This window comes from Castanea sativa, chromosome 3 (genome assembly GCF_040712315.1).
Source record: "Castanea sativa cultivar Marrone di Chiusa Pesio chromosome 3, ASM4071231v1".
Lineage (NCBI taxonomy): Eukaryota > Viridiplantae > Streptophyta > Magnoliopsida > Fagales > Fagaceae > Castanea > Castanea sativa.
The window spans coordinates 6,372,206-6,444,294 of NC_134015.1; the positions used below are offsets into that span (position 1 = coordinate 6,372,206).

At 34.8% G+C, this 72,089-nt stretch overlaps 4 protein-coding genes across 5 annotated transcripts in view; 2 read left to right on the plus strand and 2 right to left on the minus strand.

Annotated features, from left to right (window-relative positions):
• The window catches only part of LOC142628086 (topless-related protein 3-like), a 10,904-nt gene extending 10,246 nt beyond the window's left edge, over nt 1-658 (minus strand). For both annotated transcript variants that reach the window (XM_075802055.1, XM_075802054.1), the window contains exon 1: nt 338-658. In XM_075802055.1, the coding sequence (XP_075658170.1) occupies nt 338-417 (80 nt within the window). In that variant the 5' untranslated portion in view covers nt 418-658. The remainder of the gene's footprint in view (nt 1-337) is intronic.
• A 15,555-nt stretch (nt 659-16,213) lies between these two features.
• Nucleotides 16,214-25,515, minus strand: LOC142628397 (uncharacterized). Its single transcript, XM_075802507.1, has 9 exons — nt 25,370-25,515; nt 23,539-23,723; nt 21,048-21,278; nt 20,490-20,773; nt 19,275-20,267; nt 19,090-19,203; nt 17,207-18,300; nt 16,521-17,107; nt 16,214-16,425 (listed from the first exon to the last, which is right to left on the minus strand). The coding sequence occupies exons 1-9, from the start codon at nt 25,513-25,515 to the stop codon at nt 16,214-16,216; spliced, it is 3,846 nt and encodes a 1,281-aa protein (XP_075658622.1).
• A 2,906-nt stretch (nt 25,516-28,421) lies between these two features.
• On the plus strand, nt 28,422-50,696 carry LOC142628398 (intracellular ribonuclease LX-like). The gene is made up of 4 exons (XM_075802508.1): nt 28,422-28,679; nt 28,782-28,980; nt 29,125-29,206; nt 50,615-50,696. The coding sequence occupies exons 1-4, from the start codon at nt 28,422-28,424 to the stop codon at nt 50,694-50,696; spliced, it is 621 nt and encodes a 206-aa protein (XP_075658623.1).
• A 10,013-nt stretch (nt 50,697-60,709) lies between these two features.
• LOC142628399 (uncharacterized) lies at nt 60,710-61,435 on the plus strand. Its single transcript, XM_075802509.1, has 2 exons — nt 60,710-60,958; nt 61,094-61,435. The coding sequence occupies exons 1-2, from the start codon at nt 60,710-60,712 to the stop codon at nt 61,433-61,435; spliced, it is 591 nt and encodes a 196-aa protein (XP_075658624.1).
• The last annotated feature ends 10,654 nt before the right edge of the window (nt 61,436-72,089 follow it).

Genomic DNA, 72,089 nt, shown 5'->3' on the forward strand with positions numbered 1-72,089 from the left:
AAAATCTATAAAAAAATTCCACTCAACTGGAATCAATACAACAATTCAGCCCTATCAAGTTCACCAAGTTGAGTACACGACACCCAAAAGTCTCACACACACACATACATGCATACAAACTTTCCCTTTTCAGTTTTCACTACACAAAAACAAAATAAAGCTGAAATCACCTACATACATATAAAGCTGAAATCACAAACATTTCCTCTTATTTCACCCACTTCTCTCCACGACCAATCACATAAACACATCTTAAACACAAATTCAGCATGTAAAAATATATACATATCAACACAAAGAGATAAAGTAACAGAGAGAGAGAGTAACAGAGACTCACTTGTGCACAGACTCCTTGAACTTCTCCTCCTCAAGGAATTGAAGTATGAGAAACACCAATTCTCTGCTCAAAGATGACATCTTTCCCAACCAAAAAAAAACCCAACAAACAAAACCCAAATTCCCAAATCCCCCAAAACCCGCCAACAACCAAAACAAAAACAGTTCAAACAAAGAGAGACAGAGGAAAAAAGCTTCAAAACCCACCAAGGAAACAACCCATTTAAGCCCAAATCACACACTCCAAGCTCAGAAATGCTCAAAACAACCTTATATCCCTCGAAATTCCAGCTCTTTCCGGCGATTTCTCAGCTCTGATTCCGAAGTTTCTAGGGTTTCAAAGGCTGCGGATAAGAGAGAGAGAGAGAGAGAGAGAGAGAGAGACTTGGTCTCGCTATCTTCGATGCGTTTGTGCAGAGAAGAAGCTTGGGTCCTTTCTCTTTCTACTGACCTATCAGTGATAAGCCAATGTACTTATCTGATCTGCATCTACTTATTGTATCTGCGGTTGTCCTTATCATTGCTTGAGTGATAAGCAGAATGAAAGATAGAGAAAGAGTGTGTTCCGGAATCGAAACCACACATTCAAATCTAGTGAATATTCGCTACACACGTCCAGTCGTATCGTACCCAAATATTTATTTTATTTTTAATTTCCTTTCGCACTGTCGCTTTCGCTTTTTTCTCTTTCTCGTTCTATTGGGTGAATGGTCTTTTCAATCTTAAAATTATCACTTTGTTTTTAATCCCATTTTCTCGCGATTTTTTGGTTTCATTCATAATCCACTAAAGTCCAGCAATAAAAAAATAAAATAAAATAAAAAGTTGACCCAACAAAATTTTACAATATTTTTATCAATAAGTTGGGTTATTAGCTCACTATATGTTAAAATAAAATGAAATGAAAAAAAAAAAACTGAGATTCATCTGAGCTCAAAATAAAAATGTTATGAAAATATTGTGGAATTTTATTGTACTCTTTTTTTTCTTTTAAAAGATAAGTGACAAAGTTGTTGTACATATTAAGGTTCCATTTGGTAATGTTATTCTAATAACGTAGTTTGTATTTTTTGAAAATACGTATGAGTAAAAAAGTGTGTAAAAATATATGTAATATTATTTAAAAATTAAAAATTATTGCTCAAAATCTCATACCAAACGCTCTAAATGTTTATTGCGTTTGTCTCTTTCCTTTTATTCCATAAGTTCTTTTGTTTACACTCACAATAAATTATTGAGCTGCTTTGCCAATAATCTTCCTGCTTTGGTGGTTTTTAACTCAATTCAAAGTTTGTCCTCATCTTAGCTATTCCAAATTGGATTTTTGCATAGTAAGATGCTAAAAGCACTGGCATTAATGTGGTTGTTATATTAGTTGTGTAAGTTTAAATTGATACTATTTATTTTGTATTTAGGTTTTTATTCTCTCTTTGCGTAACTTGAGTATGAATGAAGAGTGTTATAGGTGGTTATTATGTGTGCAGAAAGAGATTTTTTTTTTAAACAAATCAAAAAAATTTAATATTCTAATGAAATATAGTATAAAATAGATAATCTAATATGATGTGAATTGAAAAGTAGGTATGTAAATTTTTAAAAAAATGTATGTTATTATATTAAAATAGACATAAATTTTTATACGACTGAGTTGATGCAAATGCTCTAAGTTTGAGATTGTTTGGTCTCTTAGTCCTATTTGGCTCTTTACTTTTTGGTGTACTTTTTTGTGGGTAGCCTTTTATAATATTTCCTTTATTCAGCCAAAAAAAAATTCCATTTATTATATTTTATTTTTATATTAAAAATACATTGTTTTTAAATAAGAAGTAAAACAAAAAATTCTCAAACGACTCCTACTCCTAGTGTGTGTGTATATATATATATATTGGATATTTTATTTTCATTAATTTATTTTTATTATAAAAAATTGACTAAAAATACAATTATACATTGGAAACTAAAAAAAAATCAGAAACCAAAATTTTATTTTGGAAATAAATTAAGTCTTAAAAAGACAAAAGCTAACCTTATATTAAAGAAATTGGACGAAAGCTAACCTAAAATGTAAACCAAACTTATAAGTTATACCAAAAAAAGGCTTATAGTATAATGAACAATCTAAATTAAGTTTCACATATTATAGAAAATAAAAATATTAAATGGTATTCTAACAATACGGTATTCTGTCTATATTCAAACCCTATCTCTGTTCTTCTATTATTTATCGATAAAAATATATATAGTATCAAAAGCTCTATATAGCTCAACTGGTTATCCTCCCAACCATTGTAAGCATTGAATAATAAAAACTATATTATTAATAATAATAAATAGGATAAAAAGGGAGACAATACAACATGTATGCAATGTTTTATGTTCCTACGCAACCTACCCCTCACTAGTTTTTTATGTTGTCGGTTTACTCGCGCTATTTCGTTTCGTGGTTTTCATTCTTAAAGACTATTCAAAATTAATTTTCTCGCGGAATTTTCTTTTGTGGTTGTATCTTTTTTGAGGGATTGGGATTGGCTGGTTGGGTTCAAAAGTCCGTACTCACGCGCCTGGTGGGACCTTCTTTTTATCTTTTGGTTTTTGTCAGTTTCTAATTTGAGATTTATTGGACAATTAGTGTGGAACTATGTGAGTGGGTCCCATAATGCGTAGGATTAGAGATTCAGATCTGATTGATTTTAGGAAAGTGCGACAAAGATTGAAGTGGAGGATATGATCCCCTCGTATATTTCTCTTTTATTTTATTTTTTCGGCGCAATGGAGGATATGAATATGATACTCTTAGTTGCTTTCATAAAAAGAAAATGATACTCTCAGTTGCTTTCATTATAAAAAAAAAAAAAAAAAAAATGATAATCTTAGTCGCTTGAATTTGAAAATTAACGATGAATAATTATAACAAAATTTTATCTTCACAATATGTTCATAACATTTTTACATAAAATCTTAAATGATAAATTATTATCAGTTGTTATTAGTTTATATATATATAAAAAGTGAATTTAGAGGTGGTTCAAATTAAAACTAATAATAACTTATAAGGTCCTTATAGTGGACCACATAACTTTTGCTTAATAATCTACCATTCCTTTAAAAGACTCTAGCCTATTAATTGCTAACTCTCCTATCAAAAAAAAAAAAAAATGCTGACTCAATTATGATAAAAGTAAGATTAACAGATAACAAAATTTAAATGTTATCTGTTTAAAAATAATAATAAAAGAGATTCATGTAGATGGTAAAAAATTAAGTGGGAAAACTTCCTTGTTTAAGCACTCATGAAAAAAAAAAAAAAATCTTTTAACAGCAGATGTTAAGGTGAAAAAGTTGTTTGTGTTTCATTCTATCCTAATAGAACGTAGTTTTTTTATTATTGGTTCTTACTGCACTCCATTGATAGACACTCAAATGACTGATGGAGATATTCTTTTGTCAATGGCTTCTATCATAACAAAACACTGTTTTTAATTTACATCCTTAATCATACACTGTGACTTATTTAACAACCTCATAGCTAGTCAAACGCTAGAAATCAAAATGATGTTATCTTTGTGGATGGCGCTGAAGCTAGATATCAAATCTAATATTTTTTAGGAGATGTTGATAAGATCTAGTAGTTATTTCAAGGCTATACGATTTTATTATAATAATATCTTGATGTGAAGAATGTAATTTTTTTTAAACAGGTAGCATTTAAATGTTTTTATTTTTTACTTTTATTTTTATCATAAACTGAGTTAACAAATTTTTAAACAGGTGGAAGCCTTTTAATAGAATGATAGACCATTAGGCAAAAGTGACGTTGTCCACCATGAGAATCTTATAATTTATCCTAAGATAAAGTCTCAACAGTTTTTATAATTTATTTTAGAAGTGTTAAATTGGTGTGTTGAAATTGATATTAATAAAAGTTATATCTATAATAGATTTATGTAAAAATAATGTTATTCAAATAACAAATTGTCACATCAATAAATTAGCATTTTTTTTCTTATCTAAATTCTTTATTTGACGACAAAAAATTATATTTTTTATTTGACGACAAAAAACTATACTCATTAAAATAACAAGAAACCTATACTTTTATAGATTATTGGTCTATATACTAAATTACTATAGGTTACAAATGGTCTATACCATTTTCTCTAACTTATTTTTCGTGTATGTGTTCTATAATGACATCATTACTTGACGAAGAAGGGATTGGTTATCACTTATCAAAGTACTTTAAAAAGATATTAATAATGAATATTTTGGTTAGATTTTTTGAGTAAGCAGGAATGGTATAAGGAATGAATTAATCTTTTTAAAGCTTATTTTGATACGTCCCAAAAACAAATGCAAGACACTCAACATAGAATTGATCAAGAGAGCAAACATTTCAGTTTGTAAGTTTCATTTTCATGTAAACACGTTTTATCTTATTAGTAAGTTATAGAACAAGAATCATGGATTCAAAATCTAACTATCCTAAAGTTGGAATATATATATATATATATATATATATATATATATATATATATATGTATGTGTGAGAGAGAGAGAGAGAGAGAGAGAGAGAGAGAGAGAGAGAGAGAGAGAGGTATTTTTTATAGAAGAGCTTGTTGTACTAAGTCCTTACTTAAGTTTGAAAGGATAATTTCAACATGACTTATTACCCCCCCTTCCAAAAACATTAAAATATATATATATATATATATATATGTTATCACATTTAGTCATTCATTATATTTATGATCATACAACAAAATGTATTTTCAATGATGAAAAAACATTTTGTGACTTGTGTTCATGGTTTTAAAAACTAAACCGAGAGTCGAAACTGTCTATTTCAAAATCCCAATTCAACCTGATTTTTTACTGGTTTTCACCAATTTTAGGGGTTTTTACCGAATTGAACTAGCTCTCACTTCCTAGTTGAACCGGTCAGTCCGGTCCGAACTTTTAAAACAATGCTTGTGTTGTGTGCTTTATATGTTAAATCTAACTATAAGTCTACCAACTCAATTTTATATTATTTTATATATATATATACACACACACACAAAATGTCTAAGATATTGTTTTGTGATTGGTGCGTGATAAAAGTTGTGTTAATAATAAGTGTGAGTTCATGAAAAATGTGGTATTGCATCAATCATGACATTACACTAAATAATAAAGTTGCGATAAAAATTGTGTACTAGCTAGCCTAGCTTTTTTCTCTTTAACTCTTGTACCGGCACATTTATACTTGACCACTGTGTGATTTGATATGTTAAAATAGATGGAATGTGGTAGCTAGGAAGGAAGTATGATGCAACATGTTTAAGCAGAGAGCAATGATCCACATGCTTTGTTATTGTGGAAACAAATATATATATGATTGCATGTTTGAAAATTTTGTAGGAAGAAGCGTGTAGGCTTCATCATTTCAAACTAGTTTTTTGTGAGTGCATTTCATGGTTGTAAATGCAATAAAGTGGCATGGGAACAAAACCTTTTGCGCTGTATTGGCAAGAGCTTTTCGGCTGGTGTCAGAAGTTTTAGTCGATCATTCAAATACCGTCACCCACGTATCAATTTTATAGCTGTGTAGGACTCATATACTATAAGTTGTAGGATGCATGTACCTAATAAATAAGATACCTAGCTTATCTGCAACAACATCGATAACAAAATCATCCACCATTTTTTTTTTTTTTGAGTTATACAAAAACTCCCACTTAACTAAAAATGCCTCAAAAAAACAAAAAAAAAACTATTTTTCATCTTTATGTATATCCAAAACCAAATGATTTTAATGCATGACAAATTGACAATATATTTTTCAAGATATTATTGAATATGTTAAAGGCTAAAGAAATCTGGAATTTAATTTCCGTCTACATCAAAAAAATGAAAACTCATTAATATTTTAGTTTGATGAAAATAAGCACAATTATCGAAAACGAACTTTATAGATTGACTCTATATATATAAGATGCTATGTTCACAACATTTTTACAACAAATCATAAGTGGTTAGTTGTTATTGGTTCAAATTTGAACCTTGCATTAAGATTACTTTTTTGCCCTAACAATAACAACCAGTAACAAATTGCCACTTATGAATTGTTGTGAAAATGTTGTGGACACATCATTTCTTTAAAAAAAATCATTTTATTATTTTAATAGCTAGTATATACTTATCTTACATGCACATAAAACCAATATTTTGTAATCATATATGCACGTGAGAAATGCACAACATGCCAAAAAAAAGAAAAAGAAAAGAAAAGGAGATTCTCGAGTACCATGTCCATGGGAGATTAATTATACAAGTGATTCCCCCCCTAAGAATAAGAGTGGTCTTTAGAGGTTGGTTCTATATCCCTTCCTAGAAATTTCTACGAAGTGCCTTTGAAATGACCTTTTCCATTAAAATAAATAAATAAAAAAGGAACTTGTCCATTACGGACCCAGTTGTTTACGTGGTCTCAGGAGCACCTGATTTTTTCTTTCAATGTGATCGGTTTATAACTTTATAACAGATCAGATCTATCACATTTCTTCTTTTTTTTTTCTTTTTTTTCTTTTTTGTTTTCCCTTTCTTTTTTTCCTTATGAAAGGGGGTTGAATTCCTCAAAAACGAAGGGCCCTTTATTGATTTTTTTTTTTCAAAAAAAAAAAATTATACACATTTTTATCATATTATTCAAAAATTATAATACTTTAATATGTCCAATAGGTTTTCTTTACGTGGTTATCTAATAGAGGTACCAGTGATCACTGCTTTTAGAACCGGACCGGACCGGGAGGTTGGACCGTGAAAACCGAGAACCGGTATGAAAACCTGTTTTTTAAGCATAAATAACCGTATTTTTAGTTAATTTCGTGAACCCTAAAACCAGGGTTGGACTGCATGGTGTCAAGAATCGTGCGGTCCAACACCTTAGCAATTTTTTTTTTTTATAAAAACAACTTAACACAATTTTATTCTACTTAATTAAATTATCCATCTCTTACAAGGAATAAAAAAAATTATAATTAAAATCCTCTAAAGATATTCAACTTTACTTCAAAAATTAATCATAAATTTTAATGTTTTCATGATTATTATTTTATTTTATTAACTTTCTTATTTAATTATTAAATATATGCTTGAAAATTATTAAATTTGCCTCACATATATAGATATATTAGTCAATTTTGCTAGTTTTATAAACTTAATATCTATATTTAGGCTTTAATTAATTATTAAATTAATTATGACATCATCATGGTTTGACCTCGGTTCAACCTCAGTTTGACCTCAAAAACTTTGAACCTCTCTCTTTTACGGTTCAATGAACGGTTCGGGTTTCAAAACCTTGCCAGTGATTACAAAATCTTTAAAATTGCGTTGAGCAATTCAATTATGATTTTCTCTTTCAATCTCGATTCTTAAGTTTCTTTTGCTAATAATTCTCATCAAAGCCATCTCTACGCAAAATCATGAAAAGATAATTTGACTCTTCCTTTTTATCCAATCTTTAATTCTAAAAGTGGTTGGAAAAGTTTCTCGTTAATTTTATTGTGTGCACAAGTCTAGTCTATTAATTCAATGCCTATTGGCAAGTAAAGAATTTCATCCCTTCAATGCTTATTGACAAATCCATTTTCTTTTCAAAGTGTGCTGATGCTGAGTTTATTCCAAGTCATGTAATGTCTATTGCCCAATGATTATGTATGCTCACTTGATTAAAGAGATCTTCTTGCTTCTGACTATTGTCATTTCTTGAGAGTTTACTTTTGTTGTTTTGTTGCGTTTTATTTTGTTTGTTTTTTATTTTTTTGGTTTAACAAAATATGAAGAATTATAGTTTTTCCATTTAGCACCACACTTTCTTTCTTTGCAACTTATTTACTGTTTTAAAAACTACTAATAAATTGCATCAGATATTAATATTTTTTGTATATGGACTATTAAATTATTATTTCATAAATTATATATGGCATTTCCAATTTAGTCACTTAAACTTTGGTGCTATATAAGGCTATTAGAATCATATGATTTTATGATCTTATTTTGTTCAAATGATTCAAATCACATAAAGATCAATAAAGAAGTAAGATTGGAGTATGTTAGCAAAAAAAAAAAACGTAAGATTGGAGTAAAATCGACAATTTTACTAAGATTAGCAGAATAAGTAATGCTACAGACAAATTATTTTACAACATTTTTACAAACTGTTGATGTAGTTTTATCATTTTTCAAATAGTTATTTGTAAGTTAAAATATGATATTAGTGATGGGTTGATATTAGAACTAGTAAAAATTTACCGTATCAACAGTTTGTAAAAATGTAAAATAGTTTAGTGGAATTAGTTGGATTGCACCATCCAAGCATTTGTAGGCCTTTTCCCCTTCATTTGAAATAAATAATTTTTAACGATTCTTATTGGATTTAAATTATTTAAGTGATTAATCAATCTATTAAACATTTATGATCAAAGTACCTCACTTCACTCTTTAAGAACAAGCTCTAGTCTTTGGGCAACTCATCGAACATTAGTCGATACATGCATCTACTCTTTTAGAATGAGGAATACTTTATAAGTGTGGAGTGTTTATAAGGTCTTTTATCATGTGAGAGGGTGAATACTGAATACATATATCAAATATATATATATATATATTTATTATGTAATATATACCAATACCACCTCATATATATATATATATATATATATATATATATATATATATATCTTAAAATGATTTGTCACCAATTACCTTAAGGTAATGGTTAAAAATTTTCTAAATTAAAATCTTTCATATATATATATACTAGCCTCATCACACGCGTGAATAAATTTGAAAAAAAAAATCTATTTTTTATTTTTATTTTGAGAATCTAATTTATAAGTGGATAAATAAATTTGAAAATTAACAAAAGAGTGGCTTTATTTTTTAGGCAATATTTTAGTAGAAGTTATGATTGTATTTTTATTGAATTGTCCTTTAGTTTTGTCTTTACTTAAACGTAAGGATGCAGGGGTATTTTTAAACAAAAAAAATCTGGTCCAAACAGAAGAAGTCCTTTAAATAGTAGTAAAAAAAATATATATATATATATATATATAATATAATATAATATAATATAAATGAGATCTATAATTCATCACGAGCATTTATAATAGTTCTTGAACTTTTAAAAGTTAAAACAGGCAGATTGGACCACTGCACACTCTTGGTGCGATGATCACTCCACAAGTATAAATGCTTGTAGAGTGTGGGGGGCAAGGGCCGGGGTTCAAGTCTCCAGAAGAGAGTTTCAAATACATATACACTTAGATTAACTTAGAGTAGAATTCTATCTTATATAAAAAAAAAATCAAGCAGATTGGAGAATTATGTTGGGCATAATTTTTGGCACAATTTTATGTCACAATTCGCTGCATGTTTTGTTGTTATTGGTAATAATAAGTTAGTGGATCATGTGGAAACATACCCTTACCAATCACAATATATTATATGGTGAGTTATAGTATAAAATTGTGCAAAAAATTGTGTTCCTATCATAATTACACATTGGGGGGCCTCACAAACATCGTTGCCAGTTTTTTTTTTGGTGCTGAATCGTTGCCTGTTACACATGCCATCTGGCCAGTTTGGCTTTATAGAAACTACGCGCACTTGACGCGCTTTAGATGGCAGGTGAGATTAGTTGGTGAGTATCAGAAAAGTAACGTCTGGTACGCACGTTGTGCGTCATTATGACATGGAAGGAAAGTTTTGATTTTGTCGCAATAATATCATTTTATCGTACCAAGAGAAGTCTCATTTTATCGCGTGTTTGGCTACTTTCCAGTTTCCACCGAATTCTCCAATCTCTAATCTATGGTGCCCTTTTCACGCTCAATGATGTGTTGTTGCCTTGTTGGCCATCTTCAACTCAAGTTTTGATTTGGACCATTAGGTCATAAAAATATAAAATCATTATTTTTTATTATTATTTTTTGGTTATGTGTTTTAATGATTGTTGTATCATGCGAAGAGCCTTGAACCTCCTAACATTTGAAAACGATGATTAAATATAAAATTATTAAAAAAAATATTAATATGTATGAATAAAAATTGACTTCAAATGTATTTGGAGTTATATTTTTTAACGATAATTTATAAGAATATTAATGTGTATTATAAAATAGATCACACAGTTCATTAAAAAAAGTTATATAACTAGAATTGTATTTAAAATAATCTATTTAATAACTGAGAAAAATAAATATTTGTAAACATATTTAGGGTTAAACCTTTTCTTTGTCTGTATTAATGAAATGATTCTGTATATATTTCAAACACTTTTGCGATTATTTATTTATTTATTTTGGGTACAGGTGCAACAAAATTACAAAGACAGTAATGGTGTGAGAGAAGTGGCAATTCAGAGAATCAGAAAGATAGTTGATCCTGTGTCTCTGGACTCTGGTTGTTCCCCACATAATGCGCAAGAGTTGTTCCTATTTAGATGACTTCTACTCCTCTTGTGAGCTCATACTTTGAAGAACATCATGAAACAGCTTCCATATATAAATAGAGTAGTGACTAGACATGCATGGGATTGAGATGTTTAGAGTTCCACTATATATGTTTTCCATTTTGTGGGCCTCTTTATTGAGTTGGGCGTGTAGATGTGTAAAACATGCATTTGTTGTTCCTTGAGCAACAATCTTTAGTATCGACTATAGTCTATATATATGCTTGGATCCATTGAAAGAAGGAGCCCAAATGATTGTAACTAGGAGCATAACTTCAAAAATGTTAGGATCATGTGCTTGCAAAATATATTTTAACTTTAGGTCGGTCTACGGTTAGCCTAAAGTTAGAGAATATTTAAAATATTTTCTAATATATAATCTGTACATTAGATTCATTGTAATATAAGTTTTTAATATAATATGTAGTCGTCAAGGGTTTTCTCAATGTGGATATAGGCTATGAAGCCAAATCACATAAACTAATTTTATGTGTGTTCTCTCTTTTATACTTCTACTCATCATTCTATCATCACACGAGAAATGTTAATGAATGTCTTAAGGGTATTAGTTTAGAAAATATTTTTAGAAATTTTTTATTTGGAAAAAAATAATTAATTTTTTTACAATTTTTTAATTTTTTTATGAAAGTAGTATCAAAACGTAATAAATGCACTAAGCGCGGCACCGTACTATTTATAAATTCTTTTGCTGCATATTCAATTGGTAGTGTATATGAGATCGAATAAATCACTGGCCACTATAGTGGCCAAAGCTTGCTCCTGTTTGGCCCTTTGTTCTCCTTGCTGGATCCATAATCTATAATACGCTTCTATAGATGTACCAGAGCCTACTTTGCACTGAGTCTGGGCAAGGAAGTGTTTTTGCATGAGAGGTTTCACATCCACATGGCTCTTCCATTCTATATATATCGAAAAATACTTGCTTTTCAAAGTGGTGGCCAAAATAGAGTTCGTGTGTTATATGACACAATCTTACAGAAGCTCAATTCTTCGAGTGCCGTAGGCTTGCAAAGAGTTAATGCTGCGGTAATCCAGTTCACTAGAAGCTCAATCCTAAGGGCACACATTAAGCAATCTATTTTTGAAAATATTTTTTCAAAAATTGAAAAAATTGTTAATACTTTTTCAATTCTCGATAAATTTTTTTCTAAAAGCAAAATCCATATTCTATATTATATGTTTATTTTGATTGTCTCCCACCAAAGGCACTATCACGCTAGCTAGCTAGCTGAGGCTGCTTTTTAAATGTTTCTCTGTCTGTTGGGATGGGAATCTCAGTACGTCAAAATAGTAGTTGTAGATTCAATTATGTTAAGCAAGGCAACTTGAATAGCTCACCTAATTAAGTTGTATGCATGGGGCCATTTTCCTACATAAGGGATACTACTAACATTTTAAGAAAAATTGTGTGTTTTATGTGCCGTCAACGTCATCTGGGTTCCATAATTTTCAAAATAATTACAATAATGCTACTCGAAATTGTTACACAAAAACTAAAAGCTATTTTGGATAAGTTCATAAAATATAGTGTTTAAACACTTTAAATTGAGAATTGTGATTCAAAAACACTCTTAATCAAACACATTTTTTTTGGGCCGACAATTTTAAATTCATTATTTAAATACTGAAAACTGTTATTTGAATTCACATATCAAACCGGCACTAATGATTTATACACTTTAAAACTCAAAAAAAAAAAAAAAAAATCATCACCACATCTAATTAAAAGATTTTTCTTTTTCCAGTTTTCCTTTGATAAAAAAATTATTTTTTATTTATTGGTGAATATTTGAGAGGATCCATGGAGAATTGCAATTTTGATTGTTGATACGATTAGGATGGAAAATCTCTCTTAGAATGTACAGTCAGGGCCAAGCAATAGATGTAATTGCCTAAGGCCCCAAGTAAAAAAAAGGCCTTCAAACTTCAATCAATAGTGTTATTTATAATCAATAAATAAAATAATATTTTTTATTAAATGAAAAACAAACAAAAAAGAGAGAAAAATGCTATGTCCACAATATTTTTCACAATGTTTTTACAACAAATGCTAAATAATAGGTTGTTACAGACTATTATTGATGACAAAAAAATAAGTATAGTTGTGTTTTCAAATAGAAAACAAGAGTTGAGTTAGCAAACTTTTACTAGTTTTCATCTAGGTCTACTATTAACCCTAATCTTTTACTTACCACTGTCAATCTGCCACATCAAAAAATTTGTCAAATTTTTTGTGTCTATAAAATTTCTAAAAAATAGAAAAAATTATATGTTGTTCATGTTAATTAGTAGTAATTTTGCATCTAAAACAATATAATTAACTTTCGTCTTAGGCCCCCAAATGCATCAAGCCGCCCCTGTATACAGTTTAACTAGGTTCTAAGAGAAGCAAATGGTGCAGCTCATTGCTTAGCAAGGTGGTCTTTATTGAACAAGCTGGCTGGTTTGTTTATTCAGGCTCTGCCCCTCAAGTTTTCTTTGATGTAGTTATAGCTAAGCAAGTATTAGTTGGAAATTCAGTATAGTTTGTTTAAAATCTGCAATTTTAATAAAAAAATTTTAATTTTCATTAAAAAAAAAACCTTAAAATTCAACTTATCAGTATCTCCTAGTATTTTTTAATAAAAATATTTAAAGTTTAAATCCTCACCTAACTTAAAACTTACGTATTATATATATACCAAAAAAAAAAAAAAAATGGTATGAAAAGACAGCGCATGATATTTTGTAAGACCAACCCTTGCATTTTTTGTCCGTAGAAACACCTGTTTGGCTGTTTGAGAATCTTGTAAGTGATTATCATCATTCATGTTCCCTACACAGATTCGCGTGTAGAATGATGTACATGTGATTATTATTATATAAAAAAATATATATATTACTTGGATTTTTTTTCCCCAGAAGGGTACTTGGAAGTTGGAACTAGTTTATTGCGTTTAATATGTTGATTAAAAAGAAAAGAAAAATCGCACTAGTTTATATCAAGTTGACCCAAATGCGAGAATGCCACAAAAACACAAGAAGAGGCATTAATAATGCACACAAAACGACCTGAATGGCTGGATTGTTGTCCGCAAGATGTGCAGTTGGATCAAGTTCTCATTGAAATAAGAAAGGATTCGGACAAAAACAATTAAGTGAAACATAAATGTCAAAAATCTTGTGACTCAATTCACATTTTTATCGAAAACATCCAGGGTTCAACTGGTACCTCTTATTGCTCAACTGCCAACTTTTTCTAACAATAGAGCAGTTTTACATAAAGTCTTAACGCTATCAGCGATCAAGAACTCTCTTTGTACTTAGATTCAATCTACAGTGGACAAACTACCTTGACAATTGTCAGATAGGAGAAACATACTCTTAACTTTAATTAATTATATATATAGACTCAATGCGGTAGTTTTGGTTGTAAAAATGCAAAATAGGTCGTTTTCCTTAGTTTATGTATTCTTACCTACTTTCAACAAACAGAATGATTAAGATTTAAATGAGATACCAAAATTTTGAGGGAGGAACACACAAAGTTTCCATGGGTGTGAGAATTTGAAGTTCAGCAAAGCCCCACTTACATGAATGTCAAGATGAAATGTTTATCGAAAAGAGTGACTTCTTGTATGAACAAAAAATGCTGCCCAAAAATTACTATGTTCCTTTACAGGGATATATGCTAGGTCATCTTTGTGTCCTCCCAAAAGCTGTTTGAAAAGGGACCTCACAGTTAGCTTGCTAGAGGTGAGGTTTCCATAGAAAGCATGAGCAAGTTCCATGATATTTTATAAATTAGGGCAAATTACACATTTCTACCCAAAACTATTTTCTTGATCACACTTATCTTAACAATACGTTACACTTAACCATGGTTTTAAAAACCGGACCAAAGGCAAAACTGGATTTGCCTCCGGTTCCCGGTTTTTATGAGTTTTACTTCGGTTTTGGGCCTTTTTTTTAGACCGAACTGGCCTTCGGTTTCTGGTTTAACCGGTCGGAACGGCCAGTCCAGTTCAGTTTTTAAAACATAGCACTTAACCCCTTGACATTTGTTTTGTAGTTAATTCTAATATAATTTTGCATTGAAAGACTACTTTACCCTTTAGTCATCTATTTTGGAGAGAGGAGTAAATTGGTCTTTCAATGCTAATTTCCATCAAATTTAATACTAAAACAAATGGCAGAGAGCATTGAAACAAAGTTATAACTTTGGAGGATTAATTGTGCATTTCAATAGCTCATGAGGTTAAGTATAATTTGGGTGATAATTTATGATTAAAAATTGTGATTTATCCTATAATTAAACTTATTGGCCTACCAAAGTAAATAGGATAGGAAAATTGTAATTTACCCTATAATTAAACCTATTGGCCAGCAACGTAGAGAAGATAATAGGCTATTTTTACATGATTAATTGTACATTTGCTTCTCTAGATAGTCTTCTTATTTTGAAGCATTTCATATTATTTGGCTTCATGTACAGGTGATGATTAATCTGGACTACTGCTTAGCATTTATCTGACTGAACTCCTCCTCTAATACTCATTCACTTATAAAGCCCGAAACCACTCAACATTACCTATCCTATCACAAGACGATTTAATTTGTTTTTCATTTTGTCAATGTCAGACTAGCTATCAGCTTAGTGTCTTGTGCCGGTTTTTTAGAGCTTTGATGCTCTAATGCAAAATCACTCACCCCAAGAGATCAATCCCCAACATTAGATCGCTTTGCTCAGTTTTAGTATGCCCCACTACAAAATAGTTACTGCCCTCAAACATCAAATGTTTAAGCATCATATGTCATATTTTAATTTTTATGCGATTGGCTAAATTTAATTGAGCTTTAATTGAAATCTAACCATGATTAAATTAATTTTGGTGCTATTTTTTTTTTGGAGAGAGTTTCAACTTATGGCATCCGTTCCTGATAATAGCTCTTTATCATCAGACCAAGACACCAATCAGTTTTTGGTGTAGACGGAGATATTAAAAAAACTAAATTTGTGATTGAATGAAAAATTTGTTATTGATTGAATTGATCTGTACACATATATAGAGTCTGTAACTAACTTACTTTGCACATGTGAGCACAACTAACCAGCCTAACTGACAAACACACATGAGCCACTAACCTATTTACTAATTATATACAAAAACTACAAGTAGTTTACAGACCATTACAAACCATTGCTAACTATACTACAAGGGTACTTTGTCGTTTAGATGTATCTGTACATTTCTTGGTTTTCTTCAACTGTGAACTATTTGATTCAATTACCAAACAATCATCCAACTCTTCAACCTTCATATCTGATGCTTTGACACTTGCTGTGATATCACCAGAATGTCTTGCTTGGTCTGATGCACACTAGTGCTGGCCTGATGCACTACCTATTGCATTGTGTTGCAGCTTGAGCTGCACTAGTGCAACAGCTGATTTACCTACAGCAGAGCTAGTTTCCACATTATGCCTTTGATACTCCCCCTCAAGATGGATTGAGGGAGAGTAAATATTAAGCAGTCCCATCTTGGAAACCAACTCAGAAAATTGCTTAAAACCCAAAGCCTTGGTCAATAGGTCTGCTAGTTGATAATGTGTTCATACATGATTCAATTTTATTACTTTGGCTAGCACCTTATCTCGCACAATGTGACAAGAAAAATAGGATTAGAACCTATATGCAAAGTAGATTGACTGTCACAAAATAAAAGAGCTTCTCTATCATGCTTAACTTGTAAATCCTTTAGCAAATAGAGAATCCATACAATCTCACAAGTGGACATAGCCATTGCCCTGTACTCTGCCTCAGCTGAAGACCGTGATATAGTTACTTGCTTCTTTGATTTCCAAGAAATTAATGAATCTCCAAGAAAGATGCAGTAGCTTGTTATAGATCTTCTTGTGTCTGGACATGAAGCCCAATTTGCATCATTGAACCCTTTCACATGAAGTTCTGAGCTAGCAAAAAAGAATACACCTCTTCTTGGTTCATTCTTGAGATAGTGTAAGACTTTAAGGGCAGTTGCATAATGAGGTTTTCGTGGCCTTGCCATGAACTGACTGAGTTTATGGATTGCAAAGGTAACATTAGGCATGGTAATGGTTAAATACAAAATTCTTCCTACTAGCCTCCTGTACCGACTTGAATCATTGAGCAACTCACCATCAAATTTACTAAGCTTCAAAGTCTGATCCATAGGAACCCTAGAAGGCTTACATCCTAGCAAACTAGCATCCTCTAATATCTCTAAAGCATATTTCCTTTGACACAAGGAAATGCCCTTATCTATTCTAGCAACTTCCAAACCAAGAAAGTACCTTAACTCTCCTAAATCCTTCAATTTGAACTTCTAATCTAACAAAGCTTTAAAATCCTCAACACCTTTAGGATCATTACTTGCAATTAATACATCATCAACATACACTAACAACACAATGAATGATTCACCTTGTTGTCTAGTGAATAAGGAGTAGTCTGCCTTGGATTGAACAAAGCCAAACTCAATCAAAGCAGTAGAAAACTTGGAGAACCACATTCTAGATGCTTGTTTAAGACCATATAGAGATTTGTTAAGCTTACATACTAGCTGTGACTGCTCCCCCTTACTACATGGCTCCCCCTTGCTGTGAAATCCTTGTGGAAGGGACATGTATACTTCCTCATGCAATTCTCCATGAAAGAATGCATTATTCACATCAAGTTGATTGAGAAGCCAACCTTTCACAGCAGCAATAGCAAGCACACACTTCACAGAGACCATTTTAGCAACAGGGGAGGAATTATCTATATAATCAAGTCCTTCCTTTTGGGTAAAATCCTTGGCAATAAGTCTAGCTTTATACCTCTCCACAGAACCATCTGACTTGTATTTAACCCTATACACCCACTTACATCCAATAGGTTTCTTACTTGGTGGCAATGAAGTAATGGTCCATGTATTGTTAGCTTCCAATGCATTAATTTCAGCATCCATAGCATCCTGCCACTTGGGATTACTTGCTGCTTTGTGGTAAAAAATGGGTTCTAGAATGGAAGAAATAGCACAACAAAAGGACTTATAAGAAGGGGAAAGATTAACATAAGAGATATAAGTAGGAAGAGGGTGTGAGGTACCTTTACCTGAAATGGAGGGAACTGGAATGAGAGCAGATGAGATCTGATTACAATGATAGGAGGCAAGATAAAAGGGAGGTTTGGTAGGTCTAGTAGACCTCCTAAGAACAACAGATGACTGATCAGATACAACAGTAATAGTTGGCTGACCAGACTGGACATATGCATCTGTTGCATTAGGAAACTCTTGAATGTCCTCATCAAAGTCATGATGAATTTGGACAATTGTGTCAGCTGAGATAGGTAAAGAAGAATGGGAAAGAGGGGAAGAAGCAAAATCAGAAAAGATAGAAGCTGGAGTAATGGAGGAGAAAACAGACAAAGGAATGAGGTCAAGAGACTGAGAAAGAGTAGAAGAAAAAGGAAAAGTAGATTCATGAAAAACAACATCCCTAGATATGAAAATAGTATGAGAAACAAGATTTAGAAGCTTATAACCTTTGACATTAAAAGGATAGCCTAGGAAAACACATTTTCTAGCTCTAGGGGAAAACTTATGCTTATGTGGAGTAAGATTGGTAGCAAAACATAAGCAACCAAAAGTCCTAAGATGATTATAGGAAGGTGGCTTTTTGAACAAAACCTCAAAAGGGGTTTTATGACCAAGAAGTGGAGAAGGAAGCCTATTAATTAAGTAGGCTGCAGTGAGAACACAATCACCCCAAAATGATAAAGGAACATTAGATTGAAGTTGCAATGCCCTAGCAGTAGCAAGAATATATTGGTGTTTCCTCTCCACAACTGAATTTTGTTATGGAGTATAAACACAACTTAATTGATGAATAGTTCCATTGGAATTATAAAAATATGGAATGCTAAATTCTAAGGCATTGTCAGATCTAATAGCTTTAATTTTGGTGCCAAATTGGGTGAGGATCATGTTATAAAAAGAAACAATCAGTGGCCTAACATTAGATTTAGCTTTCAATAAGAAAATCCAAATGGCTCTAGAAGCATCATCAACAATGGTAAGGAAGTATTTATAGCCATCAGAAGTTAAACAGAAAAGGATCCCCAAACATCCATATGAACAAGATCAAAATGATTAGAACATTGGAATCCTTTTTTGTTTTGCCAAAGGACATACAATACAAGTTTTATTACAACAATTCCTAAGAAAAGGAAATACATGGCTTAAGGACTGAACCTTCACATCAGAGGGATGTCCAAGCCTTGAATGCCAAAGGAAAAACAGATTGGTAGAAAGAGTAGATGAACAAGCAGCAGAAAAGGACTTGAAAGACTGCTTGGAAAGAAAATTAGCAAGGGAATTAGTAGATTGATCCAAGCTGGAATCTTATAACAGATACAAACCATCATGCATTTGGCCCATTCCAATCGTGCTCCAACATGTAAGGTCCTGTATAAAACGAGACACATGGGTTGAGATTTGGTCAAGGCATTGACAGATAGAAGGTTAAAGGTGAAAGAAGGCACACAACGCACATTGGTAAGGGTAATGTGAGAGGAAAGGCATATGGTTCCAATGTGTGTGACAATAGCAACCTCCCCATTAGGCAATTCAACCATGGTATGTGAAATTTCAGTATAGGAAGTCATCAATTTCATAGAGCACACTATATGATCACTAGCACTAGTATCAATAACCCATGTATTGGAATTATAAGCTCTTCTATTGATGATCTTAGCTGAGAAGACTGAGTGCTTGAGATTAGTAAAATTACCTGCAACAATATTGGATGTGCAAGTCATTGCATTGGCTACATGAGATGCTTGACCTGATGTGGGCTGTGAAGTGGAACAAGAACCTATCAAAGTCAGGAGCTGCTGGTACTGATCATGTGTGAAAACAGAGGCTTGAGAAGTAGGCAAATTTGAGGCAAAGTCAAGAACTCCATTGGACTGATTTCCTTGAACCAACTCAAAATTAGAGGAAACCTGATGAGTAGAGGCATTTTTGTTGTTCTTGAACTTGAATCTTGGTAGAAAACCATGTAGCTTGTAGCATTTGTCTATAGTATGACCCAATTTGCCACAGTGAGTGCACATGGGTCCCTCTTTGCCTTTGAAATTATTGCTTGAACTCTTGGTAGCCAAAACAGTGGATTCAACTCTCATAGGGTTGGTTACAGACCTCTGCATTTCTTCTTGAATGAATAAGGAGTGAGCTTTATTGACAGAAGGCAAGGGATCCATCAACAAGATCTGAGTTCTCACTTGAGAAAATGCATCATTCACTCCCATGAGAAACTTCATAATGGACTCCTTGGCTTGAAGATTCTTCAATCTTTGATTAATTCCACATACACACTGACCACAATTACACTGAGGAAATGGACTCAAATTCTGCAATTGATCCCATAAAACTTTGAGTTGAGTGAAGTAATTAGTGTGTGATTGTTCTCCCTGATGAATCTCAACAATTTGTTTTTGGATATTGAAAACCTTGGTTCCATTTCCTTGACTGAAAGTGTCTCAAAGACCAGTCCAAATTTCTAAAGCAGTATCTCTGTAAATAATGCTAGCTTGGAGCTTTGGTGATACTGAGTTGATGATCCATGTGCCTACCATATTGTCAGCACGAATCCATGATTGAGCAACTGCTAGGGAATTCACCAATGGTGAAGAGATGGTTAAAGATCCATCAATAAACCCTAGCTTGTTCTTGGCAATCAGAGATTTTCTCACTGATCTTGCCCAAGCAGGATAGTTTTCTCCCCCAATTAGAGGTTGAGAAGTGAGAATTGCTCCTGGATTTTCTCCAAGGTGCAAGAATAGAGGATCACCAAGATTATATGAATCTTGTGAAGAAGATGAAGCCTCTGTGGTGGAAGCATTTGCTACTACTGTTTCTGCCATAGAAAAATGGGTCTAGAGAAAATTTTAGCTCTGATACCATATTAAAAAAAACTAAATTTGTGATTGAATGAAAAATCTGTTATTGATTGAACTGATCTGTACACATATATAGAGTTTGTAACTAACTTACTTTGCACGTGTGAACACAACTAACAAGCTTAACTGACAAACACACGTGAGCCACTAACCTATTTACTAATTATATACAAAAACTACAAGTAGTTTACAGACCATTACAAACCATTGCTAACTATACTACAAGGGTACTTTGTTGTTTAGATGTATCTGTACATTTCTTGGTTTTCTTCAACTGTGAACTATTTGATTTAATTATCAAATAATCATCCAACTCTTCAACCTTCATATCTGATGCTTTGACACTTGCTGTGATATCATCAGAATGTCTTGCTTGGTCTGATGCACATTGGTGTTGGCTTGATGCACTACCTGTTGCATTGTGTTGCAGCTTGAGCTGCACTAGTGCAGCAGCTGATGCACCTACAACAGAGTTAGTTTCCACATTATGCCTTTAATAAGGAGATTGAACCTCAGATCTCTTATACAACCATCATAGATTTTACCAGTTGAGCTAATTGGAACCCACTTTTGGTGCTATATTTAAGACCATGAAATTTCCTTTAATTTGACTGCTCATGGTCTAAAATTGAGTGGTGTCACCAGTCTTATCCTTGAGTAGTTTCCCATTTTCATCCACATTCTTAAAATCCAAGAACCCTATATAAATACCTATTTTTCTACTGATCATTATTCATTATGAACAAGAAAAACAATCACCAACCCATTTCAAGAGGTCTCCAAGATCCCAGGAAAACCACATTCCCATGGCCTAACCTTGGTATTTCCTCTTTCCTTTTGGTTCTCATCCTCCAACAATCAACATTGATCATCCTCAACCCTCTCCATACCACAAACAACGACAGCAACCCAAAAAAAAAAAAAAACCCTCTAATAGGCCATAGCCCTTAAAACAGAACCTTGGGCCCAAATCAAATTAAAAGCACCAACCTAACCCATCTAGAATCCTAAGCCCAACCCGTGGGTCCACAAGCCACAAACTCAACTTCCCAAACTTACATTTTAATCCCAAAACTTTTCTAAAATACATTTCTACCCTAAAATTTCCCAAATTAATGGCATTTTGATTTTTGAGCCCATAATTTCCTAGGTGAAAAAAAAAACCCTCAAAAGATATCATTATAAATGATATACAAATTGAAAGATGCTATGTGGACTGTGGAGCATAGGTACCGGAGAAAAGATAATTATTAATCTTGTGACATCACCATTAATATTAAAAATTAAAAATTGCTACTTCTTTTTCCTAGCTAAATAGATTGGTTGAATGCTTGTGCATTTTAAATATACAGGGGTTCAAAGAAAAAGGTTTTGGTTTTTTTTTTAATGCACACCGTATTAAAAATTGTGTTCTCAATTATTATGGTTGACCGACTTTTATAGTTATCCAAATGGCAAGATGTTTTACTGCTTGGTTTTTTATATTAGGCTTAGCTTAAGTAGGGTTGTCAGTTGTATATCAACAATTGGGGTTGTGGGTTTTAGTTAATTTGTTATTTAATTAGAAATTTGGATTTCGAATCAATCTACACAAAAAATTAATTAGTGTCTCCTAATAATAAAGAAAAAATATTATATGGAAGATGCCATAGGTTGAAATAATATCTCATATATATAAATTTAAATTTTGCACACACTAAAAAAAAGGGGGTTTAGCTGAGTAAAAACTTATTTATAATTTTTATTTAGCTGAAACAATAAACGTTTTCACGATTTCAATTTCATAGCAATGTGAAAGAAATCATCCTGATTGGCAATGACTAGGGCCTTGTGGAGTAGACATTATGATTCCAATAGGCTTAGGCTTTATGCAATCACTAATAAATATTGAAGTATCCCGAACGTTTTGAAAAAACAAAAAGAGTGGCTTTAGAGTTATCATCCTCACTTTGGTAATGGCTCTTTGTTCTCGTTCATCTACTAGATCAATATAACGGAGCCATACTATCGTCCACATCAAGATATAATGGCTGAATAGGTGAGATTACTGCTATATATAAAAGAGTTCTTGATTCCATAAACCCGATCTGTATATGACAGAATTTCTGCCCAGTACCAATTGAGGTATGCTAAAGGTTAGGCTTAGCCTGTCTTCAAGGACGGAGTCACACTAGCTCCCGAGTTGCCCAAAAAAAAAAAAAATTTTGTAGGTATATTACGGCCTAATTTGAATTGGGTCCAAGGAAAAAAAAATTTGGTCATCTTCCACAATCAGCTCAAACAACCACATTTTACAAATTATTGGCACCACCAATTTGGAATCCTGGTTCTGTCTTGCTTGTTTTCATGGAAAGTGGTGGTATGAGTTAGATTGGTGCCTGAGACTTTGAAGTTCATTATATAACATATGCCATGGTTGTTGGGTAAAGACTGTTTACTACTTAATAAATGCAATAGATTTGACATATCACTGTTAATTAAATATGTTAAGTGGGATGTTACAATTCATAGAGCATCCACAGCAGTATAGTTAAAAATTTAGCTTTTTAGCTCAAAAAAAAATTATTTTATCTATTTTACCTACTCACTTTACAAAACATACTGCAGCAGTGGATCTATTTTAACTTTCAACATAATAAAATAATATAAACATCACAATAAAATAATATATCTACTACAATGAAATGATATATCCACTATAATAAACAACAATCACAACTACCGCAACCGCAACCGCTACCGCCGCCACTACCGTTGCCGCCATCGGCTCTTCCACCGCTACCGTTGCCACTACTGTTGCCATCGCCGTTGCCGCCACTGACTCTTCCACTGCCAACACCACCGCCACGGTTACCGACTCTTCCACCGCCAATGCCACCGCCACCATCACTGACTCTTCTGCTGCCGCTGCCACATGATAGTAAATAATCATCTAGTGTTGACAAGTGATTTTTTTAACTCCAAATTATACTTATAATTTTTTTTTACTAAAACAATTTTTCAATCATCATGATAACAAATAAGAAACTAGAGTAACAATAATATTTGTTTTAACCCCAAATTATATACATACAAATTTATCTTTGGACTAAAAAAAAATTTCTCAATTGGCCTATTATAGTCTAATATTTTATTCTATCTCTCCCTTTCTTCTCTAACTCTCCCTCTTCTTTGACTATCTTTCTATTTCTTTGTCTCTCATTTTCTCTCTATTTTTTTTTTCTCTTCACTCGGTTTTTTTTGGTTGGGTTGAATCGGTGGCTTGAATCGGCGTGGGTTGCAAAGGTTGTTTGAATCAGAGGTGTGTTGGCTGAGTTTCAATTCCAGTGAAGTTGAATCGGTGGTTGGGTTTCAAAGGTGGGCTGAATTGGCGTTGTGGGTTGAATCAGTGTGGGTTGCTGAATCAGTGGTGGGTTTTTCAATCAGTTTTGGTGGCCGGAGCTTGTTTGAATCGGTGAGAGTGGTGGAGCCATGGAGATCAAATTGGTGGTTGCGTTTTGCTTGAGTTTCAGTTGTTGAGTTTTGCATTTTGAATCGGTGTGGACTTTGTTGTTGCAATTTGAATTGGTGGCTGGAGCTTGTTTGAATCGATGTGGAGAGCGGTGGAGTCATGGAAATCAAATTGAGTGGTTGTGCTTTGCGTGAAGGGTGGGTTGGAGCTGGGCAGACGAGCTGGGTTTCTGGCGGCGTGGGTCGGGGGGCAGCGGCGTGAGATGTCTGAAAGTTGAGAGTGAGAGAGTTGAGAGTTTTGAGAAGAAAATAAAGAAAAAAATATTTTAATAAAAGGAAGAATAAAAAATTATTTTTTTCTTTTAGCTTTGAGCTACAATGCACATGTATAGATACATGTGCACTGTAGCAATTAAGTTAAAAATTTTAGCTTAACCTCCACTGTTGCAAGGAGATTTTTGGTGTTTTGGTGTAGCTAAAATAGCTATATAGCCACACTGCTGCAAATACTCTTACTATTTCAAAACTCAAACACTTAAAATGTTTCATAGTTTTAACTTTTAAATGTGTTTGCAAAATCCGAAGATGGGTTAGTATTTCTTTTTCTTTGCAACACTCTTCATGACCATCATATTGTTTGTGGATCCTAAGCAAAAGCATGATCTATATGAAATCTAATATTGTTTGGATACTACTGATGATTTAAGAGTTCAAGTTTATTTGCATACGATGATGATAAGGAGGTTGCTACTAGAGCTTATGATCTTGCTGCCTTAAAATATAGGCTGCTAGCACTCACATTAATATCTCTGTGAGTTTTAATTGCTTTGCAACACAAATAACTATATCCTATTCAAATATATGTGTTTTGTACATCCTCAAACAATATCTCATTTTAATTTGTAATATAGTACTAGTATTTGTTGTTAATTCAGTAAGATGAATATTACTATTGCAAGACCACAATCAATTCAGTCAAAGAATTAATATTGGCCTCCAGTCAGTGGCGAAGCCAGGAATTTAGGTCAGGGGGGGCAAGATTAAAAGACAAGATTGAAAAATCATGATCAACTGGTTGACAAGGTTTATTTTGTAGATAATGCCTTCTAATTTGATCTCTTTCATTAGGATGATAGTTACAAATTTTTATTCTTAAACCAGGATCCGTGGGAAGATTTGCAACATCCACTTCGATACGAGTTCGTTTAGGATTTGATCCGGACTCATTGTTATGATCAAGATTCTCCATAATCTCAATTAACTACAAATATATATATGTCATATCATTAAAATAAAGAAAAAAAATTACAATCTATGATTAAGAATAATCAAATGAGGAGATCATTATAAATACAAATAGTTTAAACATATAATTTGAATTATAAATTTATGGTTAAGAATAGTCAAATTAAGAGATCCATCTAAATATAAACAGTTTAAACATATAATTTGATTCTTTAAAAAAAAAAAAAAAATCAAAGCAAAAGTATTAAGAGTATGCATACCTATAAATATTTGAATGTAACTTAAAAACCCAACTTGAATGCTTTTAAAAACTGCACAGCAATTCTGAGATCCAAACAAAGAAACTGGATTGAAAAGAAAATTTTTCGTTGTGATGGGAGGCGTGCCTTGTTTGCATTATATATACTTTTTTTTTTTTTCAGAGTTCTACTGACTTCTAATCCGGGTAGGTGTAGCAAAGTTGTTATAGAAATCATTAAAATTGTACTACTTCTAGGGGTAGAAGTCTACTACTACTAGGAAAGCAGGAAATGTTTTATCACTTCTGTCAAAAAAAAAAAAAAAAAAGGAACTCAATTAAGTCACGTTACTTTTCCTTTCTAGCTTTTTTTTTTTTTTTTTTTTTTTTTTTTGTAGGGGGGGGGGGGCAAATATGGTATTTCCTAGTAAAAAAAAATTGAAATTTCAGGGGCACCTGCCCCCCCTCCTCCCTCCGCCCCTGCCTCCAGTCTAACCCAATTATTTATTATTAAGTTGTAACCCATGTTTACATACGGAAAAATTGAACAATGAAAAAAAGAATGTTTATTTTTTAATATTAAATGTGACTACATCGCTTGTGAACAATGATATGTACAACCAGTGATGCAATCTTACATTTGTTGTATTATATTCTACAACAATCTTTGGCCATTCTAAAAGCATAAACCAAAACATTGTTTTTTTTTTTAAACATTTGTATTAAAGGGCTAACAGCTTTGATGAAATCACTGCCACCATTTTCTTAATCACATGAAACATAATTTATCATGTTCTTCGCCTCGTTCTTTGTATCAAATATATAAAGTGGGGTGAATTTTGTCCCTGACGGATTTTTATCTCAATTTTTTTGGGGTCCAGTTTGGTCTCTTTCGGTAAAATTCGGTCCTTTTGGTCCTTTTCAGTCCCTTTAGATTCACTTCGGTCCATTTTAGTCTCATTCGTTCCACTTCCATCCCCCTGGATCCACTTCGGACAATTTCAGTCTATTTAGGTCCATTTAGTCTACATCGATCCGTTTTGGTCCACTTCGGTCCAAAAGAAAAGTGGTTTATAAGTGAATAGATAAAGACTTGATCTAAGCCCAAAAAAAAAAAATGTGAAAGTGAGAAATAGATAGAGACAAACACACATAAAAATGAAATTTGTAAAATTAAGTTAAAAAAAAATCAATAAGGAAATGATGAAAAATAATAAAAAGATGGAACATAAATATTATTTGTATTGCAAAGTAATCAAAACTCACAAAGATATTAATGTGAGCGCTAGCAGGCTATATTTTAAGCCAGCAAGATCATGAGCTCTAGTAGCAACCTCCTCATCATCTTATGCACCTGCATGACATTGTGGTACATGACCACGAACAAGAGACAATTATGTGCATTTATGAATGGACTCAAAATCAACTACATCTTTGCTTTAAAGTCAAAATATTTTTTATAATTCACAAAGATAGGATTAGTGGGGAGGGATCCGATGGTTGCATTTTTTTCAATCAACTATCAATTTGTCAACCTAGTTAAGCATGATTTAAAAAAAGAAAGGAAAAACATAACCCAAACTAAATTGCTACATATATATTCGACTGTGTAATAGACTTGTGATATTAAATTGAGTGTCTTCTTGGTAATATATATATATATATATATATATATATATATATATCCTTATCAAGAAGTCTTATCAAATTATATGCATCAAAACAAGCTTAATTATTTAGTTAAAAAAAAGCTTAATTAAACTCACTTAGCAACACCCACTATATAAATTACAAGAAGCCATGATTTTAAGCAGTATATTCATGCTTTTTAACACTCTTTTTAACATTTAAAAAAAAAAAAATTCATATTCAGCTAATACAATTCTTGTAAATGTTAAAATACCATATTGTAATTCTCACTAAATTAGCAGTCAAATGTTTTTTTTTTTATAAAAAATTTTAAAATAATCATATGTATGGCTACTGCCTAGCGTAGGATGTGTGTCCAGGTGCTTTACTTCGTATACGGATAACATAATTTTTCGGAATAAAATTATTCTAACTGTTATTTAAAAAAAAAAAAAAAATCCAATATGGAAAATTGGTTATTAGATTAATTTTTGTGTGGTTATCTTTTGTTTTCATTACTTTCCCATCTTTCACTACGAGAAAATGTTTAATTAACACTAAAAACATGATCACTTCTCAATGACTTAAACACCTTGATTTTATGATTTTGGAAGTCAAAAGTCTACATCTATATATATTTGGTTTCACACGTTGTGTACACTTTTAAATAAATTTCAAATATCATGCATGCTATTGGATAACTTAGTGATATTATTGCTTCTACGGTATAAAAAGGTAAGTTGTCTTCGTTTTAATAAAAGTTACAAATTTCTTATTAAAAAAAAATGGTAAGTTATCTCCTCCTTACTTTAAATAAAAAATCAATGAGAAAGTCATTAACACATGTTAGAGATGGACAAAGTGTGAAATAGACATTCTATTAATAATTGGATAAAATTTGGTCACCTTTTTTTTTTGGTAACGTCATTAAACATTCACCAATTTCAAACAAATGGGCTGGTTGGGGCTCTATATAAACCCTATTCTTCATGAATTATTTTATTATCATAACTTGTGACATTGTGTAGTGTAAGGGAGGAAAAATGAAACTTATTTTGTTTGTCTGGTTGGTTTTAGTATTTGTATTGGGGGTTGGTTATGGCAACAATGAGGAGGTAGACTATGATTACTTTCACCTTGTGTTGCAATGGCCAGAATCCTATTGCAACACAGGTAAAGTAACATGTTATGATTGGCGACCAGATTGGTTCATCATTCATGGAATGTGGCCACAAAAAAATGGGTATACGGTCTCATGCCCTAAAATTTCTAATAAAGCTCGTTACTTCAATTCAGAAAAGGTAAAATACATTTTTTTCTTCTACTAATACTAATTTTAGTACTTCCACTATTATTGTTATGTTGTGGTCTTGGATTTTATTTATCTTCACATTTTTTTGCAGCTGCACGATGACCTCATAGCTAGTATGGAGTACTACTGGCCAAGCTTAATTAAAGTAGAGAATCCAAATAACAAACCTTTTTGGAGTCACGAATGGAGTGCTCATGGCTCCTGCACATCCTTCACTCAAGCCGAGTACTTCGGAAAAGTTGTTTCTATAGCAGCAGAACTTCCCCTAGCCTCAAAACTGTATTCGGCAGGTTTGCATTTTTATTATTACTGTCAGGTTTTATTGGTGCTTAAAAATAATGGTTTACATTTTTATTATGATGTTGAATTGTGTTGAAAAAATAAAACATTGTTATATATATAATTTTTTGTTTTTTGTGTTTTTTCTAAAACAGGAATTCGGCCTGAGATGCCAACCTATAGCATGGACATCAAGGATGAAATTGAAAAGGCTTTCAAATTGACGCCACAGATACGGTGCAATACGGACCAATTTAACAAATTACAACTGTACGAAATAATATTTTGCGTGGACAAAACTGGAACACAACTTCAAAATTGCAATTACAAGGCTACATGTGTCCGAGAACCATTCCAGTTTCCCAAAAACCAGAAGTAATTAAATTGTCAGCATATTAAGCAAAATAATGTTACTAAGTTTATATTTATATTTTAGTCAATCATATTTCAATGTGTCACCTAAAAGGAATGTTATTTAGTTCATATTTATATTTTAGTCAATCATATTTCAACGTGTCATCACCTAAAAGGTTAAGTTCATATTTGATAAAATGCTTCAATTTGCTTGTGTTGATTATTCCTTTTATTTATTTATTTTGGAAGAATTGATAGTTGTTTCTTATTTTCCACACATAACAGTATAATTTGTAAAGTTAACATTGTCTTTATTATGTATTATACCATTGCTTATTCTTATTCAGCCAAAAAAAAAAAAGCGATGATCAAATGATTCATATTATTAAAAAAAAAAAAATCAGCAAAACCAAGTAATATACCATTGCTTCTTTGTCACGTTGACCATTTAAGACCACATTACCGAAAATAGGTTGAAATCATGGTGGACATTTCTTGTACCTGATTCTCCTAAGAATACGAGATGAAAGAAACCTGTTTATATACAAAACTCTAATTGGAAGGACTTTTCAACTCAAAAAATATAAAAAAGTATATTCGGGTATTTTTTTTTAAGCCAGTGTAAGAGGAGTAATTAATAAGTACAAAAGAAAAATAAGTACAAAAGAATAGATTCCAGTCATGCATTCCAAATGTGACTTGTAATGTTAATGCAATGAGATGTCAAAACCCTGAATAATCAATCGTTTCAGAAGGCTATCACGAACGTGGAACAGGCAAACCTCATAAGCAATAATTTTGCAGCAGGAGAGCTTTAAAATGGAACTCATCCCTCTACCTATTATCAAGGATTTATAGAAACAATTTGGGTAGGTAAATAGCAAAATTGTCATAGCGACCACCTATGTCTATGTGAGTCCTAATTCTGAACAAGATGAGCCACATAATTGACCCCATTATACTCCTTTGCTTCTCTTATTGCAAAACCAAAGATAATGCTTTATTTAAATTAGGCAATGGCTCAATCAACAAAATTTGGTCTCTAAACTGAGCATAGGATTAGTTTAATCCTATCAAGAATCACATTACATGATCTCACACGTGCTCATGAATCTCAGTAGAATTGTTTTGAGCTCCACAAGTGCAAGAAAACACCAAGAATTACGTGAAAAACCCTCTAGAGTAGAGGGAAAAACGATATGGCAAATTCAATTGATCCATTATAATAAAATAGAAATTATAACGCTCAAGTTACACCTAAAACCCGAGTTCAAAATAAATTGATAAAATACAATAATATAACAAATACAATTTCACCACAAACCCTGTAGAACCGGAAAAATTCTCCTAGAGAAAACCTCAATGTTGCACAAAGCACTATTCTTTTTCTTTTGATTGACTTCAAATTGTGTTTTCCTCTTTAGTCTCTCTCTCTCTCTCTCTCTCTCATGCACACATCCTTTTTACATATGGAACACTAGACTTTTATATGGAACACTAGCCACCTGACACTTCTAACATAATTAGGAGTTAGAGTTCTAGTCCAAGTCCAATTCAACTTGCACAAGAAGCTCATTAATTAAGAACTTAGAATCCCATGTGGGCTGGACTACTAGGTGTCGTGCACCTCAACAATCACCCCCTTCAGCCCATCAAGGAAGGAGATTTTCAATCCCAACTTTTTAGTTAGAATTCATGCTGGCCATTTTGGCAAAAAGCTTAAGCAAAGCTTAAGCTTCTCTTTGGTCACATCCTTGGTCAACATGTCAGTTATGTTCTTCTTAGTATGAATCTTTATCAATTGAATAAATCGTTTTTCAATAGCTAGTCTTATCCAATGGTATCTTACTTCAATGTGCTTTGAGTGAGAATGGAAGGTAGCATTCTTGCTCAAGTCTAATGTACTTTGACTATCATAATGAACTACAAACTCAGCTTGCTTCAAACCCACTTCTTGAAGAAATCATTTTATGATTGTTGATGAAGGCCGGGTTCAAATCCCAAATTTCTTAGTCGATGACAAATTACCTTATCAGTTAAGTTTATTGGAACCCACAATCAATAAGTTGAATTTTGAAAATAAACTCTACCTAATGAAATACCACAACCACAAGAAAAAAATTATATACTAGGAGAGAGAACCTCAAATTCACAAACAATCTCTACGGTCTAGACTAATAATAACATAATAACTATGTGAGAAATAAATCAATATAGAAAAGGATTATTGTTAAAAGAAATAAGATAATGGTGGTTTGGACATGATATCTTATAGGCAATCAATTGGAGTGGTAAACATATGATGCAGTATTAATGGGAATAGTATATTAGATAAGATTCTGTCTAGAACGCCCTTCTTCTTCATGCTTCCTTAATCATAAAATTCCCTACACTCTCAGTCTTACTCACGATTGCTTCAGTAAACATAAGGATATAAAATATATAACATCGTCTTAATCTCATCAGCTTGTTGAACAATGTAATATTATATTCTTATATTAAGATTACATTAGTGTTATATTGCGGTGTATTCTAACATTACGATGAACCAAATGCCCCTTGACGGTAGATATGAATGGACAAGTCTCGAACCATTTTTACGAACTGTACTGCTCCTTGAGCTCATTTCCATCTCTTAACAAAAACTAGGCTCTCCATATAAGTAGTAATCATGCTTGTCGATTTTGGTTCTAAATCAATTTGAAGATTAGTCATTTCTTGCGTAAGGGGATCATACAAGATCAACTGTTTATTACCATTTTCCAAGAAAATCTTGTCATTCTTCCAAAATCCTATTGGATGGTAAATTCCCATAAGTAGTCCAATAGCAAATAACTTAGTCCAAGATTCCTTAACACCAAATTCAAGTAACGACCATACATAAAAACAACTGTCCAACCGTTCTCTATCTACGATAACAACAAACAGAGCAACTGATTCGTTCAACATAAAAAAGGGTCTCATTAGTAGTCAGCATTGTGTTTCTTCCATCTCTTAACAAAAAATGAATGATTAGCAAACATAGAGATGAGAAACTCAGTGGTCTTGGGATATTGAGTTCTTTTTTGTTTAAATTTTAGACAAATAAGGGAAGAAAACTAAAGCATATCATAGTGATATGGTATAATCAATTGTTAAAATTCAAATTTTTATAGTTTAAAAAAATGCATAAAAGATGAGTTTATGGATCAAATGGTAAATAGCATCCGATTGATATAAAAATTGGCAAACATGTTAAGAACATATAAAACAAGTAATTCAACGGTTGGATTTTCAAAATATTAATTCAATAACAAGTTATTGGGTGGTATAACATTGCTTAAAGTTAACTTGAACCCAACTCAAGTCTCCAAGAGGGAGCTTCACACACATATACACTCAGATTACGCTAGAGTAGAATTCTATCTTATATATAAAAAAAAAACTACACAACCCACGTGGTAGCGTAATAAAACTGAAATTGCGATCTATACGTTTTATCTTGTTGTATTTACTTGTATAACAACAAGTATTATTAATTGTTAAATCAAAGTATTATTAATTTTTTTGAAGTGATGCGTACAAATCCAAAAATAAATCTTTCAAAGTCTGTTAAATCAACATCTATGATTATGTCATGTCTCAAAGCCTTGATTGTTTATGATGTAGGAACATCCCATCTTGGTGATATGCTCTGCTGTAACAGTCCTCATAGCTTGGATTTAGGGATCAAGGAGTCTTTGCAATTAACGGCCAAAATCATATGGAAAATTAAGGAAGTTAATGTAAAAAAAAAGAAAAGAAAAAAAAATTCCATAGTTACAATAATGAAGTGGGGGAATTTGTACTCAATTGAAACACCGAATCTTCTCTCAAAACAAAAAAAAAGAAAAAAAAAAAAGAAAAGAAAAGAAAGAAATACCTAGTCCAATTTTTCATATATAGTTGAGTACTTATGAATAAAAGAAAAATGAAAAAACTCACTTTCAAATAAGTAATGGCTAATGCCTACCTGGATGTAAAAATACCCAGATTTTTGGGGGTTGGCAAGGCTGAAGAAGACAATCCAAGATAAGACTGTTTTTTTTTTTTTTTTTTGGTTATTAAATGTTTTTCAAAAAATATTTTCAGCATTTTTTTAGTGTTTGCTTCATTTCTAAATTTTGGTCAAAACTGAAAACATTTTCTATTGTTTGGATAATTTATGTAAAAGTCGAGAAGTAAAAATGTGAATACTGTAGTCTATTTATTGATGAAAGTAAGGGATTTAAGTAATTTTAGTTGATAAGGGGCCATGCACATAGGCAACTGCTTGGGCTTATTCACGTCTCCCTACCCCCTAGTGGTCCAGATATCCTTACCCAGTGTACGATTAAACTTGGTATTGACTCAAAATATTGCCTGCATGGGAAAATGTGACACGTACTTACCAGTTGAATTAAAACATGTAATTTAAGTAACGAATTTAAAAAGTTTGATGAAGCTAGCCTCGACTGAGATTCCAAAGTGGAATTGTTGGTGATTCATTTGCAAGTCAAAGCAGATTATTTCTTGACAAGTCACAAAGAAATCCATAAAAAAAAAAAAAAAAAAACACGTGCACACTGACACACAAAGAAAGATGAGTTTTATCAAAGCATTTATTTAACACATTCATAGCGTAATGGACAAATAGCAGTGAGTTTTATTTAAGTAGGTAAGTTTGGGTAGACAAATAAATTTAGATTGATTTTGCCACCTCTACATGAGCCCTATGGACATAGGCAATGGGTTAATAAGATAAACCCAATAGAAGCGATATCCCTATCAACGGATACATATGTAATATGACATAGCGTGTACACAAACATATTATCAAAAGAAAACATTTTCATTGACAAAAATATTAGCGTATATGGGCAGACACACACTTGTTTTAACAAAGTTAACATCATGGAAACATAAATACATATGTAAGCAATATTATATATATATATATATATATGTTATACTACTTAATTTTTTTAAAAAAAAGGTTTTAAATAATTCACTGTTGAATTAGAATTTTTTAGAGAAGGAAGTTGAATTAGAATTCCTTTGTTTTGATAGAAATATAAACATATGGGAATACATATATTGATGGAAATTTAAACATATAAAAATTAACATTTCTAATCATGAAACACATAAATCTAAAAATATCTATATTGTTGGAATCTTAACCATACAACAACATATATATGGACAGAATCATAAACAATCAACATATTGTCCCACACACCCTTTGGTGGCCGGATTCTCGGGTTCGTGTAAAAAACAGGTCTAAATCCGCATATATAGACCCTTACCATGGGTTGAAGAGAGGATATCAATTTCGGAGGTTGAAAATAGGCTCAAAACTTCAAATATTAGTCTCATGTGAACCCTAACCCAAGCAACAAGAATCACAAAAGAAAATCAACCACAAGAATAATAAAATTAAAAAAAAAAAAAAAAAACGCGTACACATACTCCACTTAACAAAAAATTTAGGAAAATGGTAAAACAAAGTTTTACCTAAGCCAAAATGATGAAAACTGTAGGTATTGGACGAGTGATTATGGAACTTAGGAGATCATTAGGGGCTGGTTGGATGAAGTTTTACCAAATTAAGCCGCAAATGCTCCTCTACCCATTCTTGAAGTGAAAGCTGAAAAATGGATGATAGAATATTTTGAAAGTGTGGTGGAATGAAGCAGAGATGAAAAATGTCGAGTAAAGAAGAAAAGAGGGGCTGGTTCTGCCAAAGAAGGCCGCTGGGGAGATATAAATAGTCTTTGTTTAGGTTAAATCTTCCTTTTAGCTTTTCACTTCAAACTCTTGCACGCACCTAATTGTATCTGTAAACTTCTGCCCATGCACGAAGAAAAGAGCATGCCACGACATTAATAAGAAAATAAGCAGTGACCACTTGCAAAGGGTATTGATTGCACCAAAGGGTATCCAAAGGGACTGAAACGAATTGAAGGGGATTCAAATTGACCGAAATAAATTGGAATGGACCAAAGTGAGTCCAAAGAGACTGAAATGGAACGAATGGATAGAATTGGACCGAAACAGATTGAAAAGAACAAAAGTGGGTCGTAAGGGACTAATGAGGACGAAAATGGACCAAATATGTCACAGACAAGATTCGCTCCACTTTATATATTTGATACAAAGAATGAAATAATGAAAATAGTAAATTATATCCATGTGATTAAGAAATTGGTGGCAATGATTCCGAAATTGTTAACTCTCTAATACAAATAGTTAAAAAGAACAGTGTTTTGGTTTACATTTTTAAAATAGCTAGGGATCATTTTGTATAATATAATACAACAATGAGAAATTGAGTCACATCGATGGTTGTATATGTCATTCTTCTTAAACAATGTAGTCACATTTAATATAAAAATATTAACATTCTTTTTTTTTTTCTTCGGAGGGAAAGTTAATTATTAACACATGTTAGAGATCGACAAAGCGTGAAATAGACATTCCATTGATATTTGGACAAAGTTTGGCTAGAAATCTCACTAAAAAAATAAATTAAAATAACTATATATTTAAAAAATTTAACTATTGTATCACATGTTCTTTACTTTTTTATGTTCTACAACACATATGTCAAATTTCGTGTCGATCATACGCTATTTATTATTTGATTCATAAACTTATTTTTATACATAATTTTAGATTACAAATACTTGAAATTTTAGCATTTAATTAATGATATAATTATTGATTTTTGTTCTTTTGGAAATTTTGCAAGCAAAAATAATATAAAGACAAAATATAATCCAATGAAAGATTTTCAAAAATCACATTCAATAAAAAGATATTGAGCAATTTAGCATTAGGCTACAACTAAGTTTGTTGCGAAATTGTTTCCTTAATAATTAGTCCAAAGGTAGGTTATTATTTCATGATCTCCTTATTATTATTTTTTGGTAACGTCATTATTTTATTTACAAACTATATCAGCATGCATATGATACGTATGATCATTTGCTATATTTAGTAACCATTAATTTTACAAATTTTTAAAGAAATCGAGTGGTTCATACCTATATATAATCCCCATACTTTACGCATATATTATTTTATATAACTCAAAAATGAAATATACTTTGTCTCTCTTATTGTTTTTCATTTTCGTATTGGGTGTTGGTTACGGCAACCATAACATTGTAGGCTATGTTTACTTTCACCTTGTGTTGCAATGGCCAAGATCCTATTGCAACACCGGTGATGTAAAATGTTATGATAAATTGCCAAAAAAGTTCACCATTCATGGGATGTGGCTAAAACAGAATGAGCATAATGTTCCATGCCCTGAAAGTTCTAATGAAGCTTGTGGGAGTCGAAAATCAGGACTAAAATCACAATTTGTTTTTATGTTTGAGAACGGAGGAACAGCTCACAGTAGGACGAACTCATATCTCCAACTTCCAGAGATGGATTTCTCCTTTTACATCCACATGCAACAATGGAGGATTCAGTTTTCTTCTTCAATGAACTCCCTCTCTTTCTCTCTTTCACTCTCTGTATTTTCTCCCTCCAATTTTTTTGACCTCGCCCTCCGTTGGGTTTTTTCCTTTTAATACTGATATGGGTAGTGGCTTATATATGGTGATGCATTGCACTACTAGGTTTATTGATACTTTAAAAAAATGGTTTACGTTTTTATGATTACGTTGAATTATGTTTAGAAAATAAAACATTAATTGTTTTGTATGTATAAAAGTTGAATTCCTGTGCGTGGCACAGTTTTGATCATAAACTTACGGTAGATATTATTTTATTAAAAAATATCAACTAATGTATGACATAAATACATTTGTAAATTCATTCTAAAAAAAATAAATACATTTGTAACTAGTTGCATCTTTTTTTATGATAAGCAGAACTAATTGCATCTAAATAGTATAGCTAATGAATTTGTAATACAATAAGCTTTTGTTGGCAATAATAATAATAATGAAAAGAAGCATCTAAATAGTGTATATAATAATTTTGAATTTCTGATTAAAAAAAAAAATCATCTAAATAGCAAAACATGATTGACGTCTTGGCCAAATGATAATGAACAATAATCATGGAGCGAATACCATTAGTTGAAATTCTATCATAAATATAAAAGAAATTATTAAATACCTCTTTATGCATCATGTTTTACGTAGATTGTTGAATACCTCTTTAGTGTATCCTTATTCTTCTTAAGGACTGTTCTTTATCAGAACTTAATTTATACTTTCAAAACATTTTTTTTTTTTTTGTTTTGAAAAGAATACTTTCAAAACTTGGCAAAGCCCTAAATTGATATCAATATTTAATATCGTAAAGTAATATCAATGTATCAAACAAGTATCAACATTTAACACCCTAAATTATTTATACATAAACTTATCAGTCAAAAACTTTATGCTTATGTGATACATGGCTTAATTAAAATTATCTAGTACATAAATTGAAATTAGATAAGATTAGTATAAATATTTTTGGATAGTTTGTGGTTGCTGATCTCGATTTCTGCCATTGGGTTTCTATGCCGTTCTAGGTTCTGCAATTGGGTTTTTGTTGTTGAAAACATTGAAAAACCACCGAGGTTTTTGCTGCTGGGTTTGTTGTTGAGTTTCTACCCCTATCGAATGGTGTAGAGAGTATATATGATAGGTGTTAAAGGTTAGGATTCACTTTGATCTTGTGACATAATTGATATGGGTTAAATTTTAGTTTATCCTTGATCACCTTCAAAGTGTTTGAGAAAAGGTCTAAACCAAATTGAAAAGTGGCTAGGACTAAATTTTATTTTCCAATCTGCTTCTTTGACTATAGAATTAAATCAGAACTAGGCATTATCTATGACATATGCATATACTCTAGTTTAAGCTGTTAAAGAAAATTACAATATGTGAGATTAACCGTAGAATTTATGATATGATTCTCCAAGATAGATTTTATTATTATTATTATTATTGGTAGATAGTCTTTGATCTTTGGACTATGTGAATATAAGTTTGATTTGTATTAAAACTAGTAGAATTTTTGTGTTGTGTTTGGTAGAATTTTAATGTTGGAATTTGTAGAATTATTGATTTTTTTTCTTTGGCTACTCATAATTTGTGTCATGCTTACAGTGATAAAATTAATATGATCTTCATTCACGCAGCTTGAACTTTTTTAGAAATAACATTAGTTAAGTAAGAATTGAAGGAAAAGGAATGCCAGAGTTGGAGGCTATTAATTACATTTTTTTTTTGGCCTTAGCTTTTAGAATTACAAGAGCTTCATTTTCAACATGATCGGTGTGAATGCTTTCTGTCAGAGTGGTTCAGGAAACTCTCTATTTACATATTCAATGCATGTTCTTGAAAAGAGTTTGTAAGTTTTTCACTCAATGAGTCTTGTAGATGTCTTAAATGTACTAGTATTGTACATAGATAGGCCATGTCATTAGTTATAGGCTTTGAAGTTTGAGAAGTCAAATACAAATTGTAACTTATCCTCTTAATCAAATTTGAAAAACCTAAAAACCTACTGATACCATAATAGAAATAAGGACAAAGTTTAATTATAAAACTGGTTGTAAACATTAATACATATTCTGAAAATCTAACTATTGAATTGCATGTTCTTTATATTCTTAATCCGCATGTCAAATTTTGTGTCAAAAAAATATTATTTACTATATAACCTATAAGTTTATATTTTGTACATAATTTTAAATTAAAAAACTTGCAATTTAAACGAATTATTGATAATATAGCTATTGATCTTTAATTTTCTAGAAATTTCGCGAGCATGAAGTATGCAAGAAAAAGATGTAATCTAATGGTAGAATTGTCAAAATTCACATCTAATAAAAAGACATTGAATAAGGTTGTAGTATTAGACTATAACCAATTTTATAGCTAAACTTTGTCCAAAACTATTTGCTCCAAGCATTTTGGATTACTTTCAAGCTCAGATACAAGTTCTAGCTTATCTTTTTAATCAAATCTTAAAAACCTAATACTTCTAAGATACAAACTTTATTGGCTCCAAGTGGAGATTGGATTTTTTATTTTTTATTTTAATGGTGGTGGCAAAAAAGAATTAAATGAAAATTATTGGCAATATTTTATGAGAAGTGCAATGTCCACAATATTTTCACAACAAATCCTAGTTGACATGTTGTTACAGGTTTTTAACTTGAATCCACTACTGAAATTACTTTTTTCTTTACCAGTAACAACAAGTCCTAACAAGTAATAACTTGCCACATAGGACTTGTTGTAAAAGTTTTGTAAAACTAATATTGTAGACATATCATTTCTCATATTTTATTGCCTATGAAATTCTCATACGGAACTATAACTAGTGTATTCCTAATCTTAGACCAATACAACCTTCTTTTTAGAGTTATTTTTAATAAGGCAACAAAAAAGGTGTTCAAATTAGATTGATTTTCAAATGTTTGTTGAGTTTTTTTTTTTTTAATTTTTCAAATGCTTTTGTAAATAAAATAGGGGCATAATTATAAAATTAATAAATTAATGACAACATATCCCATGAATTTAAGGAATTCAAAATGAGATCCAATTGTTTTTTTTTTTTTTTTTATATAAGGCGTGTCGGGTTGGATCCTAAACCGACTTGATATAGGCCTAATTGTTTGGTCCAAGCTCGACCTGAGCTTACTTCCAACCCGCCCAAGACCCTTTGGTTCAAGTTGGGTCAGGTTGGGTTGAGCGGGTTTAATGCTCAACCCTAGTTTAGAGATGGATCTTTGAATATGAGGTCAAATGTTAGATATTTTTAGTGATTTAGTAGATTATTGGTGGTGGAATTGGTATTGAACTTGTTCCTAGCGTTTTGGTATTTAACTTTTGAAGACAATTTCAAGTTTTGGGAATGAGATAGGTTTATATGGTAGAAAGGAGATGAATTGAATCACAATGGTCTCTAAGATTATGTACTTGAAAGTTTAAGGAATATTGAGAGAAATGATTGATTTTAAAATGATTTATTTCTTGGTGGGTTTGTGTATTGAGATTAGAGTTTGGGATACTCTTTGCAAATTTGAAATTTATTATTGAGAATGAATTGTGGGTTTAGTGAATTTGGGTTTGATTTAAAATTGGTCTTGGTCTCAAGTTCTGTCCAAACAAAAAAGATTTATACCAGACAACAACAGTGGTTGCCATTACTCCATAAGATTGGTTTAACTATCAATCTAGGTTGCACAATACAACCATTTGGAGTTTGGACAGCCTTAATATTCTATTAAGAATAATTTGTGCATCATGTATCTTATAGAGCTTAATTGAGATAATAAATAAAACTGTCTTTTTAATATATACTCTTTTTTTTTTTTCTTTTTTTGAGAGAGAGTTTTAACTTATGGTGTCCGCTCCTGATGAGCGCTCTTTATCATCAGACCAAGACACCAATCAGTTTATTGGTGTAGGTGGGGATTGAACATCAGATCTTTTATACAACCATCAGAGACTTTACCAGTTGAGGTAACTAGAACCCACTTTTTAATATATACTCTTTATAGCTCAAATTGTTTGGTTTGCTTAAAAAACCAATTATTTAGAGAAATATCATCAAAAAAATGTTTCTTAACTTACCTTTAAACAAATTTATAAAAAATTAAAATATCTGTGCATATAGGATATAAAAAAGTTTTACGATGTTCAATTTTCAAAGTTATTGCATATTACAAATTCTATTTGTTAGTACACTTACAATTACAAACTCTATTGTTTATAAATTAAAAACTTATCTTCAGATTTTCTCACCTATTTTCACTCTCTTTTGATTCTTCCTGAGATTTTGGTTTGAAGCTTAAAGACTTTTTACATTTCTCTTTTGGTCAAATATCAAAGCAAGGAAGCAGCAAAGGAAAAAGACAGCTAATGAGAGGAGAAACAGACGGCTATGTCCATTACTCTATTTATTTATGGGATTTACTTATCTATGTTTGTTTAGACTGCCAATATTGTTATTCAGCAAAAAAAAAAGACTGCCAATATTGTTGTCTGCTTACATTTTTTGCACAAAAACACACACATACAAATCACAGTCAACAGGCCCATAAAGATTTAAAAAAAAAAAAAAAAACCTTCAACTTTTCACAGCAATACAAATGCAATCCCATTTTTTTTCCCACCGTATGCAAGTACCCACTTTCACAACTTCTACGATACAAATCACACAAAACATACCCACACAGACATCAGACTTCAAACCCATTTTGGAAATCAACTCAAACCCAAAAGGAAAAAGACTTTCGGCCATGGGACAGAGAAATCAATCAGGAAAAAATAGAAAGAAAACATAAGAAAAAAAGAGAGGACAAGGCGGCGGCTACCACGGTGGTGGCGCGGTCGAGCATTCCTGCCACCGTAGTGGTGGTTCTCAGTGGCTGTGGCCACCGAGGCTTGGTTGGGTCGGCCATAGAAGAGTAGAGAATTTGAGAGTGAGAGGTGGTTTGGTGTGAGAAGAGAAGAGCAGAGAGAGTAAGATATGAGATTAGGGAGTGAGGTTAGATGAGTTGGACCAAGTCAGATTGGTTAATAAGTTAATTTGATCCACTAAATCCACTAGCCCAATACCTAAACTCCAGCCCACTCTCAACTTAGGCCCATCCAAAATGAAACCCAGCCTTAAAATTAAATTCAACCCACATGCATTGAATACAATTACACGAATACTCCTCAACCTTCAAGCCCAACCTGTGAACCCACCAACAAATATTTCACAATTTACATTTCAACCTCTAAACTTTTCAAAAATTAAACTTGGACCCCTGACTTTTACAAAGTTACATCCTTAGCCCCAAAACTTTTCCAAAATACCTTTCGACCCCAAAACTTTTTGAAATTGCATTTGGAACCCACTTTTTAACCTTTCAATTTCACAAAATTCATTTTTAACCTTCAAATTACATTTTGCATTTGGAACCCACTTTCTCCACAATTTGCACAAAGTTCCTTGTGGTCACCAAAATTTCATTTTTAATCCTTGTTTTGCCAAAGCTAAAAAGACCATCCTTTAAAAATAATAAATCTGTCAAATGACTTTGTTTTCACACTTTATAGGGTGTAAACATTTTCTTGTTATTTCTGTCTTTTTGCATGAGATAAACGCTTTGGAAAAATTAATTGTAAATATTGCATTGGGTATGCTATGCTATACTTTGGCATAAGGTTAGCAATACTTAACATGTCCATGCCAACACAAATCAACTTAAGATAGATTAAATGTCATGCATTCACATGTCATCTTAGGATAGATTATACATGTCATTCATTCTTACATGTCATTTTAGGGTAGATACATGTCATTTTCACATGTCATTCTAGGATAAGTTACATTTTATTCTTACATGGCATCATTGGATGGATAACATATTGTTCTCATATGTCATCCTACGATAGCTTGCATGTCATTCTCACATGTCATCCTAAGATAGGTTTTATCTCTACTTTATTTCACATGTACATGCATACTTTTTACCAAATGCCAAATATGTTAGCTATTATTTAAAATAGTGAAATTTAAATTTAAACTCAAAATAAAGTACTATCCCTTTAGATAGGTGTTATGGGGTGCCTAATACCTTCCCCACATGTAACCAAATTTCCAAATCTATAATTTATGGTTCGAGACATTTAGCTTAGGAACCTTAGGGTTTTCTTAGTTAAAATTAGGAAATAAAATCAATTAGATTTAGGTGATCAATCACACTTTAAAATTTCAATAGTTGGTGGTGACTCCTTAAAATAATAGAAGTGTAAATGTTCACATTCACACACTCCACCTTAGTGTTATACAGGTGTCACATTTTGTGTATTTTTGCACCAAACATGTGTCGCCAAGTGAAAAGCCCTCAATAGTTTAGGGAACAACGTTGAGGACGGGCTGAAATCCAGGTATGACAGTTAAAATTCTTCTCTCAATAAAGAATACACCAGATAAGATTATGTGGATAACAAATACTCAAGGGAGGTTTACAGTGAGGTCAGCATATTTTTTGTAATAGGGGATGATATCAAGAACAGAGATTAGTCTGGAAGAAGCTATGGAGTTTGAAAATACTATGGAGTTTTACCTACTAAATGCAGGTTGTAGCTTGAGAGAGAGATAGAATTCCGTGTCCCGGGGGGGGGGGGGGGGGGGGCGGCTTTTACCAGTCAATTACTCAAATGTGACCGAATCCATATATATCACTTTGCTCTGTCATTTCTTTGGTTTATCTGGTTTCTGCAATAACAAAAAACAATTGTGGTTCATCGAACCTATATACTTGAGTGTAAGTGGTACGAGCATGGATGTGTAGAAGAATGATAATTTTAGTATTTTTACCAATTAGAACATGCCACATCCTCTAGATTTTGAATTAAATGCATGCTGGCATACATCTTATCATGGTGTTGTTGCTCCCAATTATATGTACATATGATGCATGTCAGGCTGACTGCTATGTCTTTTTTTAGTTGAATGATACTATTGTTTAGCAAAAGAAAAAAAAAACATATGAACCTTGGAATTGGCCACCTAGAATCCATATTTTAGGCACAACGTACACTAGATTGATTGGTAACTTTTAGACATCTATTTTTCTTTCTGCAATAGAATTTCAAAATATAAATACCTTTTACTTTATGAGTTCAACTTTTCCAATCAATGCTTTAGGGGCAATCCCAATAACTTCTTTCCTAATTATTTATTGATGCCAAATGAGAGAGAGATATTTTAGATGGTTTTTTTGGGATTATCAAGATATATTATTGCTTAAATGCAATTTGTCTGAATGATTGATAGGATGCTTTTGAATCCATATTAATTTAATGGCTGCATTATAATGATTTTTAGTTATTTGAGTTCCGACATTATCTTTCATAGGAAACTCCTTCTATGTGTGTATAACAATGATTTCAGTAGTGGCTTCTACAAGTTAATTAGTAATTATCAACATAAGCAAGTTGAAGCATTTTATTAATATTAAAAAATTTATTAATCAATACAAAATTTTTATCACCAACAAGTCTTTAGGAAAGACTTCATTTGTAGTCAACATTATGTTTCTTCCTTTCCTAGATTACAAAGAGAAAAATGAGTGATTAGCAAACACAGAGATGAGAAATTAAGGGTCTTGAGGGATTGAGTTCTTTGTTTAGATTTTAGACAAATACGGGAAGATAATTAAAGCATATCATAGTGATATACAGTATAATTATCTTTTCTATATAGCTTAGGAGATCATGGAGGGGAAAGTTGGATGAATCCAAGCTCTCTATTTAGCTTAGATCTTCCTTTTAGTTTTTCACTTTAAACTCACGCATATCCTTTCTATATAGCTTAGATCTTGCAAGCACCTATTGTATCTGTAAACTTCTGCCCATACACGAAGAAAACAACATGCCCCGACATTAATAAGAAAATAAGCAGTAACCACCTGCAATTTAAGAAGCAAATACACGGCTTCTTTAAGAATAGTATTGATTGAAACAAAGGGTATTGAATAGACCGAAATAGGCTGTAATGGATCAAAGTGGGTCCAAAAAGACTTAAATGGACCGAAATAGACTGAAAAGGACCAGAGTGTGTCATAAGGGACCAATGAGGACCAAAATGGACCAAATTTTTTAAAGAAAAAAAATGTCATAGACAAGATTCGCTCCACTTTATATATTTGATACAAAATTGATATAAAGAAAATAAATTATATTTCACGTGATTAAGAAAATGGTGGTAGTGAGCCTGAAATTGTTGACTCTCTAATACAATTACTTAAAAACAACAATGTTTTGGTTTACATTTTTAAGGGACCAACAAGGACCAAAATGGACCAAATTATTTTAAAGAAAAAAAAAAATGTCATAGACAAGATTCGCTCCACTTTATATATTTGATACAAAAAATGATATAAAGAACATAATAAATTATATTTCACGTGATTAAGAAAATGGTGGTAGTGATCCTGCAATTGTTAACTCTCCAATACAAATACTTAAAAAGAACAATGTTTTGGTTTACATTTTTAAAATGCCTGAGGATCATTTTGTAGAATATAATACAACAATGAGAGATTGCATCACATCGATGGTTGTACATGTCTTTTTTTACAAACAATGTAGTCACATTGAATATAAAAGTATTAACATTCTTTTTTTTCTTCGGTGGGAAAGTCATTAACACATGTTAGAGATGGACAAAGTGCGAAATAGAAATTCTATTAATAATTGGACCAAAATTGGCTACAAATGTCACTAAAAAAATCGAAATAACTATATATTTTGAAAATCTAACTATTCAGTTGTATGTTCTTTATATTCACCAACACATATGTTAAATTTTCATGTCAATCATATACTATTTATTATTCAATTCATAACATATTTTTTATGCATAATTTTAGACTACAAAAACTTGAAATTTAAATATTTGATTAAGGTTTTAAGAAAAATGAAATTGAAAAGGCTATTAAATTGAAGCCACAGATTCGGTGCAATATAAACCAATTTAACAAATTACAACTGTAGGGAGAATAGGCCTAGTAGTGTATATTGGGCCGGGGGCCTGGTCCAAGGATACCTAATTGTCCAAGGACGGGGTAAACATTGTTAGGGAGGTCAGCGTTGATGAATAAAGAAAGACGTCAAGTTACAATGGTCCGAGGAGAGATACCTCCTTGGCTGAGCGAAGCAGAGGTCAGAAGGCACGGTCTACCACCCAGAAGCAACATTTCATGAAATTCTATTGATAAGAATATGCACCATGAGAATACAGGACAAAAGAAAGCTAAGAAATATTTAAGAGAAAGCTGCTACTACTGCATTGAATGCTCTGTAGCTAACTCTCTGGTTGCATTAATGAGGAAGTGATACCTGAATAGTGGTTTTTAGCCTTACAGCTACTCCCAAAAACTTCAGGAAGATGCTGATGGGATAAGAATCAATACCAAAAATCTGATCTACACGAGGAGGGTAGAGATAGAGGAGAAATGTATTATAAAAGAGAGGAGAGACCCTCAGGATAAGGGGGATTGGAGAAAAAGAAAGAAAAGGACACTGTAGAGTGAAGACCAATACTTGCAATCAATCCCAAAAGTACCATAGATAAGAGTTAACCTCCTCAGATTGAGTCTAAGGATGATTTTCCTTAGATAAAATTGTTTCATCTTCATTCTATTATCATCTTGGCCCTTAGTTTTCCAATTCATTCTTTACAAATTCATTGTATTGGACTCTTTAGGCCTATCCCCTTTCTTCCTTTGGGCTTAAGTACAAAATTGTGTCCTTAGAACAACTGTGGACAAAACCGGTACCCAATTCCTAAATTGCAAGGCTAATTGTGTTCGAGAAGCATTCTAGTTTCCCAATACCAATAGTAATTAAACTGTTAGCATATTAAACAAAATAATGTTATTAAGTTTATAATTATATTTTAGCATGAAAGTTCGAATTTGTGTCAAACACACAAGAGCTGTTCAGACCCCAAATTAAAAGATTATGGCTTGGTTAATTTTACTCTAACTTAACTAAGTGCGAAATAGAGTAAATGCGAGCGAACAAATAATAAAACTACTTTAAGCCATATTCAGCAAATAAGAACAGTAAAATGAAAGCTAAAAGAGTAGGGAAGAAACATGCAAATACAAGATAATACGGCGATGTGTTATCGAAGAGAAAACCGAAAAACTTGGCGAAAAACCTCTCCCCTGCCCTCCAAGCAGTAAATTGATCCACTAGACAATAAGTTGAGATACACAAATAGCAAGAGACCCTCTAAGCCTAATCTACCCAATGCACCTAAACCTTCTAAGCTCCTACTCCAAAAAGGCTTCTCGGAACCGTGCCTTGTTTAGCTTTCCAGATCTCGCAATTCAGTCTGATGGCATTTGTCAAAGCTTGACTTCTTCCAATGCCTCCCAATAGTACCAAAGCCTCACTTAATACTTAGAATGGGTGCGGTAAGTATTTGGGCTATCAACCTCTCAAGGATATGGATATGGAGAGGTAGGAGTATGAGGAAAACCGCAAAGGATTGTGTAGATGATTGTGGGTATAACAATCTCTAACTCTCAAGTGTGTATGCTAGGGTTTTCTTTATGAAAAATACTCCTTACAATATATGGGTAATGTGAGTATATGGAGTGTGGGTGAAGACATGGTGGAGCAGATAAGTCAAAATAGCAAAATAGAATGTTTCGCGGGAAGGCCTTACCTACAAACTACTCGCGAAAACCAGCTGCCACTAGTTGTCATGACTCTTTGCATTCTAGTCATATGCTTTTCACCTAGCTCACTTTGTGGGAAGTCTACTCGCAAAATACCCGCAAAATCCACTTTTTCTTCAATACAAGTTTGAGTCTTCACACTCTCTTTTACACACAACCCATACAATAAAATCCCACATACAATATAAGGTAAACATGATTGAACAAAATTACAATAAAATTTGGTATGAAATTAAAGTAAATACAAAATAGTTGTAAATAACAACTTTACATAGCATAATCTCATAATCCTAGTATGAATTCCTTTTATTTTTGAACAATTCACCAAAAGGTAATATTAATAAAATGCTTCAACTTGCTTGTATGTTTGGATAGAGCTAAAATTTGTTTTTAGCTGCGTTGGGCGTTTTTTTGTGGGTCTCGTGTACTATTCATGGGGTCCACAAGTTCGAATTTCAGCAAAAACAATTTTAAAACTAGGTCTCATGATACTATTCATACATTTAAAAATTATTTTATTATAATGTTTTCAGTTTTCAATAATAAACGGTATCTAAACAAATCCTAAAGAAAATCAACCACAACAAATATATAAAATAAAAAATGCGTACACAAACTCATGAACTTGACAAAAAATTTAGGGCAATGGTAAAACAAAAGTTTTACGTACCTAAGCCACAATGATGGAAAGTGTAGATATTGCTTGCAGCTTGAGAATAGTATTGTTTGTGTCCTTGAAAATGAGCTTGAAGGAGAGTTTATGGAGCTTAGGAGATCAGGGAGGGGTGGTTGGATGAAGTTTCACCTAATTAAGCTGCAAATGCGGAAAAGGGATGATAGAATTTTTTTTGAAAGAGTGGTGCAATGAATCAGAGATGAAAAATGTCAAGTAAAGAAGAAAAGAGGGGCTGGTTCTGCCAAAAGGTCGCTGGGGAGATATATATAGTCCTTTTCTGGGTTAAATCTGCCTTTTAGTTTTTCACTTTAAACTCTTGCACGCACCTAGTTGTATCTGTAACTTCTGCCCATGCACGAAGGAAACAGCATGGCACAACATTAATAAGAAAATAAGCAGTGACCACCTGCAATTTAAGAAGTAAATACCCGGCTTTTTAAAAGGATACTAATATTGTTTGTACCATGCAACGCTATTTTTGGACTTCCTTCGCAATTTTATAATTTGGCGTAAGGTAATAAACTTTAAAAGAAATATAATCTTTTGGTCAAAATGCAAAACTCACTCTCTAACTTTCACCACCACCTTTCATTTTAGTCGTGTCAGATTGTATTTTATCATTTCAATCCTTTTAGTTTCAATCTTCTATTAACAAACCATCCATGTCTGCTGTTAACTATATTTAATTTTTATTCAATTATTTATATCTTATATAAAAAAAACGTTAATTTAAATATAAAAAATAGAAATTAATCCCAAATTCCATTCCTCATGGCTTTCATCTTCTTCATAGCTTTTGTCCCCCATCATTCTCTCAAAGTAATTCCCATACACATACTCTTGTGTGTACCAGGGACGGAGCTATTGTTGGACTTGGCCCCATCAGATTTTCAAAAAAAAATTTAGTATATATATAATATATTATTTTTAGCAATTTGTTTCAATAAATTTATATTTTAACCCCTTAACAATATTATTGATATTTTTAAATGCTATAAAAAAAAAGTCCAACAACAAAAATTAAGCCCAAACAACTCCCAAAACAAACACAAGCAAAAAAAAAAAAAAAAAACAATCAAAGCCGGTTCTATTTAGATATCTACCTAGCCTAGGGGTAGGAAACACCCAACTTACCTTACACATATAATAAAAGGAAAAAAAAGAAGGGGTTTTTTAAGCCATTCAAAAAAAAAAAAAAAAAAGGAAAACCTAACTAACTTACGGCTAAACACAAAGGAGAGGAATTCGGCAGCCAGAGGCAGAAGCAAAGGTATTCTCTCATGTCTCATCTCATATTGAATCCTTGTTTGAGATGACTTACTTTTAGTAATGTGTTGACACTATTGATGTGGGCTTGTAAAGAAAACTTAAAAGAGAACACAGAGCAACTAAGCGCAGGGACTAGAAAGGGAGTCAGCAGTCAGGGACGCTGGGCCTGGGGGCCTGGGAGCCTGGGAGTTGGGACAGACAGGCTTTAAGCAGATAAACTAGAGTAGAGAGAGTGTTAAAAGAGAGGTAAAAATATCACTAACTCATCTTTGTCTTTGCCCATAGTTTATATTCTTTTATGTATGAAAAAGTTCTCATCTGACAATTGACAAACACAACCCCACACGCAACATCAAACTCTTATTGCCATTAATGTTTTGTAATTTTTTTTGTTGTTGTTTTGTTTTTAGCAATAGCATGTGGCTGTGATGTTTTCTGATTTATTTATTTTTATTTATTATTTATTTATTTTTTTGTAGTTTTGTCTTTAGCGTTTTTGTTAGTGTCTTTTAAAACATTAAAGTTGGGTAAATAATTAAAAAGATTATTTGCAACTTTAAAATTTATTGATTAGTTGTTGAATGTTTGTGTGCATAGTGTTTGTCTATTGTGTGTAATGATTGTAGATTATTGACCATATAATAATATAATAATTTCATTGAAAGGGACATTGCTACGACAATTAGTACAGATTCAATCATAGATGATTTTGAAGATTTAAAAGATGGCGAGTTCCATTTTCATAAATAATTGTATTGTAATATCTTAAAAAACAATAATTTTTTTTGTATTTTTCTTTGTTGATGGTTTATTAAATGAATGTTTATTTGGAGTTTCAAAATTTTTTTTTGTTTATACTTTTGCCCCCTAACTTCAAGTTCTGGCTCTGTCCCTAGTGTGTACCCATTTTCATTGTCGTAAAACACCACGTGCCTAATCCACTCCCAAATTCTGCAATCGGAGTTAGACTCCTTGTGATACGAAATGCACATGTAGTGTTCACCAATGGGTACAAACTGTCCCAAGTTGGGCTTCAACGAGTTGAGCTTCCCGGCTATGATTTCCTTGATAATCTCTCTCTCAATTGTTCTTTCTTCTTTCAGTATCTGAGCTCTATGGTTGCCATTGGCAGTTTCTTGGGGCTGGGTGTTGGGGTTGAGAGGGAAAGAGATTGGTGTGGAGGCGTAATGGATTCAGAGACTGAAGAAAAATAGCATCGAGGTTGCTTGTGGGTCAATATGAATTCATTATTATTAATTTCTTTTTAGGAATGAATGAATGATTGTTTGATTGAGGTTTGCGGTCTTTTCTTTTGGTTGTTTTGGGAATGGGGAATAGAAAGAAGAGTTTTGACGTGGGTGGGATGTTAATTCGTAGTTTTTTTAAAAAAAAGAAAAAAGAAAAAGAAAATCTTTTTATTTAATATAAGAAATAAATAATTAAATAAAAATTAAACATGGCTAATGGTAGACTTGGATGGAATGTCTAAAGGAAGACTGAAAGGAGGATGATTGAATCTTAGAGTAACCATATCAGCTCTTTTAAAAATTTTGTCTATTTTTCACAAAAAACCTACTTTCTATTTTACACTATCACTTTTACAAAATCCTCACATCAGTTTCTCTATTATATACATTTATACCAATAAAATATTCATTCTTGAATCAACACCCAGCCACCGTCAACGCTCAGAGCAGTGGAACCAGACTCCATCAACAACCCACACAACCACCACCATCAAGCCAGCCTCCATCATCAACCCACCGTCAAAATCCCAAAACCACTAATCAAAACCATCAAAACCCACTAATCAAAATCCCAAACCCACTCATCAAAATCATCAAACCCACAAATCAAAACTATCAAAATCCACGAATCAAAATCACAAAACCACCAAACAAAGATTGAGCTACATCAACGATTAGAGCAGCGGCGATTAGAGAACAGCGAGGTGAAAGCAGTGGCGACGCGAGGCGAAAGTAGTGGCGACGCGAGGCGAAACCATCAACAATCAGAGTAGCGGCGAGGCGAGGTGAAAGCAACGGCGATCACAGTAGCGGCGACGCAAGGCGAAAGCAATGATCAGATCGTTGATGTAGCAGCAGTGATCGTTGATGTAGCGGCGATCGGCGTGAGCAGCAGCGATCGGGGTGAGCAGCAGCGATCGGGGTGAGTAGTGGTGGCACAGCTGTGGCAAGACTTGAGAGAGCAACGGGTTCAGAAATCAGAGAGAATAAGAGAGTGAGGTGGAGAGAGAAAAAATTAATAAAATAACTTATACATGTGCTACAGTACCCGTGTAAATTTACACGGGTACTGTAGCTCGTTTATGGTTTTGCATATTTTTGCCCATTTTTACACCCACTGATGTGGATTTTTTTTTGCACAAAATGTGTAAAAGTTGTACTTTTTTCTATTTTAGAGGATTTTAGCTGATTTGGTGTGGTTGCTCTTAGAGGATTGAAATGAAAAAAAAAATGCAAACTTATAGGACTGAAATGAAAAGTGGTGAAACTTAGAAGGTGAATTTTGCATTTTGACCTAATATTTTCTTAAAAAAAAAGAAAAGAAGGTAAAACAAAAGCTTTGAAGGTTTTCCATTTGAAATGTTTAGATCTTACGTCCCATTGTAATTATCAAATAAAAAAAAAAAAAAAACTTAAGCCTTCCAAGCTTAACATTTGGTAGATTGATATGGATTAATAATTCCGGCCGCATGGCAAGTTATAATTAGTATAATGTTGCACATATTTAACATGTGAAGTAATTATTAGGTATTTTTGGATTATGATGACGTGGTGCTTCATACTTTTATATTCATAGTGGTTTTCTTTAATTAAATTTATATTAAAATTTACTATGAATTTGAGAAGAGGAAGCACCACTTTATTATACCCCAAAATTATTAATAATTTTCCTTGAAACATGTAAGGTTTATTGACTATTATGTGCATAGCGCATGTGTCAAGATATAGAATTGGTGGATACTTTTATTGTTTTCTTAAGTCACTCCTTGTAGGAGTTTGAATATTTAGTATTTATTTGTCTCACTATATTACTCATAAATCCTCTTGGTTGATTTTACAACATAATTAATCAACTTCAAATAATTAAACAGTTATGAATTTAGATTGATTTAATCTAGATTAAGTGTCACAGATTAAATTTATCCCCAATAAAGAAAAAAAGTAAGTAAATCCTGTGAAAATAACATAAGATAGTAATATGGTGGCCTAGGAAAACTTATGAAACTATGGTTTCATAGTTAACAACTTGGAGATGATTTAACCTAAATGATTCTCAATGAAACATATCCATTATTATAATCAAAGTTTGTACAATAGACTTAACTTTAAATCTACTACTAACTCATGTACTACTTACCGCTAACTCATTTTTAGATTCAAAAGTGGTCTCCAATTTGGAGTCTGATGAGCATTTTGAGACACTTGGTTGAATGAATCAAGTGGAGAATTGATGTTGGCTAAAACATGTTTTTTATTTCCTAATGCTTAGTGATACATTGGCAATGAGCCAATGAGGGCTTATAGGGGTTTGTATATTGATGATTTTGATAAAGCTTTTTTTTTTTTTGGTACATAAAAAAAGATAAAGATAAAGCATGCTTTTTAGGTCTTCGAGTGTTAAACAAAGAAGGGGATAAATGGGTTAAGGTGAACAGCTTGGGAGATAGGGTGTTGTTTTTGGGTGTTAAACTTTATTCTTCGTTTTCTGTCTTTAGCTTCTGAGCTTCCAAGCTGCAAGGGGAATTGCATAGTTGTGAGTTGTGACTCAGCCAAGGTGGAAAGGATTTAATCAATATGGTTTCATGGTTATAATCTATATATGACTCAGCCAATTTAGCAAAAAAAAAAAAAAAAAAAGACTCAGCCAAGGTGTCTGGAATAGTTTCTAGTAATATGGATAACATGTTGGGGGTGCTTGATTAACTGTGATGTGCCCTTGATATGATGTACATTATGATGATATGATATTAAGGGTTTTGGTTTATTTTATTTTTTCTAATATTACCATAATCTAAAATTACAAAATATAGTACATCATTTTAATTTCATCACCTTCTTAAACGATGTTTTTTATTTGAGAAGACCTTCTTAAATAATGAAATGTTGTATCTTTGTATTAAGATTATATTAATGTAAGACTACAATAATGTAATATTATGGTATAATGTAACATCACGATGAACCAAACGCCCTTATTATGTAATATTACATCAAAAGGGTTCTTTAGTAACCAATTATGATTTAAATTATTTTTTAATCAATTAGAGTAGTGATATAATAAATAGAAAGGGAGCATAGAGTAGAACAGGAAAAATGAGACAGAAAATTTGGACTACCTTGTGTGACCCTTAACACAAAGCAAGGCATGGAGGGCATAGAGGATATGAGGATCTTTCCTCTATGGTTACAAACAGAAACCCATGTTGCAATTGAATGGGCAAGACTCAAGAGTATTAAAGGCTCTCAAAAGTCAAAACATGATTAGCCCTAAAAAATAAAACAAGAGTTCAAGATAGATAAGATTTCGTCAATAATGTGCAGTATTAAATGGTGGGATGGGGAGGAAGAGCATGTTTTATACCAATGCATTTTCATCAGATTGTATACTTTATATAATTTTTTTGACAAATTTTATACTCTCTATATCGATTAAGAATCTGTTCAACATGTGATATAATAAAATATATAGCATATGTATCTCATTTATCACACCTTTGCTGTGTCCTTACCTCTGAAAAACCTAACAATGCCAATTTGGTGATCACCGTCTCTACACGTTGATGAACAAGAATCATGGTATAGTTCGTAGTAGAGGCAAAAATAGATGTGTGCATCCAATTCATCAACTAGAGAAAATTGATCCAATCCAACCCAAGTAGCTCGATCCTCAAGTTGGTGTATTGAAAATTTTATTTTGATTCTTGAATTGAATGGGATTTGGATTTTGATGTTTTTTCAATCCATTTAACCCAACTCTATATATAAAAGTTTATTTAAATATCCTTATTTTAGTATATTTTTTTATATTTTATCTTGGGATTTTAAGAATTATTTTTAATGAATTTGGAATTTTGTAATATAATTAAGACATATTGTATGAATTGCAATACTTTTTTAAAAAATAATTAAATGATTGATAAAAGTCTAATGTTTTACAAGGTATGAAACATGTAACTATAACCCATAACTCAGCTCATGAAACCAATCAAACTCACGTGGGTGAGGTTAGGTTGATTTTTATAGATGTCATGAATTGGGTGGGATTGCAAAATTTTCAACATAAAGAGCTTGGATTAAATTGAAAAACTCTTTAACCCAATTTGATTTGACCCATACACACCCCTAATAGAAATCCTGTCCATATGTATGATGTAATTATTGAATCACATACAAGCTTCGAAGGTTCTATCAATGGAGGAAATAAGAATCACATTGAGAGAGAACAATGTAAACTTGTAAAATGAATTCACTGTATTAAATTATCATGCTCTATTCTCTTATATAGTGAGAACAGAGGTGTGAACAGTAACATAAAATATTCACCTAATACAAACTGTGCATGTGGATAAAACCTATAACTAACCTAGCTAACCCATCAACTGTACAGTATAAATGACAACAATATATCACCAACTATACTAAGCTACTGTAGTTTACTCCTATATGTACAAAATACAAGTAACTGATACAACCACTGATATGTACAACCTATCTAATACTTAACACTCCCCCTCAAGATAAACTATAAATGTTGATTAAGTTCATCTTGGATAAAAGGAAGTAGAATTGTTTATATCCAAGTGCTTTTGTGAAGAAATTAGATGATCTTCAGCAGAAATGACATTATTTGCAAAAGGCTGACCACCCTTGTTCTTGAACTTGTAACCAGGAGGGTAGCCATGCAGTTTATAACACTTGTCAACAACATGTCCCATGGCTCCACAATGAGTGCATTATGGCCTACCACTCTTAGACTTAGTAGTATTACCAAACTTGGATCATAGAGCTGCTAAAGCTGCTGATGTATCAACCAAGACTCTCTTCCCAGCATACACCTTTCTATGCTTCTCTTCTTGAAGCAAAAGGGAGAACACTTTGCTCAAAGGAGGAACAAGTTCCATAAGGAGAATCTGTCCTTTGACAGCTGCATATGTCTCATTTAGCCCCATCAGAAAAGACATAGTGCAGTCCTCAACTTGATGACCACATGTACATGTCCTGTAATTTGAAAATTCATCTTGAAGTCCCTTGAATTTGGTGTAATATGCATTGATGGTTAAATCTTCTTGGGCCAGGGTACTAATCTCTTTCCTGAATTCAAAGATTCTAGGTCCATTTCCTTGGCCATATCTATACTGTAAGTCAGCTTATACATCTTTGGCAGTCTTGAAATAAACTATACTTGGTTGTAAATCCTTCGAAATAGAATTAAACAACCAAGCTAAGACTGTGCTGTTACACTTACACCAAGCTTTGTAATATGGATGATCAACAGATTGGGGCTTAGGAATAGAGCCATCAATGAAACCCAACTTGGTTTTGGCATCCAAAGAAATGAGAATTGCCCTACTCCAGGTGCTATAATTTTCCTTAGTGAGAGGTTGAACTACCAAAGAAACACCTAGGTTATTTCCACTAGACAAAAAATAGGGACTAGAGGTGTTTTCCCAAGGATGGACAGTAGGAGCAGTAGCACTAGAGGTGCTTTCAGATAGACTTAGTGCAAAATTGATAAGGATTCAGAGTCCCAAGCAAGAATTAGCAAACCGAAAATCAAGAATTGATTTTCTAAAGAGTTCTTTAAGAAATGAACACTGAAACTAGGTCAAATCAAGATGCAATTGACAATTTTGATGAGATCACAACAGAAAGGTATAAATTGGGAATTGAAACCCTAAGAAATCAAGATGCAATTCGCAATCTTGATGAGTTCACAATAGAAAGCTATAAATTGGAAATTGAAACCCTAAGATCGAAGTTTTCAATTTCAATTATGAACAAGAAAACCAGAATCAAGAAGATGATGATCTTAATGCAAGAATCAACTGAAACACAATGAAGAAAAATTCTAGTTGACTTGAAACAAGCACTAAGAAATCAAGGAAGAACGTAATTGAACTGGGAAGAATCAGAGATTACCAGACTTGAAAGATCTCTGAGCTAGTTCTGCTTTGATACCATATTGAATCATTTACAAGCTTCGAAGGTTCTATCAATGGAGGAAATAAGAATCACACTGAGAGAGAACAATGTAAACTTGTAAAATGAATTCACTGTATTAAATTATCAAGCTTTGTTCTCTTATATAGTGAGAATAGAGGTGTGAACAGTAACAAAAAATATTCACCCAATACAAACTGTACCCGTGGATAAATCCTATAACTAACCTAGCTAACTCATCAGCTGTACAGTATAAACAACAACAATATATCACCAACTATACTAAGCTACTGTAGTTTACTCCTACGTGTACAAAATACAAGTAACTGATACAACCACTGATATGTATAACCTATCTAATACTTAACAGTAATTAACCAATAAGCATGGTTTTCATTGGCTAGCCAAGAACCTTTCACCAATATGGTTTTTTTTTTAACCTTAAGAACCATTCAATGCAAAAAAGGAAAAGAAAAAAAAGAAGCAAAGAATTTTTTGAACTGTGATTGACAAACACGTAATGTTTGAAAACCATGGACAATTCTCACAGTTTATGTAAGAGCTGTTTTTTTAATTTTATTTTTTTATAATTGGTATTTACAAGCTCATAGCACCTAATTGCCATTATTGAAATTTCAACCACCATGAAACTTTGTCAAACTTTGAGATAATGACATAGTTCTCTCTCTCTCTCTCTCTCTCTCTCTCTCTCTCTCTCTCTCTCAATGTTCAGTGTTTCTTCTTAATCTTCTTCTTTTTCTCTCTCTCTTGTTCTTTCTACATTTTTGCCCTCAAGTTTGCTCTATGCCTAAGAGAACCACAATATGTTCCACTCCTCTAGGAGACGGTATCTCAGGTGGGGTCCAAATGTTACAAAGACATAGTCTCATGCACCAAGTGCATACAAAAACTTTGTCTCTTCTCAGCATTTCTTTTTTTTTTTTTTTTTTGGGTGTTTTGTCGATTTTTTTTTTTTTTTTTAAATTTCATGGAGAATGACCAAATGAGTTTGAGCTCTTAATCTTTTTATTCGGTCTCACATAAAAAATTTAATGGCGGACATATTAATATGTTAATGATGTGCCAATGATGTGTCACTGAACATTTTTTACTTAATGAATTGATTTGCAGATAGGTTCATAGGGAAAATATATGAGACTCAGATAGGATGAATTGAACATTCCACACCATGAAATCAGAAGGAAGTAAAAGGAAAAAGATGTAATAAATCATTTAGATAAGGCTGCCATTGACTTTTACCTATAATGCTCAAGCTTAGTTTTACTTTTAAGATAGGAAGTAACGTTTTAGATTTTGATGTAGCTCATGCTTATATATTAGTCTCAAAAGTTGATTTGTTACTCCAATGTTTGAGAGAATTAGTAGTTTAAGAGCCTTTGTTTGATTATTTTTATGGGCAAATTAGTCTGCTTTTATTGCTGCTATCAGCTGTGTAATAATTGGCTTTTTGTGATTCATATGATTTGAGATGCATTATCCTTTTATTTATGGTTTTAGCGATTATTTTTGAAAAAGGTAGTCCATTGCGAAATTGTATAGTTCCTTGCATTTGTATTGGCCCTTGAAATTTTGATATTGAATTTTTTTGTGAAGAGCTTCCACATCTATATATCTATAATATATATATTAATAGCCAAAATTCAGAGAAAATCTAATTAGATTTTAATTAGATTTTCAATTTTTCACCACGTATCTGGTTTAATTTATAATTTTACGCAAAGTGAATTATTGAGTGTAAAAATCAAAAAGTCAAAATCCAATTAGATTCTAAATTTGATTTCAATTTGAGTCTAAATTGGAGTCTAATTTTTTGTCATGTGTCTTATCTAATTTTTAAATTTGTATGTTAAGTGAATTATTAGGTACAAAAATCAAAGAATCAAAATTTAATTAGATTTGTGAATTGGATTTTAGTTGGAGTTTAATTTTGTGCCATATGTTCTATTTATATATTTTTTAATTTTTGTGGCAAGTGAATTGTTGGGTGCAAAAACTGAAGAGTGTAGATCCAATTAGATTCTAAATCTCTCTCTCTCTCTCTCTCTCTCTCTCTCACACACACACACACACACACACACACACACACACACACACACACATATTAATAGGCAAAACTCAGAAAAAGTTTAATTAGAATTTGAAATTAGAATAAAATTTTGCGCCATGTGTCTAAATTTATGTGGTTCTTCACCATAATTATCCACTTAAGTTTATACCATGTATCCACTTAAATATTTTAATCTTTGTTCCAAGTGAGTTAATGAGTGCAAAGTACTAAGAATATAATATTAATAAACTATAAATTAAAAAAAAAATCAATCACATATACTCAATAAAAAATCACCACACAACAAAAATCACAACGTTTTCTATCTTATTAAAAATTAGAAAAAAAATGATCATTAGTAGTGTACGGGCCCTACACCCCTGTCAAGCCCAATTGCCCTAAGGCCCGTAAGGACTAACTCTTATAGGGGTCCCTTGCCGACCACACGTTGTAATGCTCGTGCCATCCAAGAGGTCCGATCTAGGAGCGTTTAAAGCAACCTGTGGCGTGTCCTGCCGAGCATATACTTACCTACGGAGTTGGTCCCGGCGCTACTATCATTTTCTCCTTCCCACCACCTGGCGTCCACTTGGATGAAATAGTATTGGACCTCTTTTCCATTGCCTAGGGAACGCCTGTGCCGAGCATTAAACCCAGCTGTGGAGCCAGTTCCAATGCCACTCATTTTCTCCCACTCCTGACTAAACCCCCACTTAAGGGTAATAGTATTAGACCCTTCCCTTCACCCATCAGGAGAATAATCATGACCATTCCACTAAATTTGGCTATAAATAGACGAAGAAGAATCAATGACAAAAGGTTAGCAATTTCAGAGAAAGAAAAGACTAGGGATTGAGAGCGGTGTCAGTTCCCACCGAGGAAGAGAAGGGAGAGACAGTGTGGAAGCCTAGTACACGGGCCTGCCGAGCATAACATCACCCTTTGTAGAAAATTTAGAAGCCCACTATACAAATAGATTGTGAGCCCAAATCCCTGCGAGGCCCACGAGCCAAATTCTAGGACACACAATTGGCACCGTCTGTGGGAAACTCCTACGCAGCTGTGGTGCTATCTTGGCACGCTCGTAGAGATGTTTGGAAATGGACAGAGAAGCCATGCAGAAAGCTGCATTGGAGGGACGTCGCGGGGGTCCATATGGTGGGAAAGGAGGCAAAAAAGCTAGGAGGACAGAAGGCACGAGGAGGTAGAAGAGTCTGGGCCCGGGCAAGGATCGTATCAAACCCTCCGGACTGTGTCTGACACCTCAGGCTGCAACTGCTTTGACGGAAGAGACCAAGAGCTTGAGCGGAAAGGCCGAGAGCTTGAGTTGCAAGCGCGGGGCCGACGAGGGAATAGGGACCGTGGAATGCGAAGGGAAAGGTCAGTAAGTGTAGGGAATCACTGTGAGGCCGGATCCCATCAGTCCGGGTATTATAGGCACCGCGACCGCTCGTGGGAATATATGGACCGTGAATCAACCTCCCCTGGCGCCGAGCGGCCACGAAACGCGGCAATGTATACCATGAGCCTAGCACTGCAACAAGCAGCCCGATCACCATTCTCTAGAGATATCGAAAGCGTGCCGATGCTGAGCCGGTTTGCAAGGCCACCGTTCAATTCCTACACTAGGAAGACATACCTGGTGGAACATGTGAGTCACTATATTCATATGATGTACTTGCACTCTCATAACGACGCATTGATGTGTAAGGTTTTCCTCTCGAGCCTCGGGCCCATTGCATTGAGGTGGTTCAACGGGCTGAAGAAAGGCTCGATCTGTAGTTTCTTGAAATTGATCCAAGAGTTCAGAGTACGGTTCATGACGTGCAGTTGAGTGCCGCAGCCTGTGGACGCGTTGCTATCAATGAAGATGGGGGCGGGAGAGACCTTTCGAAACTACGCCAGCCGATACTAGGAGCTGTACAACGAGATCGACGGGGGAAATGAAAAGATTGCGGCTAGTACCTTTCGGATGGGCCTGCCCGAGGAGTCTGGGATGAGAGAATTGTTGACCTTGAAGCCTCCCGAGGATATGAGGCAGCTGATGAGGCGTATCGAGGAGTATAAGCGCTTGGAGGACGATCGACTGCAGTCCAAAGGGAAGGAGCCAATGACCAACTATCCTCAGAACAACAGCTTCAACCCCAGACACAGGAAGGATTTGAGGATTCAGGAGCCCGACCAAGCGGTTGGGGGAGTCAATGCGACGTTCAAGGAGCCTGTACACCGCATCATTGATAGAATAAAAAATGAGCCGTATTTTAGGCGACCGAACAGGATGGCAGGCAACCCATCGAGGAGAAACCAGAACCTGTATTACTCCTATCACAAAGATAAAGGGCACACCACCGAGTAGTGTAGGGTGTTGAAAGACCACCTGGAACAGCTGGTGAAGGCGGGGCATTTGAAGGAATTTCTGGTGGAGATGAGAAATCAGGAGACCGGGCAGGCTGGGCGGCTGCAACGAAACCCTCTCCCTCCCCTTTTGGGAGTGATAGAGGTCATTCACACCGCTTCAAGGGCAACTATGACACCCACCACTGAGGGGGTGTTGACCGTGGTGTCAACAGAAGGAAGCACAAGTGAACAACCCCCGGGGAAGAGGCCGAGGTCAAATAAACAACCCATCATGTTTGACGATGACGACCTGGAGGGTACTACCCAGCCCCACCACGATGCTCTGATAGTCACGGCTTGAATAAGGGGGTTCATAGTGAAGAGAATAATGATCAATCAGGGGAGTGGTGCAAATGTGATGTACCCGGATTTGTACCGGGGGCTTGGCCTAAAAAAGGAGGACTTGTCCAAGTATGATTCGCCTTTAATGGGATTCGACGGGCACATGGTGATCCCAGAGGGGCAGATTTCCCTCCCAGTTATCATGGGAGGACGGGAACCAGCTAAGAATCCACCCCTATAGCAATTACAAGACCCCAAAGGGGAGGGGACCAGCTCTGCCGAGGATTTAGTAAGTGTCAAGATCCTACCGGGAAGTGAGAGGATTTTTCAGATAGCAGCAGCCTTGAGTAATGGGGAGAGGGTGCAACTGCTGTTATTCCTCATACAAAATGTGGATGTATTTGCGTGGAGTCCATATGAGGTGCCCGGCGTCGACCCTGAGTTCATAGTTCACAAGCTGAATGTGGATCCATCGTTCCCCTTCAAGAAGCAGAGGACGAGAAGGTCTGCTAGGGAGCACGCGGACGCCGTCAGACAGGAAGTTGGGAGGCTGAGAGAAGCAAGGGCCATAAAGGAAACGTTTTTTCTGGAATGGCTCTCAAACACGATGGTCGTGAAGAAGAAGAGTAGCAAGTGGAGGGTTTGTGTTGATTTTACCGATCTTAACCGATCTTGTCCAAAGGATCCATTTCCAATGCCGAAAATCGACCAGTTGGTGGACGCCACATATGGGCACCTGAGGATGAGTTTCCTTGACGCTTTCCAAGGCTATCACCAAATTGCCCTGGCTACCGAGGACTAGGAGAAGATGACATTCTTAACGCCCGATGCTAACTACCACTATATAGTGATGCCGTTCAGTTTGAAGAACGCGGGAGCCACATATCAACGAATGATGACAAGGATGTTTAGGGATAAGGTTGGACGGACGGTGGAAGTATACATTGACGATATAGTGATAAAAATCAAGCAAGAGGGGCATCATATTGGCGACCTGAAGGAAGTGTTTAAGATACTCCAGTGACACCGGCTGCGCCTCAATGCCGAGAAATGTGCGTTCAGGGTTGGATCCGGCCGATTCTTGGGATATTTGATTACTAAACGGGGGATAGAGGTCAGCCCCGACCAAATAGAAGCCGTAAAATGCCTCCGACCGCCGGGCAACCCGAAGGAAGTGCAAAAGCTAATTGGTATGTTGCAGCCCTTAATCGGTTTATCTCCAAGTTCGTTGATCGATGCCATCCTTTTTACCAACTTCTAAAGAAGTGGAAGGGATTCCACTAGGACGAGGAATGTGACAGGGCCTTCCAAGATCTGAAGGATTACCTTGACTGAGCACCGACGTTGTCGGCTCCTGAGCCGAGAGAAGACTTATAGATGAACCTCTCAGTGTCCAAGCATGCGGCGAGTGCCGTACTACTAAGGGATAACGGGGCACAGCTCCCGGTTTATTACATCAGCAAGACGCTAGTTGCTGAGACCAGGTACTTGCCACTAGAAAAGCTAGTGCTGGCACTCGTACATTCCACCTAAAAGTTGCCCCATTATTTTCAGGCTCACACAGTCTATGTCTTGACCGAGTACTTGCTCCAGTCATTGTTGAGGAGATCTGACTTCACGGGGAGAATAGCCAAGTGGGGGATTCTGTTAGGCTCCTTCGACATCAGATACAAGCCGAGGAACTCTGTGAAGGGACAAGTACTTGCGGATTTTATTGCCGAGTTCTCGCTGAGAGCTGCTGGTATAACCGGCGCGGTAAAAGTCAGGCCATGAAGGGTGTTTATGGATGGAGCCTCCAATACGGCTGGAGCAGGGGCAGGAATCGTGGTCGTCACCCCGAAAAAGCTGAAGCTGGAACACTCGTTCAGGTTAGGCTTCAGGGCTTCTAACAATGAGGCCAAATATGAAGCTCTGCTTGCAGGGCTGAGGGTTGTCATAGATCTGGGGGCAAGGGAGATGGAGGTATACTCGGACTCCCTCCTCGTGGTAAGTTAGGTCCAGGGGAATTTCAAGGCCAGGGATCCTCGAATGGTAGAGTACCTGCAGTTAGCAAAGTAGATGATGGATCACTTCAAGACGGTCAAGATAGAGCAGATAGCCCGGGGGCAAAACCGGAACGCTGATTCCTTGGCAACTCTAGCATCATCAATAGCTGACGAAGTGCCTCAGCTGATTAGGGTGGAGTTGGTTCCCGAGCCAAGTATTGCTACCAGGGCACTGATTGTACAGGTTACTGAAGCCGAGAGATGCTGGATTGATTTGATCATCGAGTTCCTTTTAGAAGATCGAACCCCAGAGGATGAGAAGGAGGTAGCCAAAGTACGGCGAACGGCCGCTCGTTACTGGTTATCTGCAGATCGGAAGCTATATCGCAGGTCATTCTAAGGGCCATACCTGCAGTGTTTAACCCCAACCAGGCCAGGGAGCTGTTAGCCGAACTGCACGAGGGAGTCTACAGTAGCCACGTGGAGGGACGTTCGCTTGCGCACCGAGCAATGACTCAGGGTTTCTAGTGGCCGCAGATCCATCGAGTATGCTCAGAGATGTGAACAATGTCAGGTTCACGCATTGATGATCTGTAAACCGGCCAGGAACCTGAACCCAGTTTGCAGCCCGTGGCCATTCGCTCGCTGGGGGCTAGATATATTCGGGCCTTTTCCCTGAGCAACATGCAATTGAAGGTTCGTGCTAGTGGCGGTGGACTACTTCACAAAGTGGGCAAAAGTCGAGGTGCTGGCCAACATCCGGGATGTTGATGTTAAAAGATTTGTATGGAGGAACATTGTAACAAGGTTCGGCATTCTGGAGTCCTTAATATCGAACAACGGCCTGCAGTTCGACAGTAGAGCATTTCGGGAGTTCTGCGAGGGCCTTGGTATCCGGAACCGATATTCCACGCCGGCCTATCCGCAGAGTAACGGCCAGGCGGAAGCAACCAATATGGCCATCGTGAGCGGCCTGAAGAAAAGATTGGAGGGCGCCAAGGGTAGATGGGCCGAGGAGTTGCCAAGCGTCCTGTGGGCATACTGAACTACTCCGAGGAGATCCACCGGAGAAACGCCATTCTCTCTCACCTACGGGGCGGAGGCAGTCATCCCCGCTGAAGTAAACCTATGTAGCGCCCGAGTTGCCGAATTCACTTCTGACGAGAATGAGGAGTTGATGGCTAGGGAGTTGAACCAGTTGGAGGAGCATTGAGATATGGCCGCCATCCGGCTGGCGAAGTATCAACAGAAGCTTGTCCGGAGGTACAATAGAGCTGTCAGGAGGAGGGAGTTTGCCGCGGGTGATCTGGTACTCTGAAGGGTAGTGGGAAACACGCGAGAAGTAAGCGCAGGGAAGTTGGCTCTGACCTGTGAAGGGCCCTACCGTGTGACTGCTATAGCCGGAGCTGGGGCATACTACCTGGAGGATTTGGAGGAAATACTACTTCCTCGTCCGTGGAATGTTCGCAACTTAAAATTTTTTTATCAATGACTGGACGGCCTCCCGAAGATACAAAACTGATGTAACCGGGCACCACCACCTGTTTAATATCAAGACATTGAGTTAGTACCTCTTTTTATTTCCAGTTATCATTGTCAGGACAGTGTTATGATAGATTGCGGGGTTAAAAGCAGCTCATTCGCGGCAAGGACAAAAACCTGCCCTCGGTTCAAGCCCTATCGCCGAGCAAGTGGAAATCTTACCCTAGTTTTTTAACTAAGGATAGAAACCTGCCCTCGATTCGAGACCTATCGCCGAGCAGGTGGAAACCTTACCCTAGTTTTTTAACTAAGGACAGAAACCTGCCCTCGGTTCGAGACCTATCGCCGAGCAGGTGGAAACCTTACTCTAGTTTTTTAACTAAGGACAGAAACTTGCCCTCGGTTCGAGACCTATCGCCGAGTAGGTGGAAACCTTACTATAGTTTTTTAACTAAGGATAGAAACCTGCCTTCGGTTCGAGCCCTATCGCCGAGCAGGGGGAAACCTTACCCTAATTTTTTTAAACTAAGGACAGAAACCTGCCCTCGGTTCGAGCCTTATCATCGAGCAGGTGGAAACCTTATACTAGTTTTTATCTATGGACATAAGCTCGCCTTCAGTTCGCGCCCTATATCCAGGCAGGTAAAAGCCTCGCGCTAGCCCTATTGCTAGATTGGGATTTGATTAATTTGTTTGATTTAAGTTATTTAGTTAAGTCAACGAAGCCACCCCCGGCAATCTAAAGCGAGAAAGTAAGACGCAACGGCATTTAACAACAATATAAATGGCATAAATTGAAACAACCGCATCTAGAAAAAAAACATCGAATATAAATAGATAACAGGGGAATCGTTCCATCTCCACAGCTCGGTGATATAAGCTTTTTTGAATGGCAAATCAAATTAATTATGGTAACAAAACAAAAAGAAAAGCATAAAAACAAAGAAAGGCTGGATCATCAAATGGCGGGATCGGCTGGAGGGGGAGAAGTTAAGGGATGCTCGGTACCCTCCGCAGCCGTCAGTGGGGCTTGTCCCGGTGCATCATCGGCCCCTGCATGAATGTGGCTTGATACCTCATTGTCGGTCGCCTCCAAATGAGCATCGATGTCCCGCACAAGGTCGATCATACTCGGAGTCTCCTCCTCGTCTGATGCCTTTGTCCGACTGTGAACGGCAGGTGGTGGCGGAGCTAGGTAGGGGATATGCTCGGAGTCACACAGTGGAGAATTTGCGGCTAAACCCACCGCCTGAAGGGCAGCTAGCCATTGCTCCCCGAAGCCATGGCGCCGAGCTTGGTAAATGATCGGCTCCGCGGAGTTTTCAACGTCCGAGAAACTGACATTGTACCACTTCTCCTCGCAGGCTTCGAGGGACTCCATCAGGCTAACGATCTCACTAGCCTGGGCTAGACTCAAGCTATCCGCCGTCGCTAGCTTGAGCTCGGTCTCCCCGAGCTTCATCTCCAGGTAGTTTAGCTTCCCTTCGGCGGCCTGTCGGGCTTTCTCTGCATCTATCGCCTTCCTCTTCGACGCCGCGGCGGCCTACCGCTTCTCCCTGGCCATGGATTCGACGATAGCCTTCAGCGCTCTCTACCCCTCTAGGGCCTCGGTAGTGTCCTTCAGACGTCCGGTCACAACACTTGTCATCTGCGCGGCCTGGAAATAGGAAAATAACCAAGTGACGAAATTAGAAAAGAAATGAAGTAAATACTCGGGGCAATGCGCACAGTCAAGGGGGATAGAGCGTTACCACGATAGAGTGCCATAGCAGTCGCATCGCCAGCGTCTCATCGTCGCCCTGTACATAGTAGTGCACGTCCTCGGGCAGCATGAGGCCCTGCGCCAAGCTTTGGGCCACTCGCCCCTTTGCGCCCCGGTACCATAGCCAGAGGTTGGCGGTGGCCGGCAAACACTTGTCACCCAACTGGAAGGTGTGCTGCTAGCCGGCCACCTGCCGCGAAGAGGATGCCACATCTGCTCTTGGCTGTACCGCGAGGGGAGTTGTTGCCGGCCTCTCTAGAAGCCTGGATCCACCCGCTGCACGGGGAGGGGTCTTCTTGCTGAGAGTCCCCCGGTACAGGAGGGGCTTCTCTCAGCAACTCTTTTTCTCTTCCTGCCTTCGCTCCTAGGAGGAGGAGTTTGACTTGTTCCCCTCGGGGACTGGGTTTGAGCCACTAGACCGGCGCCAGGAATGAATCGGGAAAGATTCATCTCCCTGTGCTTCACCATCCTCTCTACTTGGGCGGCAGCAGGTTCCTCGACCACAGGGGCAGCGTCCTCTGATTGTCCGACCGCTTCATGCCTTCGTCGACTCTGTGACACTCGCTCTGTCGAGCTGTCCCTCATCGGTGTGATATCGTCGGCAGTTGTGTAGCGCGGGCCGCTTTCTCGTGCCTCGCCTATCGTAAGCCCGGGAGGGAGGAAGGACTTGTATCACACGTCGATATATGACAAGAGGGGGCTATCTACCAGGAGCGCCTGGCCAAAGCTCTGCCAAGTGGTGTACACCAGGTTGACACCGAGGATCAAGTGAGACGCCTTGAGTTGCCCGTCGTCATGCACAAAGATCTCTGACCTAAGAATGAAGTTGAGGTCGCGTGCGTGTATAACTCGACTATCAGGGAAGAACCTTCTAGACTCTGCAGTGAATTAGGGAACAAACTGGTCATCTAAAAGAGGAAGGTGTAATAAAAAAAATAAAAAAATCGAAGAAAGTTTGCTAGTACCAACCAACTTCGCGTAGAGATAGCGGGCAAAGAAGCTCACTGGTATGCCAGTTGCCGCGCACCCGAATGAACTCTCCGGCCGAGTTCCTATTAAAGTCAGGCAGGCAGGATATGAGCTGGACTCGGGTATCTTTAGTTTTCAGGTAGTAACCACGGGCGAAGTTGCCACACAGTTTATACATGAAATTTATGTCGTGCTGATTCAAATGCTGCCCAAACATGTGGTTTAACCGGACGACACAGCTAAAAACCCTATAAAAGTTGGGGGGAAAACTAGTCAAGGCACAAGTCGTAAAATCCTAAGGTACCTATGATGAGGGAGTCTACGGGGAACCTAACCCCACCCTCAAGTATCGACATCAAGGGGAAGAAGGCTATGCTCGAATCAGCGGCCCTCTCGAGTTCGAGGTCACCTACGTTGCAATACGCAACGTCGATGTCCCTTGGGATGCCAAAGGTCTCTCTAAAACTAGCCAAGGCAGCCCCAGGAGTAAGGAGGTGAGAAAATCCCATTACTAAAAGATAATGTGGAAGAGAATCGAAAAGTTGAGAGAGGTAGAAAGAACTTACTTGGGGGCTCTAGAGAGTGGAGAACTGAGAAGGATTTTTGCACAGAAGAAGGATGCTCGGCAAAGGAGGGGATGGGAGTAATGAAAACACAAAAAGTGAAGATGGAGTCTAAGAAGGACTACTTATAGGCCCATGAAACATTTAATGAGGCCACAGGCGGGAAAAAACACCCCCCAAATCATTTTCTTGGGTAACCCCCCACACGCGTGGGCACGGTTCACAAACCGTCAGTCGGTTCGCCATCCATCAAATATTAATTATTGAGGTGGCGATTTGATGCAGCGCCATCCTCGAGAAATTCGTTGAGCCAATTACCCTGGACAGGTGCCGAGGATATACATCTGTGGAAAGCCATCACCACGACTGGCTCAGGATCCTTGATTCATCATCGGAAGCAGAGCATGAATCAAGGGGGGCTATTGTACGGGCCTTACACCCCTGTCAAGCCCAATTGCCCTAAGGCCCGTAAGGACTAACTCTTATAGGGGTCCCATGCCGACCACACGTTGTAATGCTCGTGTCGTCCAAGAGGTCTGATCTAGGAGCGCTTAAAGCAGCCTGTGGCGTGTCCTGCCAAGCATATACTTACCTACGGAGTTGGTCTCGACGCCATTATCATTTTCTCCTTCCCATCGCCCAGCATCCACTTGGATGAAACGGTATTGAACCTCTTTTCGATTGCCTAGGGAATGCCCATGCCAAGCATCAAACCCAGCGGTGGAGCCAGTTCCAATGCCACTCATTTTCTCCCACTCCTAACTAAATCCCCACTTAAGGGTAATAGTATTGGACCCTTCCCTTCACCCATCTGGAGAATAATCATGACCATTCCACTAAATTTGGCTATAAATAGATGAAGAAGAATCAGTGATAGAGGGTTAGCAATTTCAAAGAAAGAAAAGACTAGGGATCGAGAGCGGTGTCAGTTCCTACCGAGGAAGAGAAGGGAGATACAGTGTGGAAGCCTAGTACACGAGCCTGCTGGGCATAACATCACCCTTTGTAGGAAATTCAGAAGCCCACTATACAAATAGATTGTGAGCCCAAATCCCTGCAAGGCCCACGAGCCAAATTCTGGGACGCACAAGTATTTAATATAGGTAAAAATTTTAGGGCAAGACTTAGGTAAAGTACTTAGTGTAAAGTTTTAGACCCCTTAACAATGATGTTTAACCTAGTTATTTGGCCAAGTGATTACTTAGATAAATTCTTCACGTTAGGTTCTAAGGATTTAGTATCTAATGTATTAGAACTTTAATGTGTAATTGGCAAATCATGATTAAAACTTAGAGTCTAGAATTAGGTTGCTCAAAGTGTATTTATTTGTATAGTTGGAATTGAGTGTATTGTAGGATTTATTATGTAAATCTGCAAGGCTCGATTGATCGAAAATTAGACTCGATCGATCGAAGCTCATGCAGATTGTTTTTCTACAGAATTTTTCAATTCAGCCTAAGCCCGTCTGATGTGTAAGGTTTTATGTTTTGGTTTAAGTATAAAAAAAAAACCCTTGTCACATTTTAGTGTAGTTGTTTATGTTGTGTGTGTGATTCTCTTGTGAGATCTAGAGTTGTTTTCCTTCATACATACTTAGGGTTATCAAGATAGAGATTGATGTCGAGAGCTTGATGATCGTTTCAGTTGCTGCATAAAGAACTGTAAGAAATACAAGTGGTGTACTTGTGGATGCTATGAATCTGAGAAAGAAATAGTCTGTGGACTCAGAGCTGTCATGTGGTCATAGTAGTAAGTTTTCTACTTGATGTAGCAATAGGATTTTAGTGGTTTAAGTCGTTATTGTAAAACTTCAATTTTTTCATAGTAGATCTTGTTTTACCTTGAGGATAGTTAGGTTAAATCATCTCCAGGTTTTTTACCGATTTGGTTTTCCTGGGTTATCAAATCGTGTGTGTTTCAGAGCTGTCATGTGGTCGTAGTAGTAAGTTTTCTACTTGATGTAGCAATAGGATTTTAGTGGTTTAAGTCGTTATTGTAAAACTTCAATTCTTTCATAGTAGATCTTGTTTTACCTTGAGGATAGTTAGGTTAAATCATCTCCAGGTTTTTTACCGATTTGGTTTTCCTGGGTTATCAAATCGTGTGTGTTTTACTTTTTCGCACTGCTTTATATGATATGATTTGTTTGTGTTAACCTAAATTTGAATAATTTATCTAAGTTAATCACTTGGCTAAATAACTAGGTTAAACAACTTGTATTTAAGGGGTCTAAAAACGTACACTTTAGTTCTAGGTTAACACATATAAATCATACAATACAGCATACTCAAATCTGTCCTGATAGAATTTTATGTAACTTAGAAATTAAACCATTATTTTTATATTAATCCAAATGCTGTGAGAGAACTTCCATTATAACCATATGTGTCTTAGGTTTCATAAGAAAATATCCCTAATATCCAAATTCACTGCATACAATTTAATACATAATTTATTATATGTAAACACAGAATCTGTCACAGTGATAGTTTTACAACATTTTCTTGTAAATTCACAAAAAATTATCAAACGATGGCATTTTCATATGAAAATTTAGTACACACATACTAGACATATTATATAATAATCTCCAATAAACCTTTTACCGATAGCTGTTCTAGAAAAATACAGGATTTATAATAGCCAAATAGGTTAACCAGTGAGTACAATTCTTAACAAGTTCTTCATGAACTAACTCTGAACTAGCTTCAATTACTGAATCAACTACACATTCAGCCCCTCAAATAGCAATTTCATAAAGTTTATCTAGCTATTTTATTCATTTTAACACTTACCCATAATAGATTTTATATTAGTCTATCATCTAGGAGCACATGCAAGCATAACAATGATTCAAATCATATTTGGGCAATCAACAATCTCTAGAATCTAACACACCCATATCCAAAAGCATATAATCATCACTTAAGTTTAAAATGGACAATAGATCAAAATAATTAGATTTTCCCTTTACCCTAGACACGAATTTCTTGGAGTAATAGAGCTAGAATCACTCTAGCTTTAAGTTGGAAACAAGAGCTTGGGAAGAATGGAAAGAACTTCTTGTTGCTGCTAGACCTGTAGGTGTGAAAGGGAGAGGAGAGTTGAGAGTTTTTTTCTTTCTTTTGGTGTTGGACCCGTGGGTATGAGAGGGAGAGTGTTTTTTAGTCTACTAGTTGCTTGAGAAAGTTAAAGTAGGGATGAGGTGGGAACAAAGGAAGTAGAAAGAGATAAGAACAAAGAAAAAGGAATAGGGAAAGAAGTATAAGGGCTGAACCTTCTAGTGCAGCCAAGAAAAGATAAGGGAGAGTTTTGGGTGGGGCACATGTATGCCTAAAGGAAAAAGGGCTGATTACTTACCACCCCTCCATGACCTTATATTCTAAATGCCCAAATAATAAAATAACTTTGCATATAAACTCTTACCTTTATACTTAGTTAAATACCAACAACTATATATCTAATAACTTAACCACTTAATATAGTTTTGTACATACTCATACTTAGTATATATATTCATAATACAATTAGCCATTCAATTACTTATAATCTTTACAATTCTTATTCAATGACATTATAAAATAATATATTTATTAAATACTCTCCTATTAATTATAGAAAGGAAGTAGCTTAAAATAATGATTAACCACTCAAACACATAGTTTAACTATAAAGTTGGGTCGTGGTGTTACAAGTTGGTTAATTCCTCTTAAAGTTTTTAGGTTCAGCATTGTTTTTACCTTTGTCCATTCTGTTGTTATTCCGAAGAAAATTTCTAAAGTTCTTGACAAGATAAGAAATCTCTATAGAAGAGAGTTCATCATCAAATCCATTCCCATCAATATCATCAACTGACTTAAGAGCCATTGATTTGGATTTGTTTGTTTTGGGTAGGTCTAGCTCATAGGACTG

Bases quoted from the DNA above. Each gene is read 5' to 3' on its own strand.
- LOC142628397 (XM_075802507.1), bottom strand. From the start codon at position 25,515: ATGGAGAATCTTGATCATAACAATGAGTCCGGATCAAATCCTAAACGA. The intron at 20,774-21,047 runs GTACCCTTGTAG...TTTCTATGGCAG, and splicing joins AGATACATCTAAACAACAAA to AAACAGTAGTAGCAAATGCT. The intron at 20,268-20,489 runs GTAGGCACATGG...GATCAATTGCAG, and splicing joins GGATTCGTGCTGACAATATG to AATTTGAGTCCATTTCCTCA.
- LOC142628398 (XM_075802508.1), top strand. From the start codon at position 28,422: ATGAAACTTATTTTGTTTGTCTGGTTGGTTTTAGTATTTGTATTGGGG. The intron at 28,680-28,781 runs GTAAAATACATT...ATTTTTTTGCAG, and splicing joins GTTACTTCAATTCAGAAAAG to CTGCACGATGACCTCATAGC. The intron at 29,207-50,614 runs GTGCAATACGGA...TGCCATTGGCAG, and splicing joins AAATTGACGCCACAGATACG to TTTCTTGGGGCTGGGTGTTG.
- LOC142628399 (XM_075802509.1), top strand. From the start codon at position 60,710: ATGGGCCTGCCCGAGGAGTCTGGGATGAGAGAATTGTTGACCTTGAAG. The intron at 60,959-61,093 runs GTACACCGCATC...ACCACCGAGTAG, and splicing joins ATGCGACGTTCAAGGAGCCT to TGTAGGGTGTTGAAAGACCA.